Here is a 72,089-nt window from a genome sequence, read left to right on the forward strand (position 1 = left end):
GACTTTAATTCTTACACAAATACAGAGATCGACTGTCGGCTCGACATACTCCCCGAGGGAGGAGACAATAGGCGCTATTAGTAATCTATACGAGGCGGAGATCGACATGGCCCTGCTACGCGGTGACTCTACTCTCGGTATCCTGATTATAATTAATCCGCCCACCGAACGCTCGGTAGGGTAATTACTTCTTACGAAATGCCGGGCCGGCCGTCTTCGTCCTTACCGCATGGTCGAAGTGGTGGCCTTACGGAGGTTGGCGTCGTCGAGGCCCGTGGAACCGCTCTTGTGGATGTCTCACCGAACAGTGACGAACCGTGAGCGGTCGGGGGCGCCGCGGACGCCAGCAGCGGCCCGCGCATCGATCGCGCTTCGATTCGCGCACACCGATCGCTAATCGATGGGGGGTCCTCTGCCAGTCGTAAACAAAATAAAACATTTCTAAATTAATGTATTTACCCCTCTACATTTATGCCAAGTTTCATTAAAATTAGAATTTTCGCGTTCGCGAGGTTCCCTTGTTAGTTGAGGAGAGGAGTGAAGATCGATTCCTCCAGCTAACTAATTTTATTGTCGCCTTTTTTGGACGATTGCGGTTTGTTACGGGTTGGAGGTAGGCTAGGAAATGCACAATGTTCGCGCGACGTGCGTCATCCCATCCTGCTACCGAAAAGTCATCATTTTACTCGGCTTATTATAGAACGAGAGCACGTACGCAATTTGCATGCGGGGTTGCAGGGCACCATGTCATCGGTTAGGCAAAAATTATCTGGTCACTCTCGTTGCGTTCGACGACGCGGAAAATTATTAAACAATGCATTGTTTGCTTCAGATATAAACCAATTGCGTCGGAAGCGAGGATGGGAGATTTGCCGCCTCCTCGTGTAGTGCCGTCGCGATCATTTTAATTGTGGGGTTGACTACGCCGGTCCGCTAACAGTGCGGGAAGGTAAACGTCGGAACGCTCGAAATATTAAGGCATACGTGTCTGTATTCGTATGCTTAGCCACTAAGGCAATTCATCTTAAGCTGGTGAGCGACTTAACGACGGAGGCCTTCTTAGCCGCCCTTAAACGTTTTATTTCACGACAGGGAAAACCATCAGCAATGTACTCAGACAACGATACGAATTTTAAGGGAGCGTCGCGACAGCTCACAGAACTGCACGCGTTTTGCAATGCGAACGAGAGACGAGAGGAAATAAGACGTTTTTGTTGTGTTTTCGAAATGTCGTGGCATTTTATTCCACCAGGCGCGCCGCATTTCGATGGTCTGTGGGAGGCGGTAAAGTCTGCGAAGCATCATTTTCATCGTATCGTGGGTACACACATCTAACTTTTGAGGAATTGCAAACCATTCTTTATGAAATAGAGGCTGTACTTAATTCACGTCCGTTAACGCCGCTGAGTTCTGATTCGAATGATTTAACTTATATCATACCGGGACATTTTTTGATTGGTGACGCGTTAAACGGGTTTCCGTGCCATGACTTAACTAACGAAAATTCAAATCGACTCATACGTTAGCAAAAAATCGAGCAGCTCCGACAACACTTTTGGAGTCGGTGGAGCCGCAAATACTTAAATAATTTGCAGCAGCGACACAAATGGAAGGAGAATAAGGGCGAGCAGCTGTCGATTGGCCGAATGGTGCTCGTGGGACAGCCTGGAATACCACCAATGCAGTGGATACTTGGCCGAGTGAGCGAGACGCACCCTGAAACAGCGTCGTAAGATCGGCTACTATAATCACATCCAAAAGAAGCATCATCCGACCATTGTCCAGGCTTACAATATTGTCACTGGAGGAAGACAAGGGAGACGCGTGATCGCGAGGCGTCACAAAAAATTAAGTTCGCAAACAGAAATTTCTAAAAAAAAAAAAATTCTAACGACGACGACGCTCAAATGACTTTTAATAAATATACGTCGTCCAATTATCTGCATCTAGTTAATTTATTAATATTTATTCATTTATTTATTTATTAATGACTTACTTAATTTATTTGACTCTATCACTTATATTTTCATTATTTATATTGCTCTGTTTATCTATACTTTTGTACATTTCATTATTTATATCTATTTTATTATTTATGTAATGACGAAATTTTAATTATTTATTGTATCTAATTATATTAATCAAATGTTTCAAATTTAAAAGACACAGTCTTCCAAGGCGGGCGGTGTTTCGTATTGCTTTAAATAAAAATATATATATTGACGCGTTGAGTAAAAGCACACGGTTCTAACAGATGATGTACATGGACACGCCGCCTGTTTATCTCAGTTTAGTTTAAAACCCGACTTAACTTGAATTCGGGAGATTTCGGGAAATCCCGTCACCTTTACTTGTACATCTGATCAGGTGCGATCCTGCTCGAGGATTCGCGCCACAAGCACTCCTGTAAAAGACGTCGACTCGTTACGAACCTCCGCCCGACCTATCTTGAACTTAGATTTTAATAAAATTTCAAGATAATTGCACGATAACAGTTTTTATTTAATTGTCCACACCACCATCCGCGTTCGTCTTCGTGATAATCAAACAGAGGTCAGTGCCTCGAATCGCGTCGCCCGTGGATCTCCAACACCCGGGATTTACACGCGAAAGAACAAACACTTATGTAAACTAAGATCTATTAATGAATTATTTAAAACAATGGTAAAGAATTGAGATAATTATAAGTACAAATTTCTTTAAAATTAAAAATTTGTGTATAATATTATTAGCATAAAGTATTGTAAAAATTTAAATCGAATATAACTTGATGTTAGATAACTGATTTAATATTTTATTACATATTTTTATATGGATTTTTTTGAAATTATTATATTTTATAGAGAAGCAAAAATAAACAATGAAACTTTTAAAGTTTTAATAACTTATATTTTTAATCGTACAATATTTGATTTTAATAACTAAGAACGTTATAATAATAAAAACGTTATTTTGTTACATAATATATTGTTCCAAGTTATTAAAATAAAATGTTGCATGATATTGTATTGTATTTTATTTGTATTATTTATTTAATTATTATTAAAATATACAAAAAGTGAAATAAATTTACGTGACATACGATGAAAATTATTTTCTTCTATATTAATTTTCTCTTCGTTTTCTTCATCGCTGTCTTTTCCATGTACAATTTCTAATAATTTTGAAACTTGGAATATTTCTCTACTTAAGATTGGTTGTTGGTAATGCTCTTTGTGTATTTTATCAGCGTGATCCATGAAAGTAGCCAAGTCAGAAATCTCGTAATCTTTCAGATTTAAACTGGTGCATGTTGTCGCTAAATGTTTCCTTAAATTGGTTCCTCGCAATCGATTTGGGTACAATGCTCTGCATTTCTCTGAATATTTTCTCATCAAATCACATGCTTGTAAATAACGGTAATCTCCTTTCAATGTGCCAGGCATGCCAAAAAGATAAGGATTATTTGAAAGTACGTTTGCTTCTTTTCGATAGCTCAGAAGTAATTGTAAATTATTGACCATTTGTTTATGAAGTAAAATAAGCACAGTACGTCTTAATTTTCCTCTGAGAGTTACTCGGACAAATTTTTCTGCTGCTTTTTTTCATTATTGCTAAGTAATTGGTAAGCTGTACCTATTGTACTTTCATTTACTTGTTCATAATTTTTGAAATTTTCGATTAAAACACGTTCAATTTCTCCTGGTCTACGCCGATTAAATAATTGAATAGATAATAAACAACATTCTGCCAATGCTTCCCAATCTTTGAGAGAACATGCTTCCTAATCTTTGAGAGAAAACGTTTGCTTTAACGAACCGTGAGCCATTTTCAACTTATTGTTTAAAAAAATTTTTAATTTTTTAATATTTTCTTAAAGTCTTAAAGTGGTATTAATTTTTTAGAATGTCTTTTTTTCATAAGTTGAGTTTCAACAGCAATTCGAGCTATAGAAGAGGAATAATTTTCTGTTAATAAACTTAAAAATTCCTCTGCTAATTTTCGTTTTACTTTATCTCGTCTTTTTATCATTATAGTAATACATCGTTTACATAATTGTTTTAGTAATGTGCCTAACAATGTGGCCAATGACAGAGTTTTAAAACCAGTTCCCGATTCATATGAACCTGTAAAAGTTCTGACAGCTTTAAGACAATCATCGTACATATCTGCTGAAAAGATTATAAAGAAATTGTCGATTTTGCTTCTTTATTTCGAGAAATAAACGACCAATTTGACGCAATTTTTGTCGAATTATATCATAAAAATGAGAATCTTGATATTTTTTACATAATTTGTTTCCAACATTAATAACCAATTTATCATATTGTTATGAGTGACACACTCATAACGATAAGGTGTCAGTAACACGATGACGTAAGTCGGTCAGCTGCAGTCAGCATCGAGCGCATCGCGCGAGGTTTCGCGCAATCCGCTCGACAATTAGCGCAATGCTCCTTAGACAGCACTTGCTGTCTAAGCAATAATTTGGAATACTGACCGATTTACGCCCTCACGCAATCCTCCCCTTCTTTCGATCCAACTACCGAATTATCGGATATATAAACCGGCGAAAGAAGGTGAGGATCGGGTCAATCCGAAGTAGACAAACTAAGACTACACACGACACTCTGCTTTGCGGGGTCGTGTATCGCCGAGATAACTTATACTAAATATACCACCACGACACTCTGCCTTGCGGGGTCGTGGACAACAAGTTCATAGACGCGACACTCTGCCTTGCGGGGTCGCGATCTAACTATTGTAACTGAATACAAGAATAAAAGTGTTCAAGACAAATAACGGTGTATGTGACGAAATACCTTCCTCGCGAGATCTCTGGCAGCGATCCCAAAATCGTACTCACAACGAGGGGTACAACAGTGGTGGCAGCGGTGGGATTTGCACTGCCAAAAGGAAGATCCAAGAGGAACCAAGCGTCACCGAGCAATCAGCTGTACAGGCCAGGAAGCCAGCCACGCCGGAGCGTACATAGCGCGTCAGCGATAAGAGAGAAACTCGAGACGACGCCGAGACCTACCGCGACAAGGCTCAGCTGATCGCCGCACCATGCAGCTCATCGTACTTATGTAAGTCCGACAAACATTAAATTGTAACGCGAAACGAGCGTAGGACGACATAAAACTGTAGCACAAATAGAGCAAAATATCGGTTGACCCCCGGTAACCGCGATTACCGTAAAAAGACATAGCTAAGATAGCTACTGTACTTCAAAGGCATACGAATGCAAACGCACTAGCGCAGCGCGACATACGATACCGCGAAATAAAACGCGAACTCAGCACACGCGCTTACACTCGAACGTAAATGTCCGACCAAAACACTGATACAGCGTTTAACGTTGTTCAAGACGCGTTAGAAGAAATATTCGATAACGCGCTTCGACTTTTGAATAGTCGAGCAAATTCGCCAAATATCACGACTGAACGCGCGTTCCCGATACAGGGACCAGACTTTAGTCTAATAAACGACAATATGGACACACGTTCACCAACGCGGACAGACGTAGCGGGACCGTCGACACGCTCCCTACCACATGCGTCGCCTCGCGTAATCCGGGAAGAACCCGAAGAGGAAGCACAAGAGCTCCGTAATAATTTAAGTGAACAAAGCGGAAGTTCACCGACGGCGCCACAAATTCATAGGCGACCGATGCATCCCATGGAGAATATGATGCTCCATGACCTGCTATTCGAAATTCGCGAGCTTCGTTTCCAGCTTGGAAACCGACACGAAGCACAGCCGCCGCCGCGAGAAACGGCTAGAAATACGCGACAACCGACTAACCATGCGTTAGATCTGTCGTATGGGCACTCACCCCGAGATGTACGACATCGACATGGGACCAACACTTACAATTTAAGCTTGAAAGAAGCGCGAAATATGATCCCCGAAATTAATGGAACTTCAAGGGAACGAGTACGAGAATTTTTAAACGCCAGCTCCTATGCGATGAAAAACATACATCCGTCGGACGAATTCATACTCCTCGACGCGATACTATGTACCAAATTCAAGGGCAAGGCGATGATGGATTTCCACACTCGCGATATAGAAAACTACGACCAGTTAAAAAGGGAATTAGAAAATGAATATCTGGGCAAGCGCAGCACCGCCCATTTGCAGCTCGAATTTAACTCCCTGAAACAAAAGTCAAACGAAACCGCTCAAGAATTTGGACGAAGAGTAGACAACTTGGCCATGGAGTTATACGAATCCATGGAGGAAGGAAAAAACCATACAATAGAACAGCAGCGGGCGATACTTGAGAGCATCAAGGAACAAGCCCTTTACAACTACCAGATAGGGCTACACGAAGAAATAAAGCTATTAGTTCGAGCCCAACGGTACAACACGCTTCAAGAAGCAATCGCAGGAGCTAGTGCGGAAGAAAAAGTTAAGGGGGCAAGCACGCGCCTCAACGGCAATAGGCGGGATATGCCAAATGCCCAACGCAATAACCGTGCTCCGACCATCCGTTGCGGAAAGTGCGGAAAAATCGGGCACGATGGAAGAGACTGCCGAAGCAGCAGATACGCCAACCGGTTCGAATTACCCCGACCGGAAGGACGGCCACGAGTAAATACAGCAGTACAACAATGCAGTTACTGCAAGAAAACGGGCCACAGCCGAAACGACTGCTGGACCCTGCATGGACGACCTCCACCGAAAGACGAGGATCGCCCGGAAGCAAAGCCAAAAAGGAAAATAGAAAAGGACGCTAAACAGCGTACAAGTAAGGCCGTCAAAATGATAAAACATGCCGATACGGCAAGTAGCGACGAGAGCTCGGACGATGACTCGAGCACGACGGGCACCGCCGCCGCGTATCAAGTTACGCATGTAAAGCGAGACGCACACAAAGATAGCGGACTCGACTTAGTCACACTTTCAATACGAGAGACCAAATCAGGAAAAATCGACATGTTATTCGATTCCGGAGCCACACTCTCGTTAATAAAAGTAAAAAATTTAAAAGGCGAAACCAAAATTCGCCATGAAAGAATAACCCTCGTCGGGATAACAGGCCACAAGGTCTACACCATAGGAAAAATACAGGCAACAATAGAGCTAGGCAAGCATAAGATAAAGCATCCGATATACGTAGTAAAGGATGATTTTCCGCTAGAATACGATGGCATCCTAGGATTAGATTTCCTACGAAAGCAACAAGTAACGTGCGATTATAACCAGAAAAAGTTAACGATAAGAGACGTTACTCTGAAATTCAAGTCATATCAACAAACCGCGTTAAAACCTCGCAGCGAAACAATTGTAAGGGCCGTGACTAATCGAAACAAAACTGGAGTCGTACGGGCCCAGGAACCAGCTCCAGGGGTTTACATTGGCAGATGCCTTGTAAAACCAAAAAATTTTTTATGTCCGATCAGTGTAATCAATACCACTGATAAGACAATACGGATCAACACACCGGTCGTTACCGTAGAGGATTTAAGCGAGAAAAATCCTCACGAGGTTTACACCGTGGTCGCTGAACCAAAAAACAAATCTCACCTCCCTCGGAAGGAGCGGATTTGACAAATGCTACGAACGCAACACCTCAACTCAGAGGAACGGCAGGCCCTCCTGCGCTTATGCGAAGATTATCAAGACGTCTTCCATCTGAGCGGAGAACCCCTGTCTTGCACGGCCGCCGTGCAACACGAGATCCACACGCGCGCTGACACGGCACCGGTAAACGTACGGCCGTATCGCCTCCCCACCAAGCACAAGGAGGAAGTAAATAATCAAATGAAGCAGATGCTCACAGATGGAATAATCAGAGCAAGTACAAGTCAGTGGAATGCACCCTTATTAGTGGTTCCCAAAAAAGCTGACTCAAGCGGAAAACCGCGACTACGGATAGTCATCGACTTCCGAAAATTAAACGATCTAACGATCGGCGACTCGTTTCCATTGCCCAATATCGAAGAAATTTTGGACCAACTAGGAAACGCCAAGTATTTTACTACGCTAGATTTAGCGTCAGGGTATCACCAAATACCCATGGCAGAACGCGATAGGCAAAAGACAGCGTTCTCCACTCCATATGGACATTACGAATTTAATCGAATGCCATTTGGTTTAAAAAATGCACCTGCAACATTCCAGAGGCTGATGAACTCAGTACTCACGGGAATGCAAGGGCTAAAATGCCTTGTGTACTTAGACGATATAGTTATTTATGGCTCAAGTCTGGAAGACCATAATAAACGTCTAAAGGAAGTACTACAGCGCTTACGAAAAGCCAATTTAAAACTGCAGCCGGACAAATGTGAGTTCCTGCGGAAAGAAGTAAATTACCTGGGACACATAATCTCAGAAGAAGGAATCTCCCCTGATCCCGCCAAATTACAGGCGATAAAAGATTTCCCGGCACCTCAGAAGGTGAAAGACGTGCAATCTTTCATAGGCCTCGCCGGATATTACCGAAAGTTCATCAACGAATTTTCGAGGATAGCTAAGCCGCTAACTAAGCTAACAAAAAAGTCAGAAAAATTTGTATGGTCCACAGAGCAACAGATTGCTTTCGACATACTAAAAGAGAAGCTAATGACCGCACCGGTACTTCAGTATCCGGATTTCTCAAAAGAATTCAACGTAACAACGGATGCCTCTGATTACGCAGTGGGAGCCGTACTATCGCAAGGACCGATAGGCAAAGACCGCCCCATAGCATATGCGAGTCGAGTGCTAAACCGTGCAGAACAAAACTATAGCACAACAGAAAAAGAATTACTGGCTATAGTATGGGCCGTCAAGCATTTCAGACCGTACATATACGGCACCAAGTTTAAAATTATCACTGACCACAAGCCCCTTGTATGGCTATTCAGTGTAAACGACCCTGGATCGAGATTAATCCGGTGGCGTTTAAAATTGGAAGAATACGATTACGAAATCGTACATAAGGCCGGACGCGCGAACGCAAACGCCGATGCGTTGAGCCGCAACGTGAAACCAGAGGTTCACATTACGGAGACGGCTGATAAAATGCTCGCGTTAAAAGAAGACGGAGAGCACAATCAAATACACATGAGCAACGAAGAAAACAAAAATAATGAGACCGTGCAAAGCTACACGGAAGAAGAAAAGCGAAAAATATTGTACGAATACCATGATGCACCCACCGGAGGGCATCAAGGGGTCGAAAGAACCCTAAAAAGGATACGATTAAAATATAACTGGCCCGGAATAACGGCAGACGTAGAAAAACATATTAAAAAATGCGAACTCTGCCAGAAAAACAAACTATCTAAAAGAAATAAGATACCGTTAGTAATTACGGATACCCCCAGCCGACCATTCGAAAAATGCGCTCTGGACATCGTGGGACCACTGACAGAGACAGCAAATGGAAATAAGTACCTGCTAACGTTCCAAGATCACCTGACAAAATTCAGCAAGGCAATGCCGATTCCAAATCAAGAGGCAAACACGGTAAGCAAGGAATTTGTCACAAAGATTGTCCTAGAATACGGTACACCTGAATGTATCTTGACAGATCAAGGGACAAACTTTACAAGCGAAATCTTCAAAAACGCGTGTAAGCTACTGAAGATAGACAAAATCCAAACCACTGCTTACCACCCTGAGAGCAACGGCACCCTTGAGAGATCGCACCGAACATTAGCGGAATATCTGCGACATTTTATAAATAAAGAGCAGACGGACTGGGACGAATGGATCCCGTATGCAATGCATACGTATAATACCACCCCCCACACGGCGACTGGATTCACTCCGTTTGAACTAGTTTTCGGAAGACAAGCCGAACTACCGACAGCCCTGAGCAGACCCCCGAATCCTACGTATAACTACGAGGATTACGCACAGGAACTGCGAGAAAAAATAAGGGCAACGAACCAGATCGCGAGGGAAAAAGTTAAAAAAGAAAAACAAAAGGCCAAGAATTATTATGATAAAACTACTAAAGAAATAAAATACAAGATAGGAGATAAAGTACTCCTGTATGATGAAGCTCTCCGCCGCGGGAGATCTAAAAAACTAGACGCAAAATGGACGGGACCCTACGCAATCACTGAAAAACACTCAGACGCAAATTATACAATAAAAAAGGGCAGGACGTCGACACGCGTACACGCAAATAGATTGAAACCGTTCATAGAAGCATAAGAATGAAAGAAAATAAAAATAAGTAAGGAAAGACTCACCAGTACGTAGAGAAATCGCCAAGAAAGGGCCCAAATAAGAACACTATTCACTAATTAAAACTACACTAAACACTATAAAAGTATATATGGAAAAAGTGCTAGTCGACTTTCTCAATATCCGGTTCCCCTCCTTCCTGGGGCAAGGCACCGTCCAAACTAATAACCAATCCAAAAATCTCTTCGTGACCCCACTCAAGGTCACTGATAAAATCGGCTAGAGAAGCCGAAGCGTCCACCTCGGACAATTGCTCAGGCAAAGAAGACGCCTCCTCATCCGAAGATCGTGGCACCAAAACTACAGTCTCAGCACTATGAATAGAGTCTGAATCAGACTCAGCATCCGCGGGAAGCACCGTCGACAAATCCATAGCTGTCAAAACAGCAAAATCGTCGTCAACTACAAAAAACTCATCGAAGAAATCATCTTCGTCATCACTCTCAATGTCACTAACGAGAGGAGAAAAAAATACGTCCGGATTCTCCTCTTCACCGTCACGAACGGTAGACGCGTCAGACAAAGGCTTTCGGAAACACATGACGCGAAACACAACGTAAAGACCGTAAAGACGACAGAACTGACGGACGCGGACTGAAGAAAGTCGCATCAACGGCGATAGAATTAAAATGTGATAATGAAATAAAAACCCGCATAAAATTACACTATCGTTGCAGGGGACTCCTCACGTGGAGCTGCACGAGAGTAGCGGAAACAAAAAACGCCATACCATGCAAAATTGAAAAATTTGCACACGAGCCAGGAATGTACTTTGAAAAGATCGGAAAACTACAATTAATAGAATCTACGTGGAAAATAGTGATCAAGACTGACGTTATTAGCATCAGCCATCGATGGCACGCACTACAAGAGTACATCCAACGAGCGGAAGAATACTGCAAGAAAACAACAGGAAGCACCAACAGGATGTGCCAAAACACACTAACAATACTACGTAAAGAAAACGCAAAAGGCATGGCGACGATGATACGGCTAATGTCCATGTATGAACACCCTAGAAGCAAACGAGGATTAATAAACGCCATTGGCACTATAGGAAAAACCTTGTTCGGGACCATGGACTCCGAAGACGCAAGCAGAATAGAAGAGCAGATGAAAATGCTGCAAAACAATCAAAGGATAAATAACCACGTCATAAAAAATCAATTAAAGATAATAAACGGCACAATAGGGCACTTGAAATCCCTCGAGCAAACACTAAATTACAACGAAAATTTGCTGGCCAAAATTGCAAACCAAATCCGCCAAAAGCAAGCTGACACCCTACTACGGGAAGAAATCAATGAATACCTAACACTCATCAATGCAATAATAATGGATCTAACCAACGACATGGAGGACATCATCGAATACCTCACACACACACGGGATGCAACCATTATGACGCACCTACTGCCTGTCGATCAAATAATCCAGGAATTGGATGAAGCCACTCTACAGCTGGCAAAAGAAAAGCATTTCCCTTTCAAGGTGGAACTTGGAAACTGGCGAACCATCGTAAAATATGTAAAAACAAGCGCATATTTCAACAGCCCCTTCGTATATACGATCCTGAAATTTCCAATGATTACTCAACCAGAGTACGATATCGTCAACGTGATACCACTGCCTGTACACGAGCATGGCAACGTATTCACAATAGCGAAAATTACACACCCAACATTGGGAATTGACAAAGCTAATCGCCACTACCTCGTATTAAAAGAACACGAACTAAGCACATGTGTACAGGAACGTGAAACCTACACGTGCGACCAAGGTCAGCCTATCTACCATGTGCAAGAAAATGCACCTTGCGAAGTGCAAACTTACATAGAAATAACTGATAAAAAATGCGAAACCCGACACCTTGTAACAAACGAAACTATCTGGATAGCCCTAACAGAGCCAAGGGCTTGGATATTTTCGACGGCAAAAGAGCAGGAGATAACACTAACCTGCACGGATCAACAAGAAGAAAAGCATACCCTCAATCGATCGGGCAAAATAACAGTGAATGCTGGATGTTCCCTGACCTCAAGATTCGTCATATTACGAGCACCAGAACAAGAGATAACACACCAGATCGTAGCCCACGTGCCCGGCTACAATCTCTCGCGACTCCGCGAAGAGGATAAAAGAAGACTAAAACCAGTGTCGGTACCGCAGTTACAAAAAGTTATAAAAGACTCTAACGAACTAACGGCACTCAGCCAAAGTTTGGACGAAATAACGTCTCAAACGAACAATACTAACTTTATAGAGACAATTGCATATCCAATGGGATCAGCAACACTAATAAGCATAGTAATCATTAGTATTGTAATTATTATTGTAATAGTTAATAAGCGTAGAAAAACTAAATTCATAAGCAATCCGATATACGAGGGCCCGATACAGCCTTAAGCTAACAGCGAAAATTCAGTCCCCTCATTTTCTTTTTATCAGGGGGGAGGGATGTTATGAGTGACACACTCATAACGATAAGGTGTCAGTAACACGATGACGTAAGTCGGTCAGCTGCAGTCAGCATCGAGCGCATCGCGCGAGGTTTCGCGCAATCCGCTCGACAATTAGCGCAATGCTCCTTAGACAGCACTTGCTGTCTAAGCAATAATTTGGAATACTGACCGATTTACGCCCTCACGCAATCCTCCCCTTCTTTCGATCCAACTACCGAATTATCGGATATATAAACCGGCGAAAGAAGGTGAGGATCGGGTCAATCCGAAGTAGACAAACTAAGACTACACACGACACTCTGCTTTGCGGGGTCGTGTATCGCCGAGATAACTTATACTAAATATACCACCACGACACTCTGCCTTGCGGGGTCGTGGACAACAAGTTCATAGACGCGACACTCTGCCTTGCGGGGTCGCGATCTAACTATTGTAACTGAATACAAGAATAAAAGTGTTCAAGACAAATAACGGTGTATGTGACGAAATACCTTCCTCGCGAGATCTCTGGCAGCGATCCCAAAATCGTACTCACAACGAGGGGTACAACAATATCTTATAACTCTTGTAACGCGATCATCTCTTATTGTAGAAGCTGAAGGTCAAGCACGTGAGGGTGAGATCTTATGGAGCGGATTACGCGGAAGCGAAACGAACGGAACACTAATCACGGAACCGTTTTGACGGAATTATTAAAAGGGTTCTATCAGAACGATCCGATGATTGGTGATCCGCTCGTTCCGCTTCCACGTAATCCACTTTATGGGACCTCACCCTGATATACAACATAAATAAATAAAAAAACGCGTTGTCGAAGAGTTTTACATGCAGGTTTGTGAATTTGGCCTGCAATTTGTCTTGATTTTATCAATATAGACCTTTGTTTAGCAGAATTCTTTTTATTACATCTTCTATAATAATGTCCACTGGCGGATTCTAGGGGGGGGGGTTAATCCCCCCCCTTGCGAATTAAAAGAAATCAGTCTTACTAGATCCGTTTAAAAAATTTAGGTAAAATTAATTAAACTTAACGCGCTATTACTGGCATCTCATGGGTGGCATAAAAGCCACTTCCATCATTCGATTATTCGATCATCTTCAGGGAGAGGGGGAGTATAGGTCTTTCGTCAATCGTCAACGCGCTGAGCGCTCGTTTTCGTGGATGACTTGGAGAAAAAGAGATGGATGTCTTTTTCCTTCTAACATCCGAGTAGCGGTGCCCGCGACGAATGCGGCTGAGACGGTCCAAATTTAATTGACACGAATTCGACTCTCGACGTGAGTGCGTATCCCCCACCATCGAAAGTACCTTGGTGCTGGCGCGCTGGCCCCCCGATCCCTATCGCGCCTTGGCGAAAAAACAAGCGGAGAGATGTTCGTGTTCTGTTTAGCTCAGTTCAGCTTGCGTAGAAAGCTTCATAGAAAGTCTATTTGTCAGGACAGAAAAAATTTATTTTCTTTGCGTTTCGAGATTTTTCAACATCTCTTGCGGCATTAAAGCCTTTTGAGATATATATAAGATTGAGAAAAAATGAAATAAAATACGACAATCATCGATTTCTTTAAAAAAATCGAAACAAGATGAAAATTCAGCTTCGGAATCTCCTCCAACTTTATCTTCCTCTTCAGTTTCTAATTTTCCTTCCCCCTCTCCATCAACTTCAACTTCCTGTTTGTCTTCCCTTTCTCCGTCAACTTCTTGCTTGCCTTCTTCATTTTCATCAACTTCAAATTTTGTTCCGGAATCTTCTGAAGAAAACGATATTGCTGTGTTTCTTGGTAAAAAATTAGATATATTTCAAAAGGTGGACGCTTTGAACAATGTTTATGCACCTAATCAAGATTTTGTTTTTCCCAAAAATCCACAGTTGCGAAATTTAAGATTTCAATACTCATGGTTTTATAAGTTTAAATGGCTTTCTTACTCTAAGGCAAAAGATGCAGCATTTTGCAAATATTGTGTAATTTTTGGTCCTAAATCTGCTGGAAAAGGCAATCAAGAATTGAAACAGTTGGTGAAACAATCTTTTCGCAATTGGAAAAAAAGTCTTGAGATCTTTAAAAGTCATGAGGACTTACACTATCATAAGAAATCCTTGCTTGAATCTGCTGTTTTTATTGTCGAAAAAAAAACAAGAAACGATATGCGTTCAAATTAATAAAGAAAAGAAGAAATCGAGAAAAATCGACAATATTTAAAACCGATAATAGAGACTATTCTATTGTGTGAACGACAAGGCTTACCTTTAAGAAGTCATCGAGATGACGGTAGAATTAATCCACAGATAGAGCCGGAACAAAATGATGGAAATTTTAGAGCACTTTTAAAATTCAAAATTAGAGACAATAAGGAATTGTACCACTCATTTCAAATTCAAAACAAAACAACTTTATATACCTCTAAAACTATCCAAAATAGGATAATTAAAATTTGCAATTCACTTATTTTAAAAAAGTTAATTTCGAGAATAAAAGACAGCGGGTTTTTTTCGATTTTAATAGACGCAACTACGGATATAGCAATGCAAGAATAAATGTCTTTTTGTGTTCGAATATTTAATAATCAAAAGATGCAAATTGAAGAACTTTTTTTACAATTTTATATCATTCATGATTTAACGGGAGAAGGATTAGTAATAGTATTTTAGTAGCTAATAGTATTTTAAAAGCTGTGATGGAATTGGGTCTTGATCCAATGAAAATTCGAGGACAAGGATACGACGGTGCTGCTTCTATGAGTGGAAATTTTAATGGAGTTAAAACGTATATTTTGAACAAATATCCTTTGGCAAAGTATGTGCACTGCAGAGCACATGTTCTAAATTTAGCAATCTCCGATTCTTGTAAAATGGAAGAAATTAAACATTGCATGGGAATTATTAAAAAAGTGTGCACCTTTTTTAATTCTCCAAAACGAAATTATTTATTACAAGAAGAAATCAAAGCTGATTTAAACCGAAAATCTACACATTTTAAATTGAAACAACTTTGTGCAACAAGATGGACATGATTCGGTTTCCATTTGTTTGGAGCTTTTTGATTACATATTGATTGCGTTGCATAAAATAAGTTCTACTTGGAACTCCTCTGAGACATCTTCTACAGCATTTTGTTTGTTAATATCTATGAAAAATATGGAATTTATAATAACTCTTCTAACAATTAATCGAGTTTTTGATTTTTCAAGTAATCTTTGTAAATATTTACAAAGTCCTAAAATAGATTTATGCGAGGCAATTTCATATGCAAAAATTGTAACTCAAAGAGTTAGCGAAATTAGAAAAAATGCCGACGTTGAATTCGAAACTTTATATGAAAAAGCTAGTGCATATGCAGAGAAACATGAAATTGAAATAAAACTTCCTAGGTTTCAATCCAAAGATCAACTTCCGGTAACTTATTACAAATTAAAGATATTTATAAATTTTCTCGACCATTTTATTATGGAAATGAATGAAAGGTTTCTCAGTCATGAAGAGCTTTTATCTAGTTTTCAGTTTCTATTGGAACCTTCATCCTTAGATAGTCGGCATAACTTACATCTTTTGGAAAACATTTTTTAAACATATGAAGCTGATTTGCAATGCAACATAGAACAATTGGTGAATGAATATGAAATCTGGCAAAAAAAGTGGAAATGTTAAAACGTCCATTAAAAAACGTAGAGGATGCCTTAAATAACTCTAATCCGGTTATTTGCGAAAATATTTTCACTATTTTACGTATTTTTGCTATTTTACCTGTGTCTACTTGCGAAAATGAGAGATCATTTTCCATGTTACGACGTTTGAAAACCTATTTACGAAATACAACTTGTGAAAACCGTTTAAATGGATTGGCGCTCATGAACCTTTATACGGATTTAACGCCATCCATTGAAGATATTTTAAATAAAATGGTTAAAAACTCGACTTATTTAAACCATAAAAATATAAATAAATATATATAAATATAAATATATTAAAATTATAAAGATATAAATATATATATAAATATGTTTAGAAATGTAATAAATATAATTAAAAAACAAAAAAGTAAATAATTAAAAAATGTAAAAAAGGTTACACGACAATTCCCATAAAACTAGACGGAAAATTGTTTGTAGTAACGAAAACCCCTAGCCAACACAATTTAATTTCCGCGGATTGGTAACATTGTGTAAGTAGTAATCTGTTGTGTCTGCGGAAACATTTTGACATATGCGTGCACGTTGCGCATATGTGAAACAATAAATATTTTATTAATATAAATGTTAAAGACATTGTAACACATCAATAAAAATAACACAAGAATTGAAAACATTACATTATAAAGTGCATATAGGTTAACAAGGTAAAAAAGTGGTGTTTTATACCCAGACAGCACACAATATTTATAAAATATTAACAAAATATTTATAATAATATAATTGTTTGAATATTTAATAAATATTTACCAAAATATTTCATAAATATTTTTGTGATCTTAGATTGAACAGATCATAAAGATTAATTATAAATATTGTGCGCGCGAAATCGTTTGCCGACGGCAACCGTGTGCGCTAGAGGCCGAAACCGCTCAGAATTGAGCGCGGAGAACGTGTTGCGCGAATCCGCGGACTCGCTGGAGGAGGCACAAACACAAAAGAAAGAAGGCAGGATTTTTCTGTTTCACACTTATAAGCACCATTTATTTTTCAAATACACTTTACTATAAATTTCTCGCGAATCACGGAGAACGCGAGCATGCGGGAGCGACGGGCCAATCCCAAACGAACGGAAATCTTCGTTTCGAACGGTCTTTTCTGCCTTTAAATTGCGCGACGGATATCTTGCCGGGCGCGTGTCAGGACGCCCCAACGGGACGGATATCTTGAGCGCGGACGAGACCGCAGGACTGATCGCGAGGCAGACGTTCGATCGCGAGCGCGAGATCACCGTCGGTTCCCGCAAAGTCGCAATGAACACCGCGCACTCGCGAGTCGCGACACTTCCACAGTACAATAGAACGATGTCGTTTGATAATTGAGCCGAGGGATACCCCGAGTAGTGAACGTTAGGTTTTTCGAAAAAATGCAAAAAAACCTAGAGAGAACTGAGAGAGGCTTGGCGGGCAAGAGCAGGCGCAAGACTGACTCAACTTCGCGCCGAAAATTGGTAACGCGCCTTACTCTCCCCCGATATTCGTTGTTAGGAGGAGAATATCGGAGAAGAGCAAGCAGCTGATCGGCCCGGTACTTCACGCGATCACGGCGTGTACGGGTGACGTCCACGGGTCCACACTCCGGCTCGGCGAGATGAGATGATGAATTCCCGACAACATCTCACGACGGGAAACAAGAAATATTTATGTTTATCAGAACACATTATTGTTAACGGTCGAATCTCAAACAAATATTATAAAAATATTTATGACATATTTCTGAACATTTACCAAATATTAATACAAATCTTTATTTTTTTATTTATCATAAATATTGTATAAAACATTTAGTATATATTTTAATAATATGTTGAAAAAAAAAATATGTTGAATTTTACTTCACGTTTATAAAATGTATAAAATATTAATATATTTTTAAAAAATAAATAGAAATAAATATTTATGAATATTTAGCATATAAATATTGTATGCTGTCTGGGCATATGTACATATATATATAAAAGTAAATAAATTATTATTATGTAATTATACAATATTACTTTTTCAGTTTTGTGACATGCCTAATAGATAAACGTCGAATCAACGAATCAATTTGTCTTAATCGTCAACTGAAGAATGAAACCTATAAGAAATGAATTAGGAAGAAGTACATGGAGAATAGGTAAATATCAGATAAATAGTTAATTCTTATAAAATTCTTATAAAGTGGAAGATAATTTATTTATATGCGCACTGTAATTGTTGATGTTGTTGGACCGATTCTTTCTTTCATTAATTTCGAGAATCGATTCATAAAAAAAACAATTTGTTTGACACAAAATTGAAAACAAATATTAATAATTAATAAGAAAATGGTTAACCGCTGCATAAGTATGTGTAATTATACATATTAAATATATTATATATATTATATCGTATTTAATCGTCAAACTTTATATATAAAGAATTTTTTACAGGTCTTACAAATTTTCGCAAAAGTTAAGACATGCAGTGTATATAGCAAGATTGAAAATAAAAAAATTGAAAAAATTATTGACATATTGTAAATAAAACATATACAAGAGTCTTATGAAACTTATAAAAATAATGAAAGAAATCAAGGAATCGCAATGACTTGTGATGCTGTATACTTAATCTTGCTACACTGTTTTTATTTTTGCAAAAGAAGAAAGATTAAAGAAAAATAGAGAATAATTATAGTATTTATTAATTTATTTCTCTTTTCCCGATAAGTTTTGATAATTTATTTAAAATTAGCATTAAATTTAAATTTGCTGCGCTTGTTTCTTCTATTTCTGTCCAGATTTTTCTTAATTCGTCCTCTCTTTTTCAGGCTATCGCGCTCTAATCTCGCCCAGAATTTTGGATGCCTCGTCAAGCTACAAATATTTTTCTGGTGCTCGGTTAAATAAGCTGTAAATAATATTGAATTTTAAGAAGAGCATAAATATTCTGGAAAGAAAAGTATTTGCAATGGTACGTTTACATTGAATGTTTTCTTAGATTCTGTTTAAGCTCCTGGTAGGGCGTTCGGAAATATTATTCGTTCTGTGTTTTTGTCTAAAAACACAGAACGTACCGGGCTTAAAGCCATTTAGCCAGGTGTCCTTGTAATAATTTATAAATGGTTGTACATTTATGCAACCGTCAAAAATAATATTGGCTATTATGTAAAACCCTTCTTCTATTAATTGCTTTGGTAAAAGAGCCAGATATATCAACAATTTGGTTGCATCCCAACCTAATTCTTTATCACTTCCTTTTAAAATGCCGCGTTTGTCAGCATTATCTATTAACGCCTGTAAGAAGAAACCAACATAAAGAAAATTTATGTGCATTTTATGTTTATTATTATGTGTATTGTTCTTTGTTACCTGGCTATAATAAAAATAGCAACCAATAACTTTAGCGTGGGGAAAAACTGTTTTCAAAGCTTTTTGTTCAGCTTTGTCAAAGTCGGACATTGCTGTAGCAGGTGTTAATGAGATAATATCCACTACTTTTTTCAAGACGTCAATATAATTTTCTGTTTTGCGTCCTTCCATTATGCCGTAGACAATTGGAAATGTCTGAAATTTGAAAGCAATTACATTTATTCACATAGAAAATAAAGTGTCTTGCAATTAAATGAAGTAAATAATTAATTAATAAACTAATGAATTGTTTTGCTTACTCTATTATTATGTCTCATGAGAATCGTCCACAATTGACAATTATTATTAGTGAGCTGAGGTACTGTCGCAAAAGTACCATCAACATAAATTGTTCTTTCCTCGTTTATTTCATTATTTAATATGTCCATTAGGATTTTATCAATAAAAATAACTGCTTTTGTGCAGTTATTTTTTAGGACAAACTCAACGAGGAAATGATCTGCTAGGTCTATCATTAATAATTGTTTCCAATTATGTGTTTTTAATACATTACATAAATCATTCAGATTTTTTGGATTGCATCCCAGATTTTGCTTTCTATTCCGCTCAATGGCTTTTTCCATATTACCAATAGTTGTCAGGTTTAGCAAATGATCATATCTATATACAAATTCCAAATTATAAATAATAATAAATCGTCTATCTTCATAACAGCATTTACTGTTTTCTTCTTCATCGCCTCTTACTCACTTGGAAATTATTCTCTTTTTTATCATTCTTGTTGTTTCGAATGTTTTTGATCCTTCGATTTCTTTTTTTATTTCTCCGAGATCAAGCACAGGTTTTTCATGATTATGTGTTCCATTGACAATATATTTTCCATTTTTTATTTTTAACCGAGCTCTACATTGTATGTCCTTGCGGAAATTACATTCGTAATATCTGCGAGAAAACGACCTAGCTGGTACACGCTTTCGAAATGCTGAAGAAGTGCAAAAATGGATAGATGAATGGATCGCTTCAAAACCGACATTGTTTTATCGACACGGTATCGCCAAATTGCCAGAAAGATGGGAAAAGATTGTAGAAAATTATGGAAAATACTTTGATTAAAAGAACTTGTAGCAATTTTCTCAATAAATGCTCTTTTTAAGTGAAAAAAATGACCAGAACTAATTTAAGCTCCTAAGAGTGATAAGCTCCTTCACTCCTAGAAGTGAAGTTAATGTTTGTGCATAATACATATATTATTTCAAAGTATGTATGTAATTTAAGGTACATAAACAATTAATAAATTGTTCTCAATTACGTAAGGTCATATATCGAATACTTTTTCTTTTCGATGTAATGTCAAAACACTACAAATGTACAAAATTTTAATAAAATTTTCTTTCCTCCCCCAAAAACAACAAATAATTTATTTTCTCTACAAAAGTAATGATATGAAGAAAATGCGCCAACCATGAAAATGGATGTTTATACAAACTAAAACATCCACTTTTACAAATAATTATTTGTACAAATATTACAAATAAATATTTTAATACAAATTTTACTACAAAAACTTGGCGCCGCTAAACCGAATAATTTACCAGCTCTCTTTCTTTTTCTTTTGTGCGTGCATCTGATTTGAGTGCGTGCGTGTGTGTATATGTGTGTTAGTATATAATTTTGTTCATAAGGAAGCGATTTTTAATATCTGAGTCTCTTAGGGCCGGTTATTCCAACTTCTTGATAAACTTATCTACCAGGTAGGTGTCTATCTTCATTTATTTTCTTAAATAAATAGACAAACATATATTGATAGGTAAATTTATAAAGAAGTTGGAACAATCGAGCCTTATGCGTGCGTATGTTCGAATATGTCTCTCTCTCTCTCTCTCTCTCTCGTCTCCAGTGGAGGCTCAGCGGACCTCTCATCATCTCTCTCAAACTCCCTCTGTCCCTGCTCAGTGCTCTCTCCCTCTCTCCCTCCCTCCTCTCTCCCTCTCTGACCCTCTCTCCCCTCTCCCTCTCTCCCTCTCTCCCCTCAAGCCTCTCCACTCTCTCCCTCCTCCCTCTCTCCCCTCTCCCTCTCTCCCTCTCTCCCCGCTCCTCTCTCCCTCTTCCTCTCTCTCTCTCTCTCCTCTCTCTCTCTCTCTCTCTCTCTCTCTCTCTCTCATGTGTACGTGTATAATGTTACGCGTATATAATACCATTGTGATTGTAAAAAATTGTAATTTTAAATAATTATTATTTTATTATGTAAGTTAAATTGTAAAAAAGCAATTTTGTATTAAAGCAAATTATTCGGTTTAGCGCCGCCAAGTTTTTGTAGTAAAATTTGTATTAAAATATTTATTTGTAATATTTGTACAAATAATTATTTGTAAAAGTGGATGTTTTAGTTTGTATGAACATCCATTTTCATGGTTGGCGCATTTTCTTCATATCATTACTTTTGTAGAGAAAATAAATTATTTGTTGTTTTTGGGGGGGAAAGAAAATTTTATTAAAATTTTGTACATTTGTAGTGCCAAATTAAAATTATTTTGTACAAAAATAGATTTTTGAGGGCGTTTCATGCGCGCGTATACTTGGCGCTTTTTTATACCTTTTTTTAAAAAGGTAATTTTGTTGGGATTTCACTCATTTTGTAGTGTCAGATATCTCTTTTTTTTTAAATATATATATGAAGATCCTTAAGACAATTTTAAAGTCCATATCTAATTAAAGATCAAGATTCAGATTAAATTGAAATAACAAAACAAAGTTATATCGGTTTCATTTTTTTCTAATTACATTTTCTGATTTACATTTTAATTCATTTTCATAATATGCCTATTACATCACAGATAGAAATACGGCTGTGTCCAATTTGAAGATTAGTATAACACTATGTGTGATACAATGAGATAAGTATATTATACAAAATTTTCATTTTTTATTGAAAATAAGTATTCAGGGATAAGTTAATATTTTGTGTTATGGTTTATTTTTATTATATTAAAAAATTATATAGTTATTATATTAAAAGAAAGAGAAAAAAATAAAAAAAATACTTTATTTGAATCTAAATTAGAAGAATAGAAAAAGAAAAATGAGTGGACGAGTAAGAAAAGAGAAAGAGAGAGGGAGGGGGAGAAAAAGAGAGAGAAAATTAGTAGTTAAGAAATAATAAGAAAAAATAAAAAAAAGGAACATAAAGTAAATTATTTAACATGTAAATAAATTATAATTATTGTGCTAGAAAGAGTATTATTGTTAAATTGAAAGAGAAAGAGAGGAGGAGGCAAATAACATTGTGTAGTAATGTCTGTACATATACATATGTACACATATACATATGTGCATATATGTACGTATATATGCATGTCTCTCTCTCTCTCTCTCTCTCTCTCTCTCTCTCTCTCTCTTTCTCCCCCCTCCCTCTCTCTCTCTCTCTCTCTCTCTTTATGTAATTCTTTCTCTAAATATTATATAATTAAAATCAAAGCTCGGATATAATCATATGCCGGCTTGTAATGGTGAACAATTTACACATATTTGTTATTTACACATATAAATAAATTATAATTATTGCGCTAGAAAGAGTATTATTGTTAAATTAAGAGAGAGAAAGAGAGAAAGAGAGAGAGAAAGAGAGGGGAGGAAGGAAGAATAATATTGTGCAGTAATGTCTATCCCGAAACAATTTGTTATAATTAATGCAATTCTCTTCATGCATTCAAAAAAGATCATACTAAAAAAAATTTTCATTTGTAGTTAAATTATAATTGTACTTTTAAAACTATGTTTATTGTCCTTTACAATTATTGATAATAAATCTATTTTGTCCATGTTTCACTTAAAACGCTTGCAACATATAATCATGTGCCGACTTGTAATGGTGAACTAAGCGTGGCTGTCACAGAAACTTCTCAAGTTTGCCAAGCCAACACATGATTATATGTTCCAAGAGCATTAATTAAAAACAAAATAGATTCATTAACAATAACTGTAAAATTTTGATTTTGAATGTGATCTGTGAATGTATGAATTACTGTTGCATGTAAAACAAATAAATTTTTTATGTATATAGAGATCTATTTTTTAAGAAGAACTTATGTATTTTTTTAGTAAATTTTTCTGTAAAATTAATACACCAATCAATTTGTGTGAGACTTAACGTGTTAAAGAATTAAAACATTTAATGTACCAATTGTAAACAAGTAATAACGTGCTCAAATCAAATATTACATATACTATCAATTTAAAAGTTAACATCACTTTAAATAATATTGGAATATTAAATATATTCTAATTTCTTAAATATAAATGTATAATAAGTGTGCTAGAAGGATTTGAGACAGAGAGAGGGAGGGAGGGAGAATAATATTGCGTAGTAATGTCTATCCCGAAACACTTTATTATAATTAATACAATTCTTTTTATGCATTTACAAAAATCACATTAAAAATTTTTTTCATTTGTAGTTAAATTATAATTGTACTTTTATAATTATGTTGTTCTTTTACAATTATTGGTAATAAACCTATTTTGTTTCTGTTTCACTTAATGCTTTGGAACATATATATAATCATATGCCGGCTTGTAATGGTAAACAATTTACACATATTTGTTATTTACACGTATAAATAAATTATAATTATTGTGCTAGAAAGAGTATTATTGTTAAATTAAGGGAAAGAGAGAAAGAGAGGGGAGGAAGGGAGAATAATATTGTGTAGTAATATCTATCCCGAAACAATTTATTATAATTAATGCAATTCTCTTCATGCATTCAAAAAAGATACATAATAACACAATTTTTTATTTGTAGTTAAATTATAATTGTACTTTTAAAATTATGTTTATTCTCCTTTACAATTATTGATAAACCTATTTTGTCCATGTTTCACTTAAAGCGCTTGCAACATATAATCATGTGCCGGCTTGTAATGGTGAACAAACCGTGGCTGTCACAGAAATTTCTCAAGTTTGCCAAGCCGACACATGATTATATGTTCCAAGAGCATTAAGTAAAAACAAAATAGATTCATTAACAATAACTGTAAAATTTTGAATATGATCTGTGAATGTATGAAAATTTTTCTTACCATAAGGAATTTTAAATCCAAACTAAATAGTGAGCAGTGTAGTATTAACAGGAACAAATTATTACTATCCAGTACTAATAGCTTTGTCAGTAACATTGTGGAACTAGTAGCTTTGTAAGTAATGTTGTAGAATTAGTGATTTTGTACACTTCCTGCTGCTCTTCCGTCAACTTCAGCTTCTTTAAAATTGGTTTAAGTCTAAGATACACCTTGATAGTGTAAGATTTCTAATTCTTCCTCTTTCTTTTAAAACTAAAAAAGAATAACACAAAGTATTGATCTTACGTAAGTGAACAAAAGCGTGGCTGTCACGGAAACTTCTCAAGTTTGTCAAGTCGGCATATGATTATATGTTTCAAGAGCATTAATTAAACAATAACTAAAATTTTGAATGTGATCTTTGTGAATGTATGATGAAAATTTTTCTTACCATATAGCAATTTTGACTGGAACAAATCATTCATACTATCCAATACTAGTAGCTTTGTAAATAACGTAGAACTAGTGGCTTTGTAAGGTTGTAGTATTAATGATTTTATACGCTTCTTGCTGCTCTTCCGTCAACTTCAGCTTCTTTGGAATTGGCTTATAAGATTTGTAATTCTTCCTCTTTCTTTTAACTAAAAAAAGAAACATAACACAAAGTATCAATTTTATCTCAGAATAGTTTATTTATTCTAACAAAAATGAAAACTGTATAACTTATCTGATTATGCAAATTTCCTTCTACAATGTAATCCACGATGTACTCCACGATGTAATATGCATAATTATGCATAACACTAATAAAAACTAACTCGCCGCTAACCTCGCACGCGTCAACACGTCTCTAACCTCGAACTGTCACTCGATCGACACGCGGCGGCGCGGATTCGATTATCTTCACCAATCACGATACACATGGTACGTTCCGTTTCATGGCGCATGGTGCATCGTTCATCCTTGTTGTCAAATGTGTGAGCACAAAAGATAAAGGAGGATACAACAGTACAAATCCCCACCATTCGTCCTAGGCGCCGGGCGACGACGATAATAATGATGATGATGATGGCTACGACGTTTCTTAAACCAAATTTACTCTTGAGCGAAAAATTCTAATCGCGATACCTCCGCTCGTAAGTCATATAGCGGAAAAATAAAAACACTTTTATGATATAAATCGGATGTAAGCTATCCATTAAGCCTATTTAGAAATCAATCAATTAAGTCGTTATTGAGATCCGATACGGTCTTCTCGCAAACGACGTCTCGCGTAAAAGAAGCACGGTGGTGCCTCGCTGCGCATACACTTGGCGCGAGGCACTACCGTGCCTCTTGATTTAGGACTGACGATATAATTATTTTTTTAACATTTTTATCAAAATTTTTGAGTTTAGTTTTCATTAGGATAATTAAAAAACATTATTTAAAAACATTAATAAAAGGTACCTTGTGGATAAAATAATATTACCATTCAACGTTTTAAAAGATTGTCTGAAGACTGGACGTTTGAACTGGTATTTGCAAGTATAATAAAACATTCAAATTATGTTATTTTAATTGATAATATCTGTGTAGTAGAAATTTGCAAAAAAATGATAGAATGAAATAAACGGCTTATTCTTTTGCAATGTATTGAATAGGTGAAAAGCATACAATCTTGTCTAAAACAATTACAGCAAAGTATACAGACTATAAGGTCACCTATCTAGCCTGCCAATGACGTGTTTGGAATCAGTAAAGTATTTAAATACTTACTTTTTAGTTTATTATTTGACTAAGAGTCTTATCGATACATTTCTGTGCCTTATTCATATAAGTATCCGAATCGTATAAAATGTTTGACAGTTATTAAATAGACTAAAACGTACAGATGATCCTTGGCATCCATATAAACATATCTCCGATATTACAGCCTGTGACCATGACATTGGCAGATCAGCTGGGTGTAAATTCTGAGCTTTGAGATTAATTATATCTCTCTTTCCTTACTCGTTCACTCTCTTCTCTCCTTCTATTCTTCTTTAGGTTCAGATGAAGTGTTTCTGTTTCTCTTTCTTTTGATGTAAACTGAAAATGAAACAACACAAAGTATTAATCTTATATTAGAATGCTTATTCCATACGAGGAATGAAAATTTTGTGTGACTTATCTGATTATACAGCGCAGTGTTGTACTGATCTTCAAGTTGGGCATGGCTGTATTTCCCTCCACGATATAATTCGCGATGTAATATGCAAATCATGCATAAAATTAAAAACTAACTCGTCTCTAACCTCGCGCACGTCAACATGTCATTAATCTCGAACTGCCGTGAAAGACGCCGCGGACGACACGAACTCGATCGCCAATCAAGACACGTAATTTCGCGGCGAGTTTCACGAACGCATGTGAAACTCGTCGCGGACACGAATGCACATTTCTCGTGGCCGTGTCAACTCTTATAGACGCTATCTATCGCGTGAAAAGTACAAATCTGAATTTCATCTGAAATAAATGGTCATCGGTTTGTTGAAAAATGTACAACATTAACAGAAATGATATGATTTAATCTAATAAAACGAATCATTTGTAGAAAGGTCCTCTTTTCTTACATAGCATATATTAAAATACCGGTACCGGTCCTTATAATGTATAATCTATCAAAGAAAATTTGGTACTGATTTTATACATTACATATCTTAAAACAAATTGACACCGGTCCCGGCAAATTACTTTTTGTCTAAAAAAATATCGGGTCGGACCCAATATGTGACAAATGTCCCCATATATACCTTTATTTCCAAAATGGTACCAATATCTTCCGAACCATAAAATTATATATATATGTGTGTGATAATTTGTATTATTGTATTATTTACAATTACAACACAAATAATTATATGTGGTGTGTGTGTGTGTGTGTGTGTGTGTGAGTGTGTGTGTGTGTGTGTGTGTGTGTGTGTGTGTGTGTGTATGTGATAATTTGTATTGTATTATTTACAATCACAATACGTACAATACAAATAAAAAAAATATTTTTCATAGAAAATCAATATAAATGAGAATTATTATTTTTATTATTTCAATAGTTTATAACTATTATTATAGTAGTTATAGTAGTTACAATGGTTGCAGTAGATTAATTTATGAAGGGTTTTTAGTGAATACGTCATGAAGGTAGAATGTTTAGCGATGTACCTTACATGAAATCTCACACTACTCGGATACTGGCATTCGAGTGTCTTTGCCTTCTTGAGTCGAGGACCACTTGGTTATCGGCCTAAGAAATATTGTATGAAGATTTTCCCCTTTGTAAAAAAAAGCATAACTTGTTTCGTTAAACATATGCTTTTAATTTAAACACAAAATGTAATTTTTATTTTATAAATTCTGTTGAGATTTTTAATGGTTTTTCTTCCTTTAATTGCAACGAATATTGATATAATAATTTCTGCCTAATAAAATATTTTTCTTACTTACAAAAAAATGTATTTTCATCATTATATAAATATTTTAATCTTTATTTATCCACGCGCGCCTGTGTGTAGTCACAAGAGTGCGTAAATTTGTAATACGTTACTGTATTTAACTCGTAAGCGCATGCGTCGGCCTAGCGTGGCCGGGCAACCCGGCAAAATCTGGCCGCACTGCCCGGAGCGTGCGAAGCCGCTTGTACAGTTCTATTCCTAACTCCGACTCGTTTTAGTCTCTCTCCGCGTTAGCGCCCGGTTAACCTCTCTTAGGAGAGTTTCAATTTATAAGTTCTACCATTTCATTGTGTAACCAAAAGTAGTGAATAAGCAACTAATTCTTTGTAACGTAGCAAACTATTTGTATTTCTTATTAATGTTTAAACATACGCGTAGTGTTTAACAATTATCAAAGTGAGTGATTCTTGAAAACTCCCCGCATCCATGCCGATCTCAGTATTTTCTCAACCAGAGGAGCACAGCCCAGAGTATTCACGAAGAACGATCAAAGCACGCAGGCCAACAAGGGAGAAGTTCACCTAAAGGTAGGACCATCTCAATTATTAATTAACAACGCTAACAACAAGTTAACTGCGAAGTCTCCCTCTAGCCACGTGTCGGCGAGTATAATCCTTTGGAACTTCCGATCACAAAGATATTGCTCGTGAATTAATAATCTCATCCGTTTCACAGCGACGTACAAATTAATCCCATTTTTCTCGTGATTGATCATTAATAAAAGTAATCTCGTTTATGGCATGTGGTGATGCTATCATCCACGCTATCCGTGCCGCCATTTTCTCTGAGACGCGCAGTCATACCGTCAACGACGCCACTAACGCCGCCATCTTTTCCGAACACGTGGTGACGCTATCACCCACGCTACCGACGCCGCCATCTTTCCAAACGTGTGATGACGCCATCAGTAATATCCTGGCATCTTTTCGTTTTGTCGAAACAATAGAATTAAAACAATATACTGCGAATGCAAATAATTCATAACACAATGCATGAAAATTTAAGATGTGCCTGCGTCATTTACTAGTTCCTCGTATTTGAGTAATAAGCCAGCGACCGTACGACTGGAGCGAGACCGTGCTCTGCAGCGTATCATTATTTTATCGGAATCGTATAAATAATATTACCTATTCTCTGTGACGAGTACAACACGGGCCACTCCAAATCCACTCTTTTCAATTGCGTGTATCGTCATTATCTTCATATTGGGACTCAGGTACGACTCGAAGAATGTTCTGAATGCTGCATTATTCTTCCCCTGACGCGAGCCTACGCAGATTGTAATACGTGCATTAGAATACGCGAAGGATTTCTCGAGTATTTACGCGAAACAGGCGACAAACCGTATAATAACCCCGAGCCGACCGTCGTTACGATAACTGAAATTATCACCCCTCATACAGAATAGCCACACGGAGTGGAGAAATCCAGCGTAATAAAATTTAAAAGATTCCTATCCCCCACCCCCGATTTTCGTATCCCTAGTATAGTCACGAAGAAGGCAACGTTACCGAGCATATCCGGGTAAGTTAAGGTATGACGGCTTTACGGAAAAAATGGCAAATGGCTATAATTTTTTTAATAATTGCTAAATAATGTGTTCTCGTAATTGTTTTCAAAGATAATCGATATTTACTATAGTTCATGTGCATAAGCTATTCGAAATAACGATATTGTGGATGTTATATCTCGTTTTTACTTTTGTCTGCCTGTAAAGTTTTTTACGACGTAAAGTTGTTCATTAGAAATTGCCACAATGTCGAATAAATTACAGTTGTGCTGTCACAATGAACGTTACACACGTAACAAAAGTATGTAAATTGCAATGTGTAGATATATTTTTTATTTCCTTTTCTATTCTTTAAATTAATACTATGATTATCTTTCTCTAACAGTTTAAGCAAGATAGCCCATAACTTTTCGGGGTAAATGTTTATGTATATATTTTATAAAAAACATAATTAAGTTATGCACCTAATATTTTCAATGTGATATATCATGTTTTTTTTAGTAGTGACAATGAGTTAAATTGATCCTAAACTTATGTGAACATTTAATATTAAAAATTTAATAATAAAATTAAATATGTGATAATATGTGACAATAAAACTAAATATGTAAAATTATAAGTCTTATTATTTTATAAATGTTAAGTACATAAAATATGTATGGCCAATGTTCATATTTTAATATTTTGATAATAAAAAGTTTTTATTAAGTATTTCTTTTTAATGTCGATAGTTTTACATACTTCAAGCTTCAGTAAAGTAATATACCAAACGCTATTACAAAATAATAAAAATGAAAGTACGTTTGTTGCATTTTAAAGAAACTATGGCTTCTTATCCGAGGCTTTACCTTATACTCGCCGCAATGTAACAGCGGCAAAAATTTATGTAAGTCGAGCGGTAACTTACTTAATGAAACATAAAAAAAGCTTTATTTTCTCCGCTAACGGAGGGGGGATAGAAGGTGACGTTGGACGGTAGTTTCGTTTATCAAAACCGTGGTCGGATGTTCGGAATTGTAAGGCCCTCACCAGACCGTTCCAGATATTCGAGGAGATCCCGAAGAGTTTTTATACACTCTCTGCAGTCGCGCACGGAAGCGGGACTGGATAATCGTAATTGGCAATTTATACAATATTCGTAACGGTTTCCGACGTATAAAAAACCTCTTGATGTTGATACTTTTATATATATCTTGAGCAATTGCCGGTTGGTAGTTGAGAGTGACATGTTTCACAAAAAATGTTGCCTTTATTCGTTGCCTCGATTTTGTGTACGAACAATGGAGAGGCCAGGCATTTGATAGTAGATTCCCAATAGAGATTCCAGGTAAACGAGGCAGGTCGGATTAGGAAACACATGTACCTTTGGTATGTAAGGGTAAATGTGTACGGTCTAGGCCGAACTCTTTTAGGAGACTCGACACGAAAAAGAGAAAACGTGACCAATCGAATGCGCGCCCGATGTGTCGCTCGACGACCGGAGTGACGATTTGGATAATAGTGATTATCGGTTCCGAAAGAGTCTAAGGATCGTCGCCGGTTTCGTCTAAATAATTAAGAAAACCGGAGCAAATCGATGTGCATCTGTTGCACGTGTGGTACGGCCGTTTGTTAATTAACACGACGCAATACTCGGAGCATTTCTCGTAGCGTGTTCGCGTTCTGATATGCACGTAGTGCTGGTAGACGCGTTCGTATAACGTGGTTTCTACGCGATCTATGTCGCGTATAGCACTCGTCGCAAATAATGGCGTGAGTCTCTTGGTTTTTGTAGAAGAACACGGCAACGGTTTCACTCCAACTTTCATAAGGTTTCATGGAAAAAAGCGCGCGTGGATTTTCCCTAGAAAGCGGATTCATAGCGCTCGTATTTTATGAGACGTAGGTCACGGCGAATAAAGATTTAGTAATTATGCGCGAGAAATCTATGCGCACGTGGTCATTCGGCCCTCCCATAGAGCTTGTATTAATGGAGGGGCCATTGCTATATGCCGGAGTCCGCGCGGGGAGAATCGACAGAGACATGAATATATTCTCATATATTCTGTCTCTTTTCGTGTTGGACATTCCCACCTCCGTTTTCTAGAAGAAAAGAAGCGTACATACGAGCGGTACGACAGGTACGAACCTACCTACTTGGTGCCTACTTGGGCCTTGGGCTGTTACAATTAGTACAAAAAATTTTTACATACGAAAGTAATACTGTGCATTCATTGATTGGCATGCATCTTTTAGATTCTAAATTATGTACCACTTAATGAATGCATAGTGTTATCTTTGTAAGAAATTTTTTTTCGTACGAGTTCGAGAATCGGGCCTCAGATTGTATAGTTACGAACCTGTTCGCACAAAAAAAGACAGAATATATCCATCTCTCTGTCGATTCTCCCCGCGCGCGTCACGATCTTTGAGTATATATACATGGAGCAGGAATGCCAGCACTAAAAGTGTGTCCAAGATCTGTGCGAGAGAGAAAGGTATATCATGATACTTGCTCTCTCTGCGCATGCATCAAACGCTATATGTACAATGGCTGGCATTGTATGTTTCACACATACATACAATTCGTAATTAAGTACAAAAGTGCACAAGAAGTGTTGAAACTGCGGTGCAGATAATGTTATTAACGCATGCGCAGAGAAAGCGAGTATCATGATATACCTTTCTTTCTCGCACAGATCTTGGACACACTTTCGGTGTACATGAAACCATAGCAATTCCTCCTCCATATATATATACTCAAAGGTCACGATGCACCAACGCTCCTCCATTAGTACAAGCTATGGGCCCTCCCCAATGATGCCTGGGCGAAGGTGGGAGTATAGCCCATATGGAGAAAATGGCGGCGGCGTCTCCACGTGTTGGCTGCGGCCGCGTTGTCAAAAGGAAAATTGCCCGAATTAATGGCGAATTGCTTGCACGCGAGTCGCAAGTAAGAATCGACTAAATTTTATTTTTCCGATTCTATTTAGGTTTCGCGGCGCGGTCGCGACGAAGCTTGAGTTAAAAGATGCTTGACGCTTGAGCCAATGATTCCATTAACTAGATTCCATTAGACAGAAAGAATCTTTCGAGCGTACGAGTTTCATTCTAACTTCTACTCCGTTAATTAAAAATTTATTCTAATTAAAAACGTGGCAGTGAAGATGACCTAAGAGATCTAACTCCTGTCCTGCCTGAATATAACGCGCTTGTCTCACGAGAGCGTTATTTGGTGCCGCGGAATCTACGTGAGTGTCCCATAGACACGCTGTCAGATGAGAGGATTTTGCGGGAAAAGCATAGTTTAATAGTGCCTCGATGTATGCACGATACGCCTAAGCGTTGTTTGGAGGTGACACGAGTTTCTGATTAAAATATACGTCAATTTGATTGAACATGGACTGTAACAAATGATTTACAGGGCCTACTTTGAGTATGAAGTCACTGGGTGTCGTATCTTTCTCCCCACCGGCGAGAAGAGTGGTTTCTACGCGTAGCCAAATACTTAACATGGTATGAGTGAGATTTAAGTAATCTTCCCCGTGAACGGGTATGACAAATTCTATAGGTGCATCATCGGCGAGTGGTGTCACAGGCTTGTAATAAATCCATTGCGAACTCTCTATGCTGGTTTGAGTGGGAGGTAACGAGAAGAGATCGATTTCACTCTTTAAGCACTCGCTGGAATGAGTGTGAAGAAAAGACATGCTTATTTCTCGCGCAGAGACTTTTGACGTGAATTAAGAGAATATATCGAATACTCCACGCTTCTTACTAACACGACGACGACGATTCGTAGTGGAAGTCTTTTTATTTTTGCCTCTTACCGAACGAGACTTTTTCTTCGTCAATCTTTTAACCGTTTTTTTCTTCCGCCTACTGTTTTTTGATGTTTTCTTTTTGCTTGTCCGACGTTTACACGATGCCGACTTTGTTGCCGCGAAGCGACCAGCGTGACTAACGAAGGGGAACTGAAGCGGCAGCTTTTTCGACGATATTTTATATCCCGATCCCTTCATTAGGTTTTTAATTTTCTCTTCTGCTTTTCTTTTGAGATTTCCTCGAGATTCTTTGAATCGATTTCTGAGTGCCTCCTTCAAAGGAGTATTATTTTCAACGTCGTCTATCACGTTAATACCTGCACGTAAAGCTTCTTTACCGATCGCACGTACACCTTTACTCAAGTAAGGAAGTGCCTTTCTGAATAATCCACCGAGAAAACTCTCGATTCCGTATCCGCGCTGATATGGCGAACCGACGAAAACTCGTGGTATCCCTCCCCCACGGCCGTCTGCTGAAATTTTAATATTCTTCCTTCTCTGGTACCATATTAATGACTTATTAATTTTTACTTTTAACGTTCAAGTTACTGATAACGTCTAAAGTGCAACGTCACCGTTAACGTTCCGGATTGAAATGATATACTTTTACCAAGTGCGTCTTTTATATCTATTTCGATCGTACGGAAATTCGTTTTTCGTAAAGGTATGTAATGTGGAGGAGAAAAATTTGTCGTCTGATTCGCACCGTACGTGTAATTAGACACGTCCAATGGGTATCGGAACTATTCGAAGAAGAGGAGACTTGACATCACCGGTTATGTAATGTTCGCAAATATCGCAATAAACGAACATTTTATCGGGGATTCCTCGTATCAGACTATGAGATTCTTTATTCCAGAAAGCCAAATCAGGTTTATTAATAATAAAAAATTTTGCTGTATAGAAATCTTTTGTGGAATTAGGTTTCAATGCCGTGAGCTCTGTGCAAAAATATCCTTTCTTGGAAAGCAGCATGTTTCCGCAACCGAGTATTTTCAAAAGATTGTCGGAAACGTTTAAATAATAATTTTTTTCACATTTGTTTGCACATTCGAGGCTGATAAAAGTTTTAAATCCTTCCTCTTTACGAGCTTCAAAATGAAAATGCGAGCCGGCCTTTCTACAAGCGGAATTAATTGTGGAAAAAAGTTCCTTGATATCTTTGTAAATACCATTTGGTATTACAGCTTCAGTCGATGTTAACTTAATGTCTTTCTTGTCTTTGTTCTTCGGATCAATATCGACAAATTTGAGGGTGTTTTCGTCGTGATTTGTGTGGAGGAAAGTATTAGAAAATTGAATCTCACTAAGCCCGACTTCCCATTCGCCATGCAAAAATAAAGTCTGTGGTAATTGAGTGGTGAAAGATGACGTCTTATTATGCGGAAAATGTCGCATACTGTTATTGCTCGGAAGAACGATGTAAAATTGGTCCTCCCGCATCTTGAAGAGTGATTTTAAATTCGAAGTAGGTATCCAACTGTCGAACTTACTGGGATAACCACGCCAGTGGACCAGCACCTGCTTATTTTTCCCGTAGCCTCTACTTTTTATTACTCGATCGACGATAAACTCGTCCTCCCGCAAATTCTTCTCGACTCGAGCTAATTCCTGTTCATAAAAAATACCGTCTATGACTTCACCCGCTAAATCACTCAGTTCATATACGCGAGGTTTTCACCACTCGAGAACACGGTGAATACGAAATATCTCTTCGCTCCAACCTGCCTCATATCCTTTCTCGAAGGTAGCTTTTGCTCTACTGACGCGAACGAGATCCCTAACGCGGTGTTTAGCTTTACGACTTTGATTTTTAACGTTCCATCGATGAAATATATTTTCACGTGCGATTCGTGCGATTTCTCTCGTCACGATCGTCGGTTGCATTTTGGTGGAAGAGTGACGGGTATGGTTGTACGCACAAACGATATCTTGCAAAACGTCAATGTAACGTCGTGTGTTTTTATGCGTAAAGTACCGCCACATTCTGTCCTTCAACGACCTATTAAAACGTTCAACGACCACGGCCTTGATGTCGGGATTACGCGTTACTCGAAAACGGATACCGTTTTCTTTCAAAAACTTTTGCACTGTTTACGCGACAAATTCTTTGCTTTTGTCCGTTTGCAGGTATACGGGTGAGCGTCCTTCGTTTCTCAAGAGTACACGTTGAAAAGCTTTTATTACGCTATTGCTCGTTTTGTCCCGCAACGGCTCTACCCAGACAAATTTACTGAGCACATCGATAATCACGAGTAGATAAGAATATCCGTCATTGTAACTTTTGAGATTCCGCAGTTCGATCAAATCGGCTTCCCACACGTCGTCGATATTTGTTACATTGTAATGCAGACGTGGAAACTTTCGCCGTAAAGGTCTGTGTAGCGTGTACGCGTCTTGTGATTGGAGCCAGCGCGTGACTTCGTTACGCAAAAAATCTGGTTTAACAGCACGTGTTAGATTATCTACAGCGGAATAACCCGCGTAATGCGTCGGATCGTAATAGATTTTTTCAAGTTCTGACATTATTGCTTCTTCACCGTACTCCAATTGAGTAAGCGCCTTTTTGGAGGTGAACGTATTATATTAGGCGTGGAACTCACAAAAGACTGTGATCTCACGTTTATTGAAGATCCGTAGGCTGCTTTTAATAACTCTTTATTTCCCACCAGTGCCGTACGTGTATTTAAGCTACGCAGTAATCGGGCGAACTGATCTCTTCCCGTTGCTTTCACGGTTTTTCTTTCACGCACCGCGTCGTTTATCAGTTCGGTTATATCGGAATCTTTCACGACGTTGCCATCTATAGTCAGGATACCCTTCTCGTCCCAATTTAATCTGTCGGGTACCGCTTTGTCTTACAAATGACGCATTAGCATACGAGCTTGTATGCGATAAGTTTTCGGGACCGTTTCCAATATTTTTTCGACACTTTTTAACACATGAATATTACGAATTACTTTTTGGGTTTTTTCCTTTACAGTATTTATGTCACTAGTCGGAGGGTGTTTGTCGGAAATTGGCGAAGTTTCGTGAAATACGATCGTTGAATCGTCGTCGTCGTCGTAGTCATTGGCGTCGTCGTTGTCGTCAGCGTCACCCTCGTCTCCTTCTTCAGCTCGCGTATCATTGCGGTTTTCTAGTGATTTCATTCGCACTCCGAATGGCTTTTCGTTTGCGCTACTTGGATAAGATGAAGATACCGCCAAAGTGCCTCTTTGTACATTTTCCATCTTTCATCCATGTTGCGTGGCCATGATGAATTAAGCACGCGACTCATCTCCGCATCGAGCCGAGTCAACGGAGTTCCAGGGGTTCGTACAAAATTATTATCTCCGGCGATGTTTCCTGAACTTTGCAACAGCATTCTCCATTGGTTCCGCTGACAGTTGCTGTTGCTGATGCGACTGTTGTCGTTGCATTCTCTCGAGATTTTCCGTAGAAATCAAGACCATTTTTTTGGCTCTTTCCATCGCTCTGTGATTTTACCCTCCGATAAAATGAGATAATAAAGCTGATAATATGGGGACGATAATATAGGGTAAAAATCCTCCTCGTTGTAACAATAGCTTTCTTTTAGACTTCCAGTTACCGCGTTTTCTTGCGATACGTCGTAGGGTCGTTTTATATTTCGACAGTCGTTCTTTTTCGCGTCGTTCGAGTGGGACGTTACCGTTGAGAGTATTAAAAACGCATTCGTGGATACAGCGAATAAATTTTTCGTCCGCGGTTCGAAGAAAAGCTGCCCGTTGGTTTTTGTTCAGATGACACACAGCCTCGAGAAGACAGACGTTTCTCTTTCCGATCGAACGTCTGGCAATTTTCGCTGCACTATCGATACAAACGTTACGCTTCTCCTTCATCGCGTCCGTGCATGCGAGTTACACGACTGACTCGCGGCAACAGCGTTACACGGTTTTTATACGCTTTCGTTGGAAAACGATCTACGCGATACGTATACGCAATGTCGCGTATCGTTGGGAAAGATACACGCCCATACAGCACATGTAGATGCTAAGAATGTTCGAAGGATATTGCAGCAGTATTGCGTTTACATTGCGTAAATTCTGAGAACATTCGAGATACGTACTACTATTTTATGAGAATATACCGAGTACATTCCTATTTCCGCCTTTTCCTGCCTCATAGAATGTGCTAAGAATATTTTGTAGTAGATCACTAAGAATATCACTAATATCAATATAGAACCAATAATAGAATATGCATAGTACATACTTAATGTTAGCTTAGGTTAAATAATTGTACTCTTTTCATATTTTACAAATTTATATTTGTATTTATTAAAATTATTTTATATTTTTAATTTTTATTACAGAAAAGTACATAACATTACTTACAAATGAAATTTTTGAAAAAAATTTGTTACAAATTAGCAAAACAAAATAAGTTGAAATATTTATAATGTGTAATTCTTATAATCTAAATATATTTAATTTACTAAATATAATTATATTAATTAATAGATTTAGTATAAATTTAGCTAAACAAATAAAATTTTTTAATTATTGCATTTGTATTCTGTAACAAAATTCTAATTTTTAATAAATAAATTTTTAAATTATTTATTGCATTTGTATCCTGTAACAAGATTATATATATTGTTCGGGATTCAGCATGTATTGAGTTTGCGCCGTCACGCCAGATGGCAGCAGCTATCGATCATCATTCGCGTAGATCGCGGAGCACTAGCATGCGCGCCAACATGCGCATAGCACTAGAAAGCCCTCTCTTCGGTACGTACTCTCGATGGCGGCGGTTCGCTCTCGTTCATCGTGCTAGTGCTTATATAGTTTGGTGATCGACTCTATTCGTGAGATCGAATACGTTTCATCCGACAAGTGCTCAAGGAAGGACTCATTTGCATCATCTGTAGAGAGACTCAGCCACAATTCTCTGGTACAGCATCATCGAAAGACTCACGCTCATCACGCTACGCGCACGCCGGCGCCGCGTGACACCGGCTCACTGGGCATCATCGTCTTCACCGGTAATAATTAATATAATTTCTACCGAGTGAGTGGACATTATCTCTCAACTCTAGACAATCTCATCAGTGCTCTCAAATCTCAGAAAACGCGGGTAATGTGTATAAGTTAAGATCTGGAAAATATACGATACGACTCGGACATCTCGGGTCCACGTGACACGTAATTGTTGTGCAATTAATTAAATATCCTTTCCACGAACGTCCTCTCACCCTGCATAATATCCTCAGGGGCATCCAGCGATCTCTTCGCAGAGTCGCGAACATATATATATATATATATATATAATATATTATATACAAATGCAATATAAAATTTTTATTTGTCTAGCGCTGAATGTATAATATATATGTTATACAATACTATATATAAACCATAATGCAAAGAAACCAATATTAAAAAGATACAACTTTCAATAAACAAAACATTACATTTTCATATTAACATTAGACTCTAATGTTCTTTTAAAACATTAACAAAAACGATTAACATTAATTACTTTACAACGTATTTTAAAATGTTTAATGTTTTACAAGGACACAATCTCTTTTTTTATTCTTTGTTTTTTGTTATACGTTCCTTGGCATGAGCCAGCCATATCTTAATCGGCGCTGAAATCTGATCGTCTATTACATCAACGAATGATTTTCGTATCACCTCTAAAAAAATAACATTTTTATTATTTTATTGTTTAAAAATATTAGAATGTTAAAATATTTTAATTATAGTATTATTATATTTAATATAATTTAAATTTAGTAACAAATAATTTTAAACTTTATCTAACATATACAAAAAATACTTTAAATATACAAACATAAATATATTAATAAATACATTATTTAAAAATATTTAAAAACATATCCTTTAATAATGCAAAAATTATTCATTAATAAAACACTACAAATTGTTTTTAAATATTTTACTTACTTGTAATTACTTTGCAAATTTCCAATTTGGAAAATATTTGTTTTTTTTTTGCACCATACCAACTATACTTTATTGCTAATTCGTTAGAGATCATTAGTTTTATCAGTCGTAAACATGATGTTTTCATGTTTTCACATAATACAAATGCCAGTTGTGTCACCTGAAATATTCATAAATAAATATTAAAAGATAAAAACTATAAAATTTCAGTAATTCAAAAAAATGTTAATGTATAAATAAAAATAAAAAAATAAATCAAAATAATGATAGGTATATACTTGTATATTGAAAAGTAAACATTTGACTTGCCATTTGATTTTGATAAGATACGTCCTGTTTTAATTTTGTTTCCACAACTTCAAGTTCAGTTTCATCTTTTAATGGAAAAACTTTAAAAATATCAATTTTTTCATTTTCTTCAATTTCGATAGTATCAGTCAAAAGTTATTTCCGTACTTTTCTATTTATTTAATGTCTGTATGCATAATATTTATTTTCATTTCTACATCGGTTAGTTTTTGAATTAGGTATTGTATAGGATTGCTCAAGTCTAAAAACATTCAAGATATATCATTTATGTATAAAAACAAAAAATATTTTTCAAAATACAAAACATGTAAGTTGTAATTTAATAAAGAATGCAAAGACATAATGCAAAAATTTTTATGAATAAGATTATAACTGTAATATATATAATTGTAAATAAAATAATAATTGTAAATAAAATAGATACTATTTGCACATTTACTTCGTTCACAATTATAATTTAATTTTGGTATTTTACTTGTACTGGTAGTTACTGGCAATTCATTCTTCTTTGCTTTTAATGATATTGAGTCATAAACATTATTACTATTATCATCTTCACATGAATCTGTTTTGGAAAAAAATTCAGCTCGTGAATCTAAAAATAATGTTATTTTGTAACAAAATAATGTTATTTCAACATAACATAGTTTATTTACATGTATATTGTTGTTTCAAAAAATCTATTTATTATTAGACGTATAAGTAATATTATATAATATTATATACTCCAGTTATTATTAAGGTAAAGAGCTCAGTTTCTGATATCTATAAAGTAGCGGCCCCAATTTCTATTATTTAAGAATGTGATATATTGCTAACCTGAAGATGAACTATATTAACACGTTAGCATTAAAGATTTTGAGTATAATTCACATATATTTTTAGTTAAATTATTTAAATCTAATAATTAATTATTGTTTTAATAATGCTTGTCTACTGGTCTGGGAGATTTCTAACAATGTCAAAGTGCTGTTGAATTTAATCTTATAAAAATTTAAGAAAAATGTATTTGTAATAATCAACAGAAAAAAGCGCTTTTTAATTTTTTTACTAATCTTTTTGATATTTAGCAAAAATTTTATTACAAATATATGTATCGTCAGTGTTACAAACTAAGACAGTGTCAGAAACTGGGTCATTTACCTCATCTGATATTATGCAAAAAATATTACTTAAAATAAAAAATACATATATACTACAAATAATAAAAGTTAAAAATATGAAAATAATTTAAGTTAAAATAATAAAAGTTAAAAATATGAAATAAGTTAAAAAATGTAACAAAATATTGTGTAAATATACTACGCAAAATAATGTTATGTAAAATATAGAAATTTATAAATATTTATAAATAAAAATATATAAATTACTTGCATATTAACCTTTTTCAGAGGTCAAGCTTGGACTTGATGGGACGTTATCATTATTATGATCTTGCCACTGATCATTCTTATCAACACACTGATCATTCTTATCAATACACTGATTATCCTTATCAATACATAGTGGACCTAAAAATACTGAAATAATTTTATATATGTAACCATAGTGTGTGTATATATCATTTACATTGTTTTTAAATAGGTAGATCCAATATACATATTATCCAAATTACAGATTTATCTAAAGCCTTCGACACACGATACGATTTTTCATGCTAGATCGCATACAAGGCATCTTAATACATGTCCTGATGATTATGATGCTCGGATGATTATGTCACCAATCGTAAGCCAATGAGGATACATAGTAAGACGCCTCGTATGCGATCTGGCATGAAAAATCGTGTGCCGAAGGCTTAAGTTATAAAGTGTTACGTCCAGCCTTGTTAAATTTGACTTTGTTCATGCATTGGAAAAATTTGAGAAACGGACGCAGGTAAGGCATGGAAGAACGTAACTGATTTTAAATAACGTTCCGTAGGCACGAAATAAACGAGGAAAGGTGCCTCGGTCGGACGCACTATTATGACGTGAAAATGCGGGTCAACGTGCCAAGAATGCTCGCTATAACCCGTTTTCAGGTCGTGCCCCCGTAGGTCCAAATTTCGAGTCAGCGAATTTAATCACTTTAACTCAGGACTGGACCAGGTGCTTACTTTGATCGGGAATTGAATTGAGGTCGTTTATGAGTTTAAATGAATGAAGCTATTTTAAACTTAACAATCATATTTATTCTAACATATTACTAATCAAGAAGTTACAGTGTGAATTTTAATAGATGAAAGAAAGACAATATTTGGTTTTATTATTTCCAGCGCAAAGAATTACAATAAAAATCAGATTTTAGTATAAAATTTATGAAACTTAAATGTATATACATAGTTATTATACTTAGTTTACAAGTTTGGCTTAATATATAATTTACTCTATTATTTCTGTTATAATAATGGTGGAAGGGGGAAAGAAATTGTAAAAGAAATCGGTAGGAACGGCGAAAGGGTCATAGTAAAGGGGAGTGAAGACTGGGATCTGAGGGAGCAAGTGCAGGAAGGATATCTAATAGAACTTCCGGATCTATGGCGTCCAGGTCGATTGCGAAATTGCGGTAATTTTGCAATAAGGGGTCTATTTTCAACGGAAACTGTTCTAAGAGTTCAATTAATGATGTTTGCGTTCCGTCATAATGATAAAAACGGGGCCGGGGTGAGATTCGTTCAAATTCTTCTATAAGTTCTATGGAGGGTGTTGGAGAAGGTGGGGGTGGAGTTTCTTCAGGTTCGGGGGAGCTAATAGGGGAATAAATAGGAAAAACAGGAGGTGGGGTGGTTAGAGGAGATGAGGGTCGAGGAACACTGAGTTCTTCGAGAGGGGTGGTAGGAGAGGAGAGTCGAGGAACACAAGGTTCTTCGAGAGGGGTGATAGGAGAGGAGAGTCGAGGAACACAAGGTTCTTCGAGAGGGGTGATAGAAGAAGAGAGTCGAGGAACACAAGGTTCTTCGAGAGGGGTGATAGGAGAGGAGAGTCGAGGAACACAAGGTTCTTCGAGAGGGGTGGTAGGAGAGGAGAGTTGCGACTCGAGGAGCTGTTGATAGACGCGGTTCAATTCCTCCCGTGCCCGCCGATTCTGTCTCTGACGCCAACGTCTGGCTGCCCAGTGTTTCCGTTTTGGGCGGATAGGTCTGTTATTCACTACGAAGTGAATAAAATGATAAGCAACAACGAAAAGGAAGTGACTCGATTATGAATTAAGTAGATGATTTACTACTTGCTGGGGTATTTCCTCTGGCGTAATCCGGAATGCCGGTCTCAGGGTACTCAGGCGGTTGTCGGTTGCCCGGAACAAGTCAGTCCGTCAGGGCTGGTGGAACTGGTGAGTGATAGGCCTTACTGGAGTACACAAGTGCACTCACTTCACTTGCGGAACGTTTTTGTTTGGCACTTAGTTTTGTCCCGACTCACACTCAAGCAATCGCGAAAAATCTTGGTTCAAAGTTTTACGTGAATTATTGGTGAACTCGCGACGAAAATTCTCGGACTCGCACTCAATCAAAAGTAAAAAGCGGAAAAAGCTGCTCGCGGTCTTTGGGATCGCGATTTTATACTCAATTTTCCGAAGGGAAGGGTTGAGGTGTAGGCGGTGGCATTCTTGGATTGGTGGGCCCTTTCAAAACCACCAAATTTGGAGCTTGTCTACTGGGAACTCGCGAAATTATTATTTTGTAGAGATGATCAGCTATTGGCTCATCTCTTCTCGTCTCCGCCCGATTTGGTTTTGGTTTTGAGTGTAGGAGAGGGATGTTTATAATTTTTACTCCTCTTATCTTTAGGTCGCTTAAACAAACAAGCAAGCAAAAAAAAGGGGTCTTTATGTCTTCCTGTAGGATTTTAGTGAGAATATACTTTTATTGATTGAGCGCGGACAGCGTTTTTGCTGTGAATAATAAATTTTTATAGTTTCCGGCGGTTCCCTGTTTGAAGATTTTAATTTTTATTGAGTTTCAATATTTCCCTTTTTCTTTGCTTAGCGTCGGGTACCGATCCAGGGCATTGTCAGAGTAACGTTCGGTAATAAAGTTATTATTTATTCTCCTTTTTTTTTTATTCTAGACTCGACATTGCCCCAGACTTCCCGACGGAATTAAATTATATCTAACGGTCGCTCTCAAAATAGCTTACAGATGGGGAACTATGCATTTGTTTGATGTATTTATTATTCCTCAAACAATAAAATTTTAAATTGTCGCTATATCTCACGAACTTGTGCGTGACGATAGAGCGATCCTCTGCAAACATCTCTTGCTCTCGGCGACCGTTAGAGTACGATTTTTCTTACTTAATTATTATCTTTACAAGGACAACGAGAAGAAAAACGTTAAGTCCACCGGACGTAACAAAAGATATTGTTTTATATATGTTACGTGCAAATCCCATTTTATTTCAACAAAATATACTTACGAAAATCTTTTTCTCCTCTATGTAGCTTTCTCCTCTCTTTCTCTATACTCTGATATTGTTTTTTACATCTGTCATCGAAATCTTAAAATCATACAAAATATATTGTTAAAACATTCTATTATTTCGTAATATATGAAATGCTTCATAAAGCTTACTTTCTTGTACATCTTTCTTCGTATGTGTACTTTTATTGGAAATTTTTGGTACTTCTGGAATGTCTGATATAATACTATCATCTGATAGTTCAGTATTGCTACTTGCTGTCTCCATGTTTTTAGCGACTCTATCTTTTCTAGACTTTTTACGATATTCTTCTTTTTCGGTATTCGATGTAAGATCAGATTCTTCTTCAGCTTGTATCAATTTTTGTCTTGCCACTGCATAAGACGCTGTAACAAAATAATATAATTGTTATTAAAAAATTATCTATTATTATTTTTTATAATTACAAAACGTTAACAAACATTAATGGTTTATGCGAAAAACAAATAATAACACATATTTCAAGAAAAGAATATAATATTACTTACAATATGTTCCATAAATTTTTCGAACAGTATGTTTTGACCATGTCGATTCTGGCTTCTCCATACTGCTTGTTTAACTGCTTTATCATATCTTGCAGTATTAGTATAAGTAGGCCAAAAAGCTGCACAATGATCTTTTGTCAACCAATTTTTTGGAATTACTGAGAGTCCGTCTTCAAAATACACGACTGCGTACATTTTTAATGTGTCAGCCTGTTTGTTTCAATGTATATTACATTTCAGTATGTAACAAAGGAAAAACAGTATATTTATCTTTCTCATATGGCAACTTTACATATTTTTTAATGATATTTTTTAATGTCCATGATTTTAAGTCAGAGCATAAACATACAATATAAATTCCTAATAATAAAGATGAACAAGGAACATTGTATAGATCCTTTTTTTCTAAAAATTCACGACCTATAATAACTGGAATATTTTGCTTTGTACAATACGCAATATTCTCTATTGATACTATGGCACCACATTTTAAACCGCAGCAACTATCTGCGAGTGTTCCAGCTTTCAACGTAATTCCATTGAACTTTATTATTTTATACTGAGGATTGTTGCAATTCGAAATAAGAGGACCATCATAATGTAAATTTGTTAAATTTGGATGTCCAAAATTTAATGAAAAAGAAGTTGATGGTAGTGATAGATTCAGGTTTATTTCTTTTTCAGAATATCTTTGTGCAACTTGTTCTAAAGGTTTCTCTGTTTTTCTAACATATTTCTTTAATGTTTTCATGTAGTTTTCTAATTTAAATGCGCTAAAATTATCAAGCGGTCCGAATCTTTTAACATCATCAACAAGATGTACAAAACTATGTATATTATGTGACATATTCTCAATACCATATAGTTTTTTAAATGTTTTAATAAAGAAAAATGTCAATTCTTGTGCATAATTGAGATATTGCTTTAAATCTGGTGAAGAAAGAATGCGGATAATTACATGTAATGTTATAAAATTAACATATACACTTTTTTAAATTATATCTTTAAAAGCCAATGGACCAGTGTACAGTAATATCTGCCGATATTCTGTAGCTTTCCATAATTTAACACAACTTAATGCTCGTGGCTTTCTTGCAAATTCTACAGGAATTGCAGGCTTCAACAGTGTTATTAAATGTGCAGAACAGTCTTCAACAGCTCTATGTTGTAGGCGATAAGATAATTTCCCATATAGCCATAAATTTATCAATTTACGCATAATTCCTAAGAACACCAAATGCATATGATCTAAGGGAACATTAGTGACAGGCTTGAAATGTGGTATTTGTAGCAAACTGCAGGTGATATCTGGCTTGTGATAATTATCATCCGTTTTTCGAATAAAATCGTCATCCGTTCAAAGTGGTGCATGAACTTCTGGAAAACATATTCTGTTCTCTACGTATTCTCCTTCTGTCTGACACTTGGTACAGCTGGAATAACCAGAATGTCCTTTTACACACAGCACAAATGCTTTTGCTGGAGTATCACAAATTAAAGTTTCAAGCCTGCAATTTATATTATGACCATTGATATTAATTCCATTTTTGCACATTTCTTTAGTCTCGTCAACAAATTGCTTCAAAAAATCGTTGGCATTTGTTGGCTTTTCATATCCATGATAAAGGCCAATTAAAAATACATGATTATATGGAAGAACTGAACCTAATATGGGCCGAATTATTGTGATGACGATTTTGACAATGCCCAGACAACACGCTTGTCAGAATGAAAACTTTAAGAGAACTTTTTTAAGAAAACATTTAGATATCTTGAAAATGATGTCAAAATGGTAACATTTACCAGAGACGTCTACTAAAAGAGGTCTTTAAGATATCTCATTGAAGAGTCTTACTTAAGTTTCTTGAAAATGTTAACCTTATGTCATCAGTTAAATGATATCAGCTTGGTATCTCATAAAAGATATCACAATGCTGTCCGATTTTTGAACCGTCCATGCGCGTCGTAGTTAACTCAGAAATCAGACAACACTAAGAGGTCTTTGAGATATCTGATTGAAGAATCTCATTTAAGTTTCTTGAAAATGTTATCCTCATAACATTAGCTAAATGATATCAGCTTGATGTCTCATAAAAGATATCACAATGCTGTCCGATTTTTGAACCGTCCATGCGCGTTGTAGTTGACTCACAAATTAGATAACATTATAATATCTTAAATGAAAAATCCATTTGATATTATTTAAAAATTATCATAAAGATAATGTTTTCAAAAATAACGGTTTGCCTACAATTACTGTGCACAAAGAATGCACAAAATCTAAATTTGTCATGTACTAAACAAAAACAGAATAATAAAAACCATCTAATTAACCATTTGAACGCTTCAAACTATTAATGCTAAAAATAGATCGCAATTTCCATCAAATTATTAAGGCTATGGAAAAAGATAAATTTAACAATATGAAATTAATAAGTAAATAAATTAATGCTATTTATTTCTAATGTTTTGCAAAATTTAATTGTTTTTATAAAAATTAATATAATTGCGTCAGTTTATACCATATTAGTATTATATGTATAAGACAATAACAAGTACCCATATCGATAAGTCAAATTGGCGTAGCAGATAGAGTACAAGGTTCGTCATCCTAAGGTTCCGGGTTCAAACCTACCAGCGGCAAGTAAGAATAAAATAATTTAATTTAAATTTAATTAATCAATAAAAATTTGTCCTGAATTTAGTATGTTACTGTTGATAAAAATAATTTTTAAAAAATGAATTTTTATTTTATTTTTTATCTTTAGTTGTAGTTTAAAAATATCTGATTTAAGAAATCTATTAGATATCCGATTTAAGAATTTTTTTAGATATCCGATTTAAGAAATTTTTTAGATATCCGATTTAAGAAATCTTTTAGATATCAGTTTTATGATATCTTTCTGTTCTCAAAAAACGGCGCATTGGTTAACATTCTGACATCATTATGTTATCTTTTAGAAGTCTCTTTATGTTATCATTTTCAGAAACAAGATATCTTTTAGAGATCTTTTTGACAACGTATTGTTCACTGGGTGGTAATCCATCAACATTTATACTTATTTTCACACAATCAATATTATCCTTTATATAGATATCAATATATTTAATACAGATTTTAATAATCCAAAATGATAGTATATTCCCGGTGTTACTGTACATATTTTTAGTTGTCTTGGTGTTCTTAAAAATGATCGTGCATCTGTCGATAATTTCGTAAAACAAGAATGTTCTTTTAATATACGCACCACGATTAGTAATGCGACCACGATTAACAATATGCAAGTTGTCTGCCATTGTTGCACGAGACGAGAGAGAAAAAACAAAGGAATTACCGATTGCATTTTGTTTTTTATCCTTGTAACACTGACAGAACAGCGCAAAGACGCTTACACGAAGCGAACGTGCATTGTTATCATGTTGCACGTAAAATTGCTTTAACGAGGAATCATCGCGATAACCGTGTCGCTTTTGCACTGCATCAAATGAACACGGTTTCAGAGGAAGATTGGGAACGAACAATATGGACGGACGAAAAGGTATTTTTAATAAATTCTTAGACTAATAAATATTTAAATATATCGATAAGATTGAAAAGGTTTAAATGGTCTGCAGCTAGATATTAGTGCTGATTATAATTTTTTTTATAAAAGGTATTTTGTTCGGCGCATGATCGACGCTTACACGTGTGGAGGCCTGAAAACCGTCGTTTTGATCCGAAATATGTAGTCCCTCACGAGCGGAGTGGACGTATCACTTCTGCTATGTGGGGATGGATAAGTGCACATTGTCCTGGAGAACTAGTCGAAGTATCGTCGCATATGAATGCCTATGAATACATAGATATTTTGGAGAACGTGTTGCTTCCCAGCGTTCGAAGAATATATACCGTGGAAGATATGCCGACATTTCGATTAGTACTGTAAGCCCATCTTAGGCTGAAAATATTGGGAATAGTGGGTGTGATTTTCTACTTACTCTATTGGTAAACTAGTTTCCCACTTTTCTTCGTGTGCCTGTATCTTTTTCGAAAAATCATTATTTTTTCTCATGAAAGAGAATTCTCATGGAACACGAAATTTATACTTAATAAACTCATCTTGCGCTGAAAATATTGGGAATAGTGGGCGTGATTTTCTACTTACCTTATTGGTAAACTAGTTTCCCACTTTCCTTCGTATGCCTAAATCTTCTCGAAAAATTCGTTATTTTTCTCATAAAAGAGAATTCGCGCAAAAATTAGTTATTTCCATAGTATAACATTTATATATATTTTTTTTTTAATAAAACCAAGTGTGTAATGTATTTTCTATAATTTTTGTTTCAGAAGTAACTTACTTAGCTGAAAGATAAAATCATAGACAAACTCGTTATTTATAGCATGTAATTCGCCTTCTACATTTTTTTTTACTTTTTACTTAAATTTTTAACCAAGCATGCTTTAATTGATGTTAATTATTTTTTCTTAAATTTTATATCTAGATTTTTAAAAATTTTAGCTAAGTCGATGAAGAATCGCATTCTCATTTTTTATTATTCTACGACCAACAGCAAACAATTAGATTCGAGAAGAAAGAATACATGATCGTGCAAGTTCGATCTTGTCTCGTCTCTAACGGTTACTTCACATTCCGAATTTAAATTTTTACTCGTTACTTTTACATAAATTTTTAGTTAAAAATGTTTTTATAAATAATACTTAATTTTTATAAATTTTACATTCAATCTTTGTGATTTGAATTTTTGTGTAGCTATCGTAGCGTAATTATTTAAAACTAAAAAATTTAAATAAAATTTTAGTTTATAAAAATTTTATTTACGTTTTCCCATCACTGTCTTATTTGCGTGCGCAACTTTTATTACGTCACAAACAGAGGTGAGGGCATTTCCCGTGATGTAAACGCGAATTCATTCGATATTCTTCCTTCGAAGCGTCAACCTCGCGAACAAAAAGTTTTCCTCAACCCTCTCGAACTTTTGAATTGCGAGTGTGAGAGTTACGTGCCTTATTTCACTTACTGGTTTCATTCTGTGTCTTTATACAACGCTGAAGAAGAAAGAACAATGGCCAACCAGCAATAAAGTGTTAATTATAACTTCTCGAACAAGGCGATTCACGATAATCTCGGAACGCGCAACTTCGACGAAGGAAGAAACGATAGGCTTCATATGCTGCTTACCACTACGTATGGGCTTAATAACTCGAAGAGAATACAAGTCGGATTACAATCAACGAAGGAGGGAGTCTTCGTTCCATTAATAAAATTAAGCGGTAACAACGCCGACGGTATTAATTTCGACATCGACTCCTGACTGCAATTTCAAGATCATATGGGTCTCATGAGTGAGTACTTGCGCGGTGCTGGCAAATTAAAGCCGAATCCCGTCGGTATAAAAAACATCAACATCAACTTCACCTCGGCCTATGGATCAAGATCCGTTCTAATATCGTATAAGGAAACTGAAGAGGAACGCTCTTCGGAGGAAACTGTTGAAGATGCTGCAGATTCTTTACCAGTAACAAAGAAACGGAGACATTACTCCGTTGCAATAGTGATGCAGAAAACTACGTTCCAGGGATTGCTGAATGTGATCAAATGTGTCGACGCACATTTAGAACATTTAAAATTGTTAAGTGAAAGCGTCAATGTGTGTGCGCAACGCTTAATTCAAGAAATTGAACTTAAACTACCACTAAGTTATGTAGATTGCGAAATTATAAAATTAACAATAAAAGGTAATCAGGAGAATATTGAACGCAATGTACGTACTCAAATTAACGATTTAACTTTCCTCGGCGTATATTTTAATATAATATTTTTGGAACTGATTACACTGTGTTGTAACGAAATTACCAATATAATTTTGTCAAAACGTAAAGCACAATTTTTTGTATAATTTTCGTCAGTCACAATGTATTTTTGTACGAAAAGTTTGCGTATTAAAATAAAACTATTTTTTTACTCGTAACCCAGCATATTTTTTTTTAGTCCCTTCCATAATGCAAAGTTTTTGATTTTTATAAAACTCTAAACATTAAAGTTTCTGTTTGCGTCTAAAGTAGTCTCTACATAATAGCAAAAGAATTTTCTTACAAAAAAGTTAAACCCATCATATTTCTTTTATTTATGATACATAGTTTTTTTCTTTCTGAGACTCAAAATATACTCGCTCCTGTTTTGTTCCTTAAGTATCACTACATAATAGCAAAAAGAATTCTTTTACAAAAGTTAAACTTTCATATATTTCTTTGTTCAGCTTTCATAATAAAAAGTGATTGATTTTTATAAGTCATGAAAATCACTCGCTCCTGTTTGTTCCTTAAGTATCTCTACATAATAGCAAAAGATTTCTCTACAAAAGCATCTTTGTTCTATAAGTCTGTTAACCTGTTACAAAACGTACACCTGCCCAGACGGGGAAAGGGGAGTTTGTTTTGACGCCTCATGGCTGCCCCAGACAGGGGGACTGAGGGGCAGACACCCCCCGCTGTGAGAGCGAGGAGTGGGGGTTTGTTTTTACGCCCCATGGCTTCCCCTATACTACTCATTATTTTTATATTAGGTAAAGGGATAGGATCAAACGCTTATTTATACGAGCGCAAAGTCATGCATCGCTCAATATCAAAGATGTATCTCGTACTATTGGATCCCAACGATATTCTCGATTTAAGCGCAGAGCAGTTACAGTTCGTGCCAAAAATCGTTCTGTTACGCGAGCACAGTAACTATGTCGATCACGTGTGGGACTTTATATACGAACAGCGACTAAACTGTTCTGCGACAGTTCTGAATCTCCTTCGAACCGACTATAAGAATTTGTACAATTTTATAAGCGTTGGACCGCTAACGGCTAGAATTTGTATAATCAGTGACGTTAACTTTATACGTTTGAAATCACAAAACGTACGCATGATAATGACCGAGTCGACGGTACGACGTATGTTCGAGCTGGATATTTGTGTCGATTTAATGTTCGATCGACTAATTAAAATCATTGATAATGTCGATATGCAGTTTACGCAATTCTCTAATATTGTGTCCATCATAACAAATCCTGATCAAGTACTAACGCGATACGTGTGAGCAACGTCTTTAAACGTTAAAAAATAAAAACTTATGTTACCTATTATTTCATATATCTTACCGACCTGTGCGTGACAATAGAGCGATTCTTTACAAACATTTTTAATTATCAACAACCCCGTTAGAATACGATTTCTCTTACTTAACTATTTTTCTTGGAGAGTCAGCGATAGGGAAAACGTTAAGTCCGCCGGACGTAACAATATAATTATCACTGGATGAATAAATTGGTTGTTTCTATCATTTACTGTTTAAATCACATATTGGAGCTACATAATTATCTTTTTTTTTTTGCTTTTTTTCATTTTTTTTAAATATGTTTATCCTCTTCTACATCTGTAGAATAATCTGGTACATACCTGTGGTACATACATAGTTTTCATGTTTAAATTTTTTTATCTTTGATAAAGCTTCGACGTAAGTATCTTAAAAATTCGAGTTTATTAGTCTTTATAAAAGAATTTAGAGCAGGATAAGATATGTGGTATACTTTACAGCTTAAAATTTTTTTAATAATTAATATCTAATTTAACATAAGTAGTTTAATGTAAATATTGTAAATATAAGTACCAGCATTTCCAAGTAATTTAACAGGATAATCAGGCCGTTTGCTTTTTGCATTTTCATTATTTTTTACTTTTGTATGCAATGTAGCACATCTGTTTGCTATGTAAGGGGAGGCGTAAATTTCGTCATTATTTGACGCGTTTCTTTATCTGAAAATATCCATTTAGATGGTACACAATCAATGCATTTCTTTTTATTAATGTTGGATTCAATGAAATGAACAATATAGTAGGGCTAACTTTTTTCTGTACTGACATCTAAAGAAGAAAAATATAAAAAAAATTGTATGTACATATTATTAGCTTCAAAAAATTCCCGGAATTTGTTTATTGCACAGAAATAAGTAATTTTACATTTATTTACTTAACATTTCAAAATAGTTCTCGGACAGTCATTTTTGCCAATGTTCATGTAGCTGTTGGAAGCATTCCTGTAAACTATTTTCCAATATCTTTTAGAATGCTTTCGTCATGTTTGGTTCCTCATGACTTCCTCAGTCAATGACTTCTTCAGCGCTCGCGAATCATTGTCCTTTCATGTACGTCGAAATTCTCTGTTTTATGTCCTTTTTTGGACGTTTTCTTCTTATTGCATTCCTGAAGCGACAGAGGATTTTGATGTATATATATATTTTCGCGCACCGTTTCGTCACTTGGGCGTTGTAACAATATCGTCAATTATCACAACGGTGATCCTGACATTATGTTTAAATTAAGTCAATCTTGCTAACTTAAAACTTTAATTTTCCATTCACCACGTGTTAATAATAGTGTCTAACAGCAGCACTTGTTCGAGCGATTTCTACAGTAAATCACTTACTCTCGTTTGTCGCGCATCTGAGTGTCCCCGCTGCAACCAACTTTTCCCTTCATTTTTGACTTACTTATCGTTAAATAATATAAAGTTCGAGCAACTAGCGGAGCCCACCATTATTCAAGCTGGAATCAATCAAGGACCAACTAACGTGGTGATCTCACTTCGACTCACGTCGTTTAGATTCGAGCTATATCTAAAGGCCTCGCGGTGATTAATTGTTACCCATTAAAAAGATAACCATCTTAATATAGTATTTCAATAGTCTTACTTTAAAACATGGCTCGTTTCTTTTCTTCTCTTGCAATAAATACAACGATTAAATGCAATTTAGAGCCTCTTTAACTTTAACCTGTATTGCATGATGAGCGTACATTACACGATCTTACGTGTACTACCGCCTGACAATACAACTAAAATATAACGATTAATTTACCCCAAATATTCGCAGCTAATAACTGGTCACTATCGACGTATCTCACTCCCTCGAACATACTTTTATTTTCGTCAGTTGCAGTCAACTTAAGAGGTCAATTACTTGCTGCAACACAATGTCTGCCAATCGCCGCGTTAATCAAAGGAAAAGATAAAGGTGCATATGCGAATTAAATGCCCACATTAAGAAACTATTAGAACCGTTTATTAAAAATCTTTGATATAAATATTTAAATACCAAAAATCTGGATATCTAAAAGGTCTAACCTTAAAATATAAAAGTATAAGTCATTTAGTAATTTCTCTGTGTTTTACAGATTTACGATAATTATTAATTGTTAATAAAAAAAAAGAGTAACATGGGCGAGAAAATGGATGATGAGTCGGACCGTAGTACGCCGGATCCTCCGATGCCAAGACCGATGAGCAACCTAACTTCGAAAAACCTATTAAACAGGTAACAGAAAGAGAAAGAGAATTCAGTCGACGCAATAAGCTTCTCGAAACTATGTTGCAAGCTATCACTAGCGCTTTATCCCTCAACCAAGCCGCCGCGTTTGCCGCGTCCACTCCTAGCGACCCGCACAGTAGAGTCGCGCCATTGAATTTTCCAACGCCTTCGACTACTGCTCATTCTTTTGCGCAATCCGTTCGCGACGCTTCGGGATTCTCTAGCGTGTTGGTCTATCCAAAATTATATATAGGCGACGCGCTCGAGATAGTTCCTAAATATGACGGGCATAACAGACCCGTGTGGCAGTTTGCTCGAGCCTGCAAAAGAGCGAAAGAGTCAATCCTGTTAGTCGACGAAGCTTTCTTCGTACAAATTCTACGTAATAAATTATCGTACCACGCATACTTAGCAGTCGAGGACGAAACTCATCTTACCGTCGACAAGTTCCTCGACACTTTAAAAAGATCCTTTGGACCAGGCAGAAGCGCGAATTATTATCGCGGACAACTCAGCATCGCCTACAAAAAAGCCAGGAGAACACGTATTAGATTACATCAGTCGCATTAAAGATCTAAGAACCACAATTATCAAGAATGAATAGGTTACGTTTAACCGTCCATTAAACGAGACTGAAATAAAATCTATAGATTCGTATGCGTTTACGAGAGATACCGCGAATACCTCTTAGAATTAAAAGCCGAAGGATATAATAATTTTTTAGAAGCGTGCTCTAAAGCCATAACCATTAACAAACGCCTCGAAAGAGAGGAGGTGCGTTATAGAAACTCGCGTAACCAGCGTGCCGATTCAAACGCCGCGTAACCACCAATTAAAATACTTCAACGCAACACTTCTAATTCTCCTTCGACCTTCTCAAGAAATAATATATTTAGCTAATGGATGTCGTAAGCGACAATATAGCAAAAATTACTCTAATAACTATAACCGCGCAGGGACCAATAATTGAAATAATATTACCGCTTAAAAACCGGAAAACTACCCGTAGGTCTCGGCCAAGGCGAGACACACCGAGGCCTAGGGAATTTATCCCGTAATCCCATTACAGAGCATCCCAGATCCGTCTACATATTCCGAGGAGATAACGGAGATATACCCATCGTCGGGCTCGAATTTGCAAGCTTCCGCGAATTAGTAGCATTTATGGTAAACCCAGGGGTACAGCCCAATTCTAAAAAAAGACTGCATTAAGCCAAATGTTAACATAAATCGTAACGTCATACTTTCACTTACCGGGATCAATGAAGATGTCGTTAACACCCTAGGATCAATAAAGGCTCGCGTAGTTTATGTCCCAGTGGCATTCCATATCGTATCCAATAATTTCCCTATAATTTTACAAGGTATACTGGGATCGTGATTTTTCACAAAGCATAAGGCCTGTATAAATTACGGAAGTATTAACGTCACCTGGCGTAACCACGCTTTTCCCTTTAAGAAAAGAGAATCGGTAATACCACCGCGTACTAATCTCGGCTTCGTGGTTCACGTTTCTAACCCTGAAATAAAAACTGGTTACCTTCTGCGTTTACACTCTCGCCATGGAATCTTCACTGGCGACTCTCACGTGACCTATATAAACAATGAAACTTATACTAAAATCATTAATACTCTCGATTACAAAGTCAAAATCTTTATACCTATTGTAAAACTCCTCAAAGTTGCCCAAGTTTCAAGTACGCCTCCGTACCATTTCGATAATTATCACGAACCAAGTCAACCTCCCGACTTAACATAATATCTATCCTATTTTTGTCCATCTCTTGGACCTCTCAAAAAATCTAATACGCAATATTCCACAAATTCGTCTACCGAATTAATAGAAACTGAATAATAGCTTACTCGACACCGACTGCTCTACTGAATTTAAATCGCTATTCTGCGCCGTTAATAAGGGATACTTGCATACTAGTAAAGTGAAAAATAATCCCGATCTGCACGAAGAATGCCATTTCTTTGACGCACCAAAAAGCACTGATAAATTATATCGACACGCTACTAATGAAACAAATGTATTTACGAATGCTAAAACACTAAGTCTCGCTGAATCTTTTAATTGCGTTAGTTTGCGTCTTGATTTAGATTCTCTGAAGGGATCCTTCTGTTCATCGGTCGTCATTTATAATAAATTTTCATCGATCGAACTGTTCCTTCCTGAGTATCTCAAGGGACATAGTCCTCTCACACTACTCTAATCTCTTCTTCAGTGTCAATATTTGAAATAAACTGTAAGCGTACAAAAAATGTTAAAATAAACTATGCGTTCATAAGTACGATCGAGCATAACGCGTCACATAAAACAACAAAATTATTTTGCGTTTAAAGAAATAAACGATATTAAATCACTCAACTGCGATCGAGTATCTGCGATAATTCAATTACTGCGATTAGAACATTTGTATAAATCTTAAAAAGAAAGCGTTATAGCCCCAGTAAAAGTACACAACAGTAGATTTTACATACCTAATAAATATCTAAGTCAAACTCACTTGCAAGCGCATAAGATTGTTACCTCAAACGATATTCCTACGCACAGCAAGCAATATCGCTTTTCGCTTGTGCATCAAGAGGGAATAACACGTCAGGTGCAAGAATTAATTAACAAAGACATTGTCACCTTATTGGTATCTCTATACAACTCTTCCGTATGGATAGTACTGAAAAAGCCAGACTCACGAGGAAATAAAAGATGGAGGATGGTTATCAAACTACAGGAAGCTGAACGAGAAAATTGTGGGAGATGCCTACCCTCTACCAAACATTTGCGACATAGATCAACTCGGCAGAGCAAAATATTTTTCTGTGTTAGATCTAGCGAACGGATTTCATCTAATTCCGATGGACTCTAAAGATACACACAAGACAGCCTTCTCTACGCTTCATGGGCATTATCAGTTCAATAGGATGTCATTCAGTCTAAAGAATGCACGTGCTACTCTTCAACGCCTGATGGACCAAACGCTGTTCGGCTTACAAGACATAGAATTATTTGTGTATATGGACGACATCGTCGTATACGCTAGTTCTTTAAGAGAACACGATATCAAGGTCGCAAAGTTGATGCAACTATTAAGAGCTGCCAACTTAATGCTAAAAGCAGATAAGTGCGAATTTTTGCACCACAGGGTTACTTATTTGCGACATATCATTGGAGAAAACGTGCGTCTCGATCCTCAGAATATTGTCGCAGTGAGAAACTTCCTACCACCTCAGTGCTTGAAAAACATTCGCCAATTTCTCGGACTCGCAGGATACTATCGGCGTTTCATCCTAAATTTTTGAAAAATTGTCAGGCCACTATCAAATTCAACGAAAAAAAAATGTAACCTTCCTATGGAACGAAGAAACACAAACTGCATTCGACTTTCTTCAAGAACTGCTGTGCAAGGAACCGATAACGCAATATCCAAATTTCGAAGACGAATTCGTACTCACTACAGATGCCTCGAAATACGCTATTGGCGAAATATTAAACCAAGGTATCATCAGACAAGACCTCCAGATTGGATCGTGAGTTTTGAATACAGCAGAGAAAAACTATTCGACGATTAAAAAAAAGCTCCTCGCTATTATATATTGCACCAACCATTGCAGACCATGAACCGCTAGTATTGCTACATCATGTAAATCCTACTTCGCGACTTATGCCCTGGCGATTCAAACTAGAAGAATACGACTACAGAACGTTTACAAGGTTGGAATGAGCAATTATAACGCCGACGCCTTGTCCTGAAATCTACCTCACTTATCTGTTCTAATAATCCACAAAAAACCTCGTCTCGAATCGTCACAATTTTTCCTTAATCAAGATCATCCTATCTCCGAATCCGATGATGACGAACTACCGTATAAATGGCCTCCCTTAAGGCGCCACTTGGTTGAAGAGGAGTCACTTTCTATCAGTCCACCTCCAAAAATCTGTGAGAATTCTCCCTCTCCCTTCTTATCCCCCTCAATTATCAACCACAGGCAAGACACGGCAGTTATCCCAGGAGAAACTCAATCTACAAATTTGGAATCATTAGAATTCCACCGGCCTCGCGCACCAGAAGACGAAATACGGACACCGCACTCTCGGACGACGCAGAAGAAAATTCGAGCTTCGAAGAGCTTACAGTAGAGGAACTCGACGAGCAAGGTTAAATATCGGTCGCATGAAGAAGGTGGCTGTTATAAAAATATTGTCAATATCGGTGGTGAATTCAGAAAAAACTGACTAGACCTAGACTTGACGGAGATAGAAAAAAACAAAAATAACCGGCAACAAGGCGGCGCTTAAAAAAAGACTCATTATGACTATACCGGATAAAAAAAAATAAAACAGAAAATCTTATATCGTCCAATAGGCAGTCTAAAGTAACTCCAAAGAAGAACACTGTTTGTGAGTCTGAAATGGAACGGCGCAATATAAGTTTTTTAGGAGCCGCTTATAGTATTATCGCAGCAAAAAGATTTGTTTCCACCAAAAATAATATCTATAATATAGGCAAAAATGTGTATAATTTTATTAGCAATAAATTGCCTGGGATATATGAACAAGTAACCCGATTGTCAAATTACGTACTTACTCAAGAAAGAGAAAATGAAAAGATTAAAAATTCTATGACAATTGAGTTGAATAAAATAAAGGATCTACAGAAAAAAAACATTAATTTAGAAAAAAAATTAGAAGAAGAAAAAAAACACAAAAATTTTAACCGTTAAAGTACAGTAAATGAAAAAAAATAAATTAGAAAATAAAATTTTTTAATTATCCCACAACATTCAAGTATATTGTCGAATACGTCCATTGACGTTAAAAGAAGAGTTCGAAGAGTTGTCTATTTTTGTACAGACGGTACTTGAAGGGCAAAATATTTGTCTATTGGTTTATGGTGGGAGAACCGGGTGAACAAACCGAAGGCATAGTACCTAGAACGGTACGCTATATATTAGAAAAAACAAAGGAAAAAAAATTATCTTGGTTGGGAATATGAGGTCCAATGCAGTTTCATGGAAATTTATAAAGATAGCCTCACTGACCTTCTCGATGCACAAGAAAAAGATATCAAAATAAAAATAGACGTAAAGACTGACAATTGTATAATAATATAAATAACTTAAAAATTTAAAAAATATGCAATCTAGAAGAATTTTACAAACTTCTACAAATTACGCAACGGAACCGAATTACTGCGGCTAACAATATAAACGAACGGTCATCTAGATCGCATTATATTGTTAAATTAAAAATTATTGGAACAAATCCATCAAAAAACGGTTCATCAATCGGGGAATTAGATCTAGTCGATTTGGCTGGGTCGGAAAAATTGGACGATAAGCACTCTGAGACAAAAGCAGAAACAACATTCATTAATTCATCTTTAAGTGCACTTACAACAGTGATTATTCAACGAATTAATAAAGAATTTACGTCATGTAGAGATTCAAAATTAACATTGACTCTAAAAAATTCCTTATCGGGAAAATCAAAAACTTTTTTTGTGTTAAACATTTCCCCATTACAAGATAATTATAACAAAACAATGAGTACGCTAAATTTTGGCAAAACGACAAATAATTGTGTCATAAAAGAAAATACACGAACTAAAATTATAAAACAATAAATTAAACATGAAAAATATTTATATTATAACATGAAAAATTATCGATTATTCGCATACGGTTGTATCTATTACCCAACAAAATTACCTTTTTTAAAAAAGGTATAAAATTCTGAATAAAACAACAACCACATCGAAAATATAAGTAGATGCCGATTTAAGACAATAAATACGCCACTGCTGCAACAAGATAACATAGTCGTTATGGTGACTGGAAATCAACAGCCGCTCGACAGCGGAGCCCACGAGCTTTCTACAGCAGGGAAATTGCCTCCACTGAACGATCTAATGATCGGAAGAGCACACCTATTTCCTTTTTCGCTCCACAACTACTACATAATTGTATTACCTGTGAAAGAAAGGCAGGGCTGTAAAATTGACGAATACATTATAAAGGAATGTTTCGCATCACTATTCGATGTAATTAAGGAATTAAATCTACACTCTTTAAGCTTACGCAGAATGGAAAGATTAGACACCTCCAAATGGAATTCGTTACTTCCTACGGATCAGCCTACAAGAACGCAAGATAAAGATCACAACATGTAATGGAACAGCTATAACTCCTCCAATAGAAGATCGCCACGAAATAATTAGAGAATCACGAGTCAACCACCGGCAGACACAAAGGCGTAATCAAAACGTATCGACGAATCAGTAAACGTTACACGTGGAGTAATCTCAAGGAGCAGATAAAGAACTTCATCAGACAATGTCGTATCTGTCATTACGAAAGCTAGTGAGAAGGAGCCACGGCACCCTATGATGCTTGCGGATACTCCAGGCCGCGCTTTCGACAAGATCGCACTCGATATCGTTAGCCTTTTGAGGGCCACACCCCGCGGAAACTCATAACTTTTCACAATGCAGGATCTTCTAACAAAGTACTCTGTACACTCTCTATACGCTCCAATTAGCGGCTGCAGAGCAGAAATTACTGCGATAGTATTCACAAATTATTTCATTTGTCGATTCGGATGCAAGAAGCATACTGATTGATCAGGGCACGAACTTTACTAGTCTACTGGTACTATTACTAAGAAGTTCTGAATAAAACATTTTCGGACAACTGCTTTTCATCCACAGTCAAACGGATCGCTGGAGCGTTCACACTACGTCCTCATGGAATATTTAAAATGCTTTGTCGACAGGGAAGGAAATTGAGACGAACTAATAGAAAGATGCTGTTTCTCTTATAACATTGTAATTGACGAAAATACCGGATTTACTCCGCGAACCCATTTTTAGAACATCCGCTAAAATTCCTTCCGGAATTAATCGAAAGAAAGAGTTGGAAACCTACGGATCATTTAACAAATGTATTTGTAACAATCTCAAACTTGCAAAACATTGCTAAATTTAATTTGCAAAAGATTAAAGAAAAATAAAAAATACACTATGATAATAAAATTAATCCAGAGACTTTTGCTATCGGCGATAGTGCTTTCTTACTAAACGAGGCTAAAACCGGAAAATTCGCACCAGAATATACGGGACCGTATCAAGTGGTTGAAATAGTCGATTACAGTAACATTCACATTAAAAAGAGACCGCACTCGCATAGTGTACCTTAATCGACTCAAAACGGCCTACTGCCACGAGCCGCGATGAGCTATCCTTCGTTAAAAACAGTTGTATTTCATTTCTCTTGTAAATCTTATCCCGACCCGTTTGGTCGACTCTCTTTCAAGTAATATATGACTGCGACGAACTTCACGAATAGCAAAATGCACATAACTTCGTCGTCTGTCAAACAAACAGAAAACAATTTTTTTTTTTTGTTAAGGGGATGCTGGAGTTGTCTGTTTTACCAACAAAAAGATAGTAATTTTTGTTTAACAATATCTTTTTATTTCTTTTATAGATTTGGAAATCCTTCTCCGGAATAAAAGAATACGCATTGCTATCAGTCTGTGGAGTGGAATTTCCTCCAAAAACGAGAAAAAATTGTTAATTTGCTGTCACATCATAACAATGTTTGCTTAATATAAAAGATCTACAATTTGTACCTACGAAATTCGTATTCACAGACTAGTAGACGACGAGAACAAACAGTGTCGAGTTTCGAAAATTAGATTTTAGTGTCTAATTGAGACGAAATTGTGAAACGAAAATTTAGGTTATATATGCATAAAAAGTCGATAAGTAGAGCAATAAAAAAAAATTTTTTTTGTTCTCGATATAAAGTCCAATTCACAGATGGATATTAATATGTGTACTTTAATTCTGGAAGAGAATTTCCAAATTTATAAAAAAGATATATACGAAATCTCATTAATGATGTGCATGAATGACTCTACAGTATCGACCTCGATCAAGTTTGAGAGGCAGTCCAGCATCGCCTTAACTTTGTATATAGTGCCATTTTATAATATTTTTTAATATTATATTATTAATACTATTACTATATATCATCATTAATATTTGTTAACATTAAAATTGCGTTAAAAGTATTGTCAAAGTTAAATACGTTTAACCATGTTCTTAAAACGTTATATTGTTCGATTCTGTTAGGATACATACACACACACACACACACACACACACACACACACACACACGCACACACACAACTCACGCAAAAAAAATATATATAATTCCTTTAAAAGAAAAAAAGATTTTTTTGTACACATACGCGCTTAAACTTAATTCATAATTCATGTAGTACTATGTTAATATTACTATTATTAATGCTTGTAGAATCTAAAATACACATATCATTATAATATTATCAATCGCGCTAAAAATATTGTTAAAGTTAAACAAGTTTAACTACGTTTTTAAGGTTGTGTTTGTTAAAATGTTGTTAAAAATTATAATGCGTATTTTCACAATTGCTATAATCAATATATTAAAAGTGTGTTTAAAGCTACGATGCGTTCAAAATATTGTAAAATTACATCTTAACTCTGTAAGAACTCAACACCTCGCGTTATTAGTTATAAGAACTTCAAATTGTTGTTTCACAGAAATAGCTCAGCGTCGCGTATTTTAAAAATCGCCGCTCCAATCTGAAGAAAGAGGGGTGTTACGTCCTGGCGATTATTATCGCTGGACGTCACGAATAGTCACACCGCGAGCACGCGTTGCCAAACGCGCGCGCGCTCGGCATCGCTACTTCACGCGTTGCGAGCACGACTCCTTCCGATGGCGCGCATGTGCCAGCAATTAATTCGCATCATTAACAAACCACGTTAAAAATTGCGAAATAAACACGGCAAAGATAATCCGCGAGCTCGGCGGCAGCTCTCCACTCTCCCACGGCTAACGGTATTAGCGGAGGACGATTTACTAATTATAATAATAGATAATTAGCCGAAAAGGAGCGCAGGGTCGTCGCCGTTAAAATACTCAGTTCTTCGGGGGCCGTAACAGCAGCATCCAGAAACAGAAAGCCACCTCCGAAGCGCTTAAAATAGCGAAAAATTGCGTTAAACAAATAGCGATCACGCGTTCGAACGCGTGATAACTTCATGTGTGCCGCGGTATACGCGCGAAATCCAGCATGACAAAATACAATTAGGAATGGACGCGATTAAAAGACGCGGTCGATATGTATGCGCCACGCGGACAAAAATTGTGAATAAACTCACAAAGAGTCATCCCACGATTATAAAATTAAGTGCAAAATCCACTAATTAACAAAATGGGTAACTAGTCATAAATGATTTATCACCTAACTTTCCTAGCCCTTCACTCTCGAACGCCCTCACTTTTATATAGAATAGAATAGAATAGAATAGAATAGAATAGAATAGAATAGAATAGAATAGAATAGAATAGAATAGAATAGAATAGGATTATATAGAATAGAATATTCGACGTGCGTCAAATTTATAATAAAAGAATCGATGTGGCAACTCCCCGCTAAAATTACTAATCGTATTTTCTTTTGTACCATTAGTAGAATCGAACTTCTAATAGCGACAGTGCGCTCCGAGCAATAAAAGCAAGTGTTGTAAGATGCGAGTTCTCCTTAATTATCTTTTTTTATTTTTTTTTATTGTATTAAAGTGACATAGTGCTACAGCATTTAATTCTTTTTTCCTGTTTCTGTGAACTTTAGTGCGTTAAAGTGATTGGCAGTGCTTCAACATCTCTCTTTCTTTTTCCGTGGACGGTGTGCGAGGAGAGGGAAAGCGCTGCTCTGCGTTCTTACAAGAAGTGCAGTAAAATTACGTCTCTTTCGAGCGAGCATTTGGAGCGTTCTCTCTCTATCTCTCTCGCTCTGTCAAAATCTATCCCACAAGAGACAACTAGCCAACGGTGCGGAAGGGATGCGCGCTACCTGGCGTACACTCTTCCCCGTCAACTGCCCCTGCGAAGTCCTCATGACTTTAGCACAGGTGCGGAGATCGGCGCGCTTCTAAGCGTTCCGCCATTCTCGACAGCACCGCAGCGGACACTTCGGTGCCACTACAACCAGGCGGCTCCACCCCCGTGTATGGTGGCAGGCATATGTCTCCCGCTCCCTTTCAGTCCGCGCTCTTTCGGCGTTCCAGTGTACCCCGAACAAAATTGTCAAGCGTCGCATGAAGCACCAGCCCTCCGCTTTGTTCGTTCACTAATCCGCGACCTCGCGATCTCTTACTTTACTTACACATATGTGCATTATTTTCTTGAAATTTTCTTCTCGAGTAATTTCATTAATGGAAGAAATGGCATTTTCGCGTGCAGAATGGGCCGATCTAGACGCGCAGAAAAGAGGATGCAGTTAAAGCGGCTGTGAAGAATACACGGAACATGGCGAATTTGACTTGGAGTGTTCAGGTACCCACTTCCCGCGGCCCTCGTTTTCTCCGCCGCTTCCAGCGCCAGGACAGCGGCTGTTCATCTAGGACCCTCCTTCTTGCGACAATTCACAAAATCCTCGACCAGAGTCGTCCCACGGGCCCCCTCCGCAAAACACACCACTAAATATCGCTGCGGTGCCCCGGGCTCTATCTCGCGTATCGTATCGATCTAGCCTCTCAAACCAGGCACCGTGATTCCCACTGTGATTACGATGTACTCGTTGGAGGAGAATGAATCCAGCACGGCGTTAAGCTAGCATACTCGAATTAATTTCATTGCCTTCACTACCATCCTTCTCGCGTGATACCGAGCGAATAAAAAAAATATAATACATATTATTGAAATAAAAATATATAGTTATTCGATCCTAACTCCGCCGGATGTAACACTTATTTCTGTATAACAAACTAATTCCGGAGACTTTTTTAACCTATAAACCTATTGTATGGTAATAAAACTTTAAAGTTTACAACGACAAATAAAGAGCAAAATAAAGAATATATTAAAAATATAATTATTAGTTAAAAGATTATGTACCTTTAGTTCTGGATAAATATAACAAAATACGCCTTCTTCTTTTTCTATATTTTTATGGCACGATCAATTCTCTGATGGGCTCGATACGGCCAACGAATTTCTCGTTATTTCAAGGAACAATTAAATTCTCATTGATCGAAATGTCGTTATAGCGTACAATAAACATTCGGGAACGTGTATTTGTATGTGTATGTAAAATCACAATGTATATGGTTGTCCACTATATTGAGACCTCGAGAAAAATACGCCACATGGAATAATTTAATCTATACGATAAACGGAAAACGGAAGACAATCAGCGATAATTACGAGGAAGTCCATAGATCATAAAAACTATTGACCATAGACTTCAGGCAGCAACTACATAGATGTCAGATTGACTTGCTAAATTAAAATTGTGTGGTGATTTATAGCTTGTTACTAGATTAACTCGATTAATAAATACATATTTCTATTAATCTAGTAACGAGCTAATCACTACACAATTTAAATTTAATAAATAATAATTATGTCATATTATTCAGATTACAATTAAAATAAGCAGATAAGAGCAAATTAAAGAATATAATAATATTTATTGATTAAAACTATGTACCTTTAATTCTAGAAAGATAGAATAAGATACGCTTCTTCTTTTTCTATATTTTTATGGCACAATCGATTCTCTGATGGGCTCGACACGGCCAATGAATTCTCATAATTTTAAAGAACAAATTCTCGTCGACAAAATTTTGATATAACGCACAATGCAAATTCGAGAACGTGTATTTGTATGTGTATATAAAATGCAAATGGACAAGATATGGATGTCCACGGTGGTGATAACTCGACAAGCAAAATACGCCACATACCATTACCTATACGATAAACGACAAATACAATCGGCGACATTTACGAGGAAGTCCATAGATCATAAAGAAACTATTAACCATAGACTTCAGATAGCAGCTACATAGATGTCAGATTGGCTTACTAAATTAAAATTGTGTAATGACTTATAGCTTCTTAGTAGATTTAGGTATTCCTATTAATCGAGTTAATCTAATAACGCTAATCATTACACAATTTTAATTTAATAGATAATAAATAAGTTATATATTCTGATTGCAATTTATTTGATGCTACAAACGCTTTGAAATGTTGATTAATTTGTTTAAATTAACCATTTGAACGCTTCAAAGTATTAGTAGCTAAATAGATCGCAATTTCCATCAAATTATTAAGGTTATTATGGAAAAAGGTAAATTTAACAATGAAATTAATAAGTAAATAAATTAATACTTAATATTTTTAGTATGTTTTGCAAAATTTAATTGCCTTTATAAAAAATAATATAATTGTGCTACTAGCGACAAAGTAAAAATAAAATAAAAAAATAATATAATAAAATTTAATTAATCAATAAAAATTTGTCCTAAAGGATGGGTTGCAATAAGGTTGTTTTTTGGCCCCTCACTAAATAACACAAAACTTCGTGATTTTGTTGTTTACGATGGGATTCACTAATCCCCCAAGTGGTTTCCTGAAGAAACAAGTGGTTACTGTAAAATGATAGTTTGAAAGTTTACATTTTACATGGGATTTACGCTATTGACGTATTTGGTAGTTTACCTAACCATGTTCTAAGGCGTGACTGTTCACCATACTTTTCCAAAAAATGTCTTAAAGTATCATATTTAAGATCTAAAATCCACCAACAAATGCATCTATGGGAAGAAGGTAACTTAACCCTGCAATGTGAGCAGTAGCACGGTACTCGTGTGCCGCAGCCACACATAAAGATACTTTACCAAAAATATTTAGATGGTTCTTCCAATTGATTTTTGGTGTAGTATATTTCTTTTTCTTACGATCTGATTATTTTTCTCTTAATTTTCACCTGATTTCATTACTCTTTTATAACTTGATCAGTTATTTTGACTCGTTAGGACGATTATGCGTAGGCCCGAAACAAAAACGTATCGAGAACTAAAACTGTCCTTTGCGCTCTTGAAAAACAAAACAAAAACAAAAAATGGAAAGAGGCAACAACCACCACGTCCATGTTCGTGCTTCTAGGTTCGGCTGAGAGCAGTTCAAAATAAAATAATTCTTTTGAGAAAGTATTATTTTTTCTACATATACGAGGTTTGTTCAAAAAAAGGTGACTTTATTTTTCTCAAAAAATATTTATTTATTCATCAATATCAATTTTGTCCCCTTCAAAGTAATCTCCCTCAGATATAATACACTTGTGCCAGCGCTTTTTCCAATCCTTGAAGCACTTCTGATATGCACTTTTTGGTATGGTCTTGAGCTCTTCTAGCGATGCGGTCTTTATCTCCTCAATCGTGGCAAACCTCCGTCCTTTCATGGGTCTTTTCAGTTTTGGAAACAAAAAAAAGTCGCAGATGACCAAGTCCGATGAATACGGTGGCTGAGGCATGATTACGGTGTTGTTTTTGGCTAAAAAATCATGAACAAGCAATGATGTGTGCGCTGGCGCATTTCGGAACAAACTTCGCTGCCACACGTTCCATGCCCAAAACATCTGAAACAATTTCATGGCACGAGTCAACCGATATGCCGACATCCTCAGCAACTTCTCTAATAGTGATTCGACGATTCTCCTTAACAATTTTCTTCACTGCTTCAACGTTTTCATCGGTTGTTGACGTGCTGGGGCGTCCACAGGGCGGGCATCGTCATTAACATCTTCTCGGCCTTCTGTGAAGAGGTTGTACCACTTATAAACACTTTTTTTGCACAAAGTAGACTCGCCAAATGCCACAGTCAACATTTTAAATGCGTCGGAGCACTTAATTTTATTTTTCACACAAAACTTAATACAGATTCTTTGATCCATTTTTTTCGATAGCAAAAAATCGCCAAGCACACCAAAATACGTCTAACCTTTATATCTGTCGAAAACAAACTAAAAATGCAAAATGGCTGATAGTGCCAACATATGTTGGGGACATGTGAACACACACAAAAACAAAAACAATTCGAAAATCGAATGTACGTAGCCCGCGAAATTTGAAAAATCACCTTTTTTTTAAACAGACCTCGTATATGCATTAGAATACACAGTAATCACTTGTGTTATCTAATAAGATATAATAAGAACAGCAAAATAGAGAGTTACCAGGGTTTTATATATTCGTACCGATTATTTTACTAAAAATATTCGGATGATTTTTTTTTAGATGATTTTTTACCTGACATTTTACAATAACATATCTTTTAACCTTGTTCCCTATCCTTTTCTTATTTGATTTATCATTCTATATCTTGTTAAAGATGCCATTAAAAATAACTGATCAAGTTATAAAAAAGTAATGAAATCATGTGAAAATCAGGCGAAAAATAATCAGATTATAAGAAAAAGAAATATATTACACCAAAAATCAATTGGAAAAACCATCTAAATATTTTTGGTAAGGTATCTTTATGTGTGGCTGTGGTACACGAGTACCGTGCTACTGCTCACTTTGAAACTTCAAGTTACCTTCTTTCCATAGATGCATTTGTTGGTGGATTTAATATTTTAAATATGATATCCTCAGACAGTTTTTTCTTCCCGTTGCCTTCACGGTTTTTCTGTCGCGCATTGCGTCATTTATCAAATTTACGATATCCGAATCTTTCATGACGTTACCGTCTATAGTCACGACACCCTTCTCGTCCCAATTTAATCTGTCGGGTACCTCTTCGTCTTGCAAATGTCGCATTAGCATGCGAGCTTGTGCGCGATAAGTTTTCAGGATCGTTTTCATTATTTTTTCGACGTTTTTTATTACATAAATATTACAAACTATTTTTCGAGTTTTTTTCCTTTACAGCATATATGTCACTAGACTGTGGGTGTTTGCCGGAAATTCGCAAAGTTTCGTGATCCTTGATTCGTCGTCGTAGTCATCGGCGCCGTCGTCGTCGTCGTCGTCGTCACCCTCGTCTCTTTCTTCAGCTCGCGTATCGTTGCTAGTGGTTTCGTCCGTACTCCGAACGGCTTTTTGCTTACGTGATACTCGGGTTAAATGCAGATACCACCAAAGTGCCTCCTTGTACATTTTCAATCTTTCATCCACACTGCGTGACCAGGGTGAATTGAGAACGCGACTCATCTCCGCGTCAAGCCGAGTCAACGGAATTCCAGGGGTTCGTACAGGATTCTTATCTCCGACAATGTTTCCTGAGCTTTGCGACACCGAGTTCTTCATTGGTTCCGCGGAGACCGCTGTCAATTGTTGTTGCTGCTGCTGCTGTTGTCGTTGCATTCTGTCGAGATTTTCCGTAGAAATCAAACCATTTTTTTTTGGCTCTTTCCATCGTTCCTTTACCCTCCGAATAAAATCCCATAAAATGAGATAATAAAGCTGACAGTATGGGAACGATAATATAAGGTAAAAATCCTCCTTGTTGTAATAATAGCTTTTTTTTAGATTTCCAGTCATCACGTTTTCTTGCGATATGTCGTAGGGCCGTTTTTTGGGGTATTTGGTTAGTCGATCTTTTTCACGAGGATCGAGTGCGATGTTACCGTTGAAAGTATTAAGAACGCATTCGCGGATACAGCGAGTAAATTTTTCGTCCGCGGTTCGAAGAAAAGCAGCCCGTTGGTTTTTGTTCAGATAACACACAGCCTCAAAAAGACAGGCGTTTATTGTACCGATCGAACGTCTGGCGATTTTCATCGCGGTATCCGTTCTTGCGTTACGCTTCTCCTTCATCGCGTACGAATTACACGACTGAGTCGCAGCAACAGCGTTACACGGTTTTTATAAGCTTTCTTTGGAAAACGATCTACGCGATACGTAAACGTAATGTCGCGTATCGTTGGGAAAGATGCAAATCCAAAATTGGTATTTGTCAGGAGTTGATAGTTTCAAGTCGAACAGCAGACAACAGTGTGATTTCGACGTGGCGTCGTAGTATGCCTCTTCAACAAACTTTGGGTAGTCGGGATAAACTTGACGCGCTAAATGACGACTTTGCACACAATCGCGAGGATTTTTGAAAACCACAATGTAGTTTGCGTTGAGAGATATGTCGCGTTGTCCGCGTCCCTGATGGAAGAGATTTTGTGAGATGAGAATGACACTGAGATTTTTGTGATGGCTATTCTTGGTAAAAAGATCTACGATTGCGTCATTCGACGACGATTCTCTCATAAGGTCGTCGATTATCATCAGTTTCAGGATAAACGGATCGTTTGAGTAATCCTCCGCGATAATCCCTCGCGAAATTCGAATATATTTTTTTTCTTCGTTGTAACGTTGTTTAGCGCCTTTTCTTCTTTTACACCCGCGTCGTTTTATAATTGACGATAAGCCTCTTGCCAATCCGCGTAATAAAATAAAACTCGTTCGAAACGTACGTCGGACATGAGCGACAAATATCGGAGAAAAGTTTTTACAAAGATCGTTTTTCCACAACCAGTGGAACCGTAAACGATCGACGTCCAAGGATGTTTCCAGCACACGTCCATTTCGTATTAAATTAACCATATTAAATTAGGTTTTTTAAAAGTTAGAGATAGTTTCATCAGCGCGGAGGGCGGCGACGGCGGCGGCGACGACACGCTCGTGTCAGCGTAGCCCTGCGTATGCTAGCCAAAACAAAGGCACCGCGGCCGACGAAATTAGCTGATTCGGGTCGCGGTGCAGCGCGTACGTACATAAGCTTATCAACGCTAAAGTTCTTACACGTGAGCGGCATCGCGGCTAACAATCTGATTGGCAATGACGGTAAAAAGGAACGGGAGATAAAGGTACGGAATTTTTGTTTTCAAGTAAAACTTTTTCTTTTTCTAAAATTTACCTAAAATGAAAAATTAGAAATGTTTTAATTTCAACTTTTTTATTTTATGGCTAATAAACATTTTTAAGTACAAATATAAAATCTTTATCATACAAAAAATTTTAAAATCTAACATTGTACACTTTTTACAAAAAACTTATTTATACTATAATAGTTTTTACATAATTTTTTAAAAAATTTTACAAAATATACTTATTTACACTATTTACATTTTTTTTACTAAATTTTACAAAAGACATTTGTTTACATTGTACAATTTTTTACAAAACTTTACAAAATTTACAAAAGTTTTCTTATACATTAATGGGCGGAAAATTTTCGGTTCTCACATATTTTAAAACTAGACAGAAGACCATAGAAGAAGAAATTATATTTACCTGTTAACAAAACCCTACGGGAACGAATAGCGTTTATTGATAAATCTGCTTTTTAGCAATACCGGCGCACAGGATTTTTTTTCACTTCCTATCACAATTTCGTGAAACGCTGTACATCGAATTGCACTAAAACGCAGTTTTATCACGCCATTCCTTCCCGCCGCTTCTTTTTCTTCTTCTACCCCCGATATTAAATTACTTATACTGCGAAAGTTTAGGAGCTTTGAATTATTGTAATTCAAAGTTATCCTCTTCACTTTACAGATCTCGTGGGTGTTTCCTTCCGGCGTACGAACCACATACGCATAAAATTTCGGTCCTCCCGATACCAACGATGTAGCTATCGCTGCCATAGCTTTCGAGTTCATTCGTCACGTCACCTAAAAAGTTACCCGTACGCGGTTCGTACTCGTTCGGAACACCAGAACTTAAATAAATACACGAGTCTGTATCGCAGTATAATGCTCTTTTTTCTAATTTTTTCAGGTAATTATACAATACCAACCTCGCCTGTACCGTCGTATAGGCAGCGATAACGACATTTGTTATTGGCGAGGCTACGACTGCTTACTCGCGTAGCCGCCACGTACCAAACGTACATTACCTCGTTGTTGACGGATAATACTCTAGTTATTTCATTCTCGGGACTCGTGAGCAAAATGTTGAAATGTTTTCACGATCTCTGTCTTAGCAGATTAGCTCGTTGGCCGAATTTTCTCCAAAAGGAATTCAAGTACAGCTTAGCGACCGAGCGAAGGCCAAGATTTCGAGCGATATATTTTTTTTCGAGAACGATACCCTTGGTTTTCTCGTACTCCCGAAGGTAATGTTCCTTAGCCTCGTCATCCTGGCATTCGCTCGGCCAACCACTGACTTTTTGCTTCAACTGCAAAAAATTGTTTATGTATTCGGCAAACATGATATCCTACCGAGTACCGGGGTCG

At 36.6% G+C, this 72,089-nt stretch overlaps 2 protein-coding genes, 1 long non-coding RNA gene and 1 pseudogene across 4 annotated transcripts; 1 reads left to right on the top strand and 3 right to left on the bottom strand.

Annotated features, from left to right (window-relative positions):
- Positions 1 to 16,821: 16,821 nt before the first annotated feature.
- LOC118644411 lies at positions 16,822 to 19,192 on the top strand. Its single transcript, XR_004962223.1, has 3 exons — positions 16,822 to 16,964; positions 18,322 to 18,435; positions 19,108 to 19,192. It is a non-coding gene; the product is annotated as an uncharacterized LOC118644411 (long non-coding RNA).
- Positions 18,470 to 26,058, bottom strand: LOC118644410. 2 transcript variants are annotated; one of them, XM_036282944.1, is made up of 5 exons: positions 24,727 to 26,058; positions 20,399 to 20,590; positions 19,948 to 20,308; positions 19,649 to 19,843; positions 18,470 to 19,573 (listed from the first exon to the last, which is right to left on the bottom strand). In XM_036282944.1, exons 2-5 carry the CDS (start codon positions 20,422 to 20,424, stop codon positions 19,274 to 19,276), a joined length of 882 nt encoding a protein of 293 aa, XP_036138837.1. In that variant the 5' UTR covers positions 20,425 to 20,590; positions 24,727 to 26,058; the 3' UTR covers positions 18,470 to 19,273. The 2 variants fall into 2 exon arrangements, with proteins under 2 accessions (XP_036138837.1, XP_036138832.1); XM_036282939.1 differs by lacking the exon at positions 24,727 to 26,058 and having other exon boundaries at positions 18,470 to 19,843; positions 20,399 to 21,033.
- A 16,117-nt stretch (positions 26,059 to 42,175) lies between these two features.
- Positions 42,176 to 44,721, bottom strand: LOC118646755 (proteoglycan 4-like). The gene is made up of 4 exons (XM_036290355.1): positions 44,661 to 44,721; positions 44,286 to 44,519; positions 44,131 to 44,211; positions 42,176 to 42,864 (listed from the first exon to the last, which is right to left on the bottom strand). Exons 1-4 carry the CDS (start codon positions 44,719 to 44,721, stop codon positions 42,176 to 42,178), a joined length of 1,065 nt encoding a protein of 354 aa, XP_036146248.1.
- Positions 44,722 to 67,394: 22,673 nt separating this feature from the next.
- LOC105836337 lies at positions 67,395 to 67,900 on the bottom strand (annotated as a pseudogene).
- Positions 67,901 to 72,089: the final 4,189 nt, after the last annotated feature.

This window comes from Monomorium pharaonis, chromosome 1 (genome assembly GCF_013373865.1).
Source record: "Monomorium pharaonis isolate MP-MQ-018 chromosome 1, ASM1337386v2, whole genome shotgun sequence".
Lineage (NCBI taxonomy): Eukaryota > Metazoa > Arthropoda > Insecta > Hymenoptera > Formicidae > Monomorium > Monomorium pharaonis.

Bases quoted from the DNA above. Each gene is read 5' to 3' on its own strand.
- LOC118644410 (XM_036282939.1), bottom strand. From the start codon at position 20,424: ATGATAAAAAAGAGAATAATTTCCAA. The intron at 20,309-20,398 runs GTGAGTAAGAGG...ATTTGTATATAG, and splicing joins AAAAAGAGAATAATTTCCAA to ATATGATCATTTGCTAAACC. The intron at 19,844-19,947 runs GTAAGCAAAACA...TTCAAATTTCAG, and splicing joins TCATGAGACATAATAATAGA to ACATTTCCAATTGTCTACGG.
- LOC118646755 (XM_036290355.1), bottom strand. From the start codon at position 44,721: ATGGAGAAGCCAGAATCGACATGGTCAAAACATACTGTTCGAAAAATT. The intron at 44,520-44,660 runs GTAAGTAATATT...ATTTTGTTACAG, and splicing joins AAAAATTTATGGAACATATT to CGTCTTATGCAGTGGCAAGA. The intron at 44,212-44,285 runs GTAAGCTTTATG...TATGATTTTAAG, and splicing joins GAAGAAAGATGTACAAGAAA to ATTTCGATGACAGATGTAAA.